Source organism: Leopardus geoffroyi, chromosome X (genome assembly GCF_018350155.1).
Source record: "Leopardus geoffroyi isolate Oge1 chromosome X, O.geoffroyi_Oge1_pat1.0, whole genome shotgun sequence".
NCBI lineage: Eukaryota > Metazoa > Chordata > Mammalia > Carnivora > Felidae > Leopardus > Leopardus geoffroyi.
The window spans coordinates 42,219,670-42,289,479 of record NC_059343.1 but is presented as its reverse complement, the minus strand read 5'-3'; the positions used below and the strand labels follow the sequence as shown (position 1 = coordinate 42,289,479).

Sequence of the window (69,810 nt, the reverse complement as noted above, 5' to 3'; positions counted from 1 at the left end):
ACCTTAGGCCATCCTGACCACATATAAAATTCCTTTGCTTTCAGATTTTGACCTAAGCCCTTTTTCTCCAAACAACCAGACTCATTTAGGACAAAATTACTTTCTTTTACTTTGAACAAAAAGGTATTCCCATTCCATATATCTTTCTTACATATCTCCTACTTTTCTACCTACAGAATTACTTTCATTATTTTTATTAGTCTTAATTATACTTAGCAGAATTTTAACTCTTAGAAACCTTAGTCTCCAGTGAAAACTAAGTAGTAACCAACTGTTAACTCTGTGCTACATCAGAATTTTTTTTTAGATGGCAAATTATGAATCCATTAAGCATAAAGCATGTTTTTTTTAACAGATTTAAATATGCTTAGGTATTTTTTTTTTTTTGCCATAAGAAGCCAAAAACATAAACCTATGCTTAAGCAATTCTTTAGCATTCCATTCTATTTGGAAAAGACCTAGATGTCCAATGAATTCAATGCCATTTATTATGCAAGCAAAACTTTAAAATTTTAGGTTACCAAAGACCCTGAAAGTTATCTTAAGAATTACCCTTGAAAATGTTGTGACAGACAAAATTCACCATTATTTTAAGTCAACTTTTTGCTAACAAATTGCAACAGAGACAACATGAACTTATTTAACCTTTAGCAAACCTAGGTAGAATAAGTTTCATATTTAATGCTGATAACTTAATTAAACCAATAAACTTAAGTTAGTTTAAATGCCAAATACGTCCCACCCACGTCCATTTAAAAGTCAATTTGCTCCCCATTATTAGTTTTTACCTGGGACACCAATGGGAAATCTGAAGTGGGCAGTCCAAGGGAGTGTTCTTTGCTCCTTGACCTTGAGGGTGGGAGGAGGAGCCTATGGTGCCTGAGGCACTGAGGATGGTATTGGAATCAGTTATGCAGGCTGCACCTAAGGTGGTGCAGAAGGAGGAGGAGGGGGAGAGGAAGGCAGAAGAGGCCAGATTTGACCTAAAGCCTGAAGGCAAATAAAAGCCCAGAGGGTAGAGAGAGAGAGGTCTCCTGGTCTTAAAGCCTGTCCACTCAAACAGATGAGCAGACACCAGGTTTTTTCCCACCAAAGAGTGGAATTAGGCAGTGCATGTTAGGCTAGAGAAGACAGGGAACTTCCCCGAAACAAAACGATTTTCGGCAGATGTTTAGGAACATTCCTTAAAGTCTCCATCCCGAGGTAGACCAACCAGAGACAGTTGGCCTTAATCATCATAGTCATTGACCCAGGAAATGGATGAGGGAGAAGCCCCCACATACAGTTAGAGTAACCAGAGTGTATTAGGAGAAACAGTGAGAGAGAGAGATAGAGTATTAGAGTCCCCTTCGTTAGGGATGGCCTGTGTTTTTCTCCAGCAACCTGAGTTAGGTTTTGGAACACTTCTGTATATTGATCAGGATTGTCTGCAAATTTGCCCATGTCCTTTTTGTTTGCTTAAAATCTTGCAAGGAAAATGGAACCTTCACGGGGCCAAATTCACCATTAGGCGTTTCGGTCAATGGATACATTGAATGTGCCTTCCTTTTTTTCTTAATTTTTTAAAAAATTGTTTACTTATTTTAAATATATTTTATCATTCAGTTAGCTAACATACAGTGTATACAGTGCTCTTGGCTTTAGGCGTAGATTCCCATTATTCATCGCTTACATACAACACTCAGTGCTCATCCCAACAAGTGCTCTCCTCAATGCCCATCATCCATTTTCCCCTCTTCCCCGCCTCCCCCCCCCCAACCTGCCATCAACCCTCAGTTTGTTCTCTGTATTTAAGAGTCTCTTATGGTTTGCCTCCCTCTTTGTTTGAAAGTCTTTTTTTTTCCCCTCCCTTCCTCCATGGTCTTCTGTTAAGTTTCTTAAGTTCCACATATGACTGAAAACATATATATGACTTTCTCTGACTGACTTATTTCACTTAGCATAATACCCTCCAGGTCCAACCACGTTGTTGCAAATGGTAGGATTTCATTCTTTCTCATTGCCAAGTAGTATTCCATTGTATATATAAACCACATTTTCTTTATTCATTCATCAGTTGATGGACATTTGGGCTCTTTCCATAACTTGTTGAAAGTGCTGCTATAAAAATTGGAGTACATGTGCCCTATTAATCAGCATGCCTGTATTGTTTGGATAAATTCCTAGTAGTGCTATTGCTGTATTGTAGGGTAATTCTATTTTTAATTTTTTTATATGAAATTTATTGTCAAATTGGTTTCCATATAACACCCAGTGCTCTTCCTAACAGGTGCCCTCCTCAATGCCCATCACCCACCCTCCCCACCCTCCCGCTCCCAATCAACCCTCAGTTTATTCTCAGTTTTTAAGAGTCTCTTATGGTTTGGCTCCCTCCCTCTCTAACTTTTTTTTTTCCTTCCCCTCCCCATGGTCTTCTGTTAACTTTCTCAGGATCCACATAAGAGTGAAAACATACGGTATCTGTCTTTCTCTGTATGACTTACTACTTACTGTCCACTCTCACCGCTATTGTTTAACATAGTGTTGGAAGTTCTAGCATCAGCAATCAGACAACAAAAGGAAATCAAAGGCATCAAAATTGGCAAAGATGAAGTCAAGCTTTCACTGTTTTCAGATGACATGATATTATACATTGAAAATCCAATAGACTCCACCAAAAGTCTGCTAGAACTGATACATGAATTCAGCAAAGTCGTAGGATACAAAATCAATGTACAGAAATCAGTTGCATTCTTATACACTAACAATGAAGCAACAGAAAGACAAATAAAGAAACCGATCCCATTCACAATTGCACCAAGAATCATCAAATACCTAGGAATAAACCTAACCAAAGATGTAAAAGGTCTGCATGCTGAAAACTATAGAAAGCTTATGAAGGAAATTGAAGAAGATACAAAGAAATGGAAAAACATTCCGTGCTCATGAATTGGAAGAATAAATATTGTTAAAATGTCAATGCTACCCAAAGCAATCTACACATTCAATGCAATCTCAATCAAAATTGCACCAGCATTCTTCTCGAAGCTAGAACAAGCAATCCTAAAATTTGTATGGAACCACAAAAGACCCCGAATAGCCAAAGTAATATTGAAGAAGACGACCAAAGTGGGAGGCATCACAATCTCAGACTTTAGCCTCTACTACAAAGCTGTAATCATCAAGACAGCATGGTATTGGCACAAAAACAGACATATAGACCAATGGAATAGAATAGAGACTCCAGAACTGGACCCACAAACGTATGGCCAACTAATCTTTGACAAAGCAGGAAAGAATATCCAATGGAAAAAAGACAGTCTCTTTAACAAATGGTGCTGGGAGAACTGGACAGCAACATGCAGAAAAATGAAACTAGACAACATTCTTCCACCATTCACAAAAAAAAAAAAAAAAAAAAAAAAAAACTCAAAATGGATAAAGGACCTGAATGTGAGACAGGAAACCATCAAAACCCTAGAAGAGAAAGCAGGAAAAAAACCTCTTTGACCTCAGCCGTAGCAATTTCTCACTCGACACATATCTAAAGGCAAGGGAATTAAAAGCAAAAATGAACTACTGGAACTTCATGAAGATAAAAAGCTTCCGCACTGCAAAGGAAACAATCAACAAAACTAAAAGGCAACTGATGGAATGGGAAAAGATATTTGCAAATGACATATCAGACAAAGGGCTAGTCTCCAAAATCTATAAAGAACACACCAAACTCCACACCCGAAAAACAAATAATCCAGTGAAGAAATGGGCAGAAAACATGAATGGACACTTCTCTAAAGAAGACATCCGGATGGCCAACAGGCACATGAAAAGATGCTCAACGTCACTTCTCATCAGGGAAATACAAATAAAAACCACACTGAGATACCACCCCACGCCAGTCAGAGTGGCTAAAATGCACAAATCAGGAGACTATAGATGCTGGAGAGGATGTGGAGAAACAGGAACCCTCTTGCACTGTTGGTGGGAATGCAAACTTGTGCAGCCGCTCTGGAAAACAGTGTGGAGGTTCCTCAAGAAATTAAAAACAGATCTACCCTATGACCCAGCAATAGCACTGCTAGGAATTTACCCAAGGGATACAGGAGTGCTGATGCATAGGGGCACTTGTACCCCTATGTTTATAGCAGCACTTTCAACAATAGCCAAATTATGGAAAGAGCCTAAATGTCCATCAACTGATGAATGGGTAAATAAAGTGTGGTTTATATACACAATGGAATACTACTTGGCAATGAGAAAGAATGAAATATGGCCATTTGTAGCAACGTGGATGGAACTGGAGAGTGTTATGCTAAGTGAATGTGCCTTCCTTTCAGGGGGAGGATTTCTCATCCCTGCCAATCCTGGATAAGGAAGACATGAAGGTCTAACAGGTGGCTTTTCCTGAGAAGAGGCCTCAGCAGGCAAGTCTGCAAGTACTTGCCCTTCTGGGCTCCTTACCGGGGCCCAGAGGTCGGCACCTAACTTACAGGTCTTACATAAGGAACTTCTGACCATTCGCCCTCTCTTCTACGATATAGATCTAACTGTAAGATAGTACTGTACTGAATACTTCCCTCAGGAGGCCAGGACTCTCCATCCCCCAGGCCATATTGAGGCCAAGCCTGGGAACAAAGAAAAAACTTCATGCTCTCCCTTTTGAGCATTTGTGGATCAAATCTTTCCCAACTTCTCAGAACACATTCCAGAGGAGTTCCCCATTGCAGAGGGTTTGTGACCCATCTGGCCATCTGGGTAGGAGTCAAGAACCTCAAGAATCTCCGTACCTATTATATTATAGAGTGACTATGAAGCATCCCAGCATATCAGCTCTCCCCTTTAGAATCAAGGCGTCCCTGACCCGCCCTCCCCAAGGTGAGAGGATGGCCTCGAACCCTGGGTCTAAGAAGGATTGGACGAGCAGGGGTAGCCATTGTGACCCGCTGCTTTAGCCCCCACCCAACCCTGCCTTCTTTCCTCTGGATCCTTCTAAATGTCTTAAGGAGTTTGGCGAGCTTAGTGATTCAAGGTTTGTTATCTGTAAAGCTTATGGGTGCGAGCAAACAGCTGGGGCGGTTACGGGGAGGCATGTGCTGCGTACGGAGGAGGCTTCCCCGGGCCGTGACCCCCAGGGCCGGTCTCCATCCTTCTACGTGTCTCGGATGCCCAATGGGAGCCACAGGGCAGGTTCAGAGTGCTGGATCGCCAGTCCTTATGTATGCCCCTGGATGAACCTTTCCCGTAACTGAAAGGGTCTCTGACGACCTCCGTCTTTGGAGGCCCCTTGACAGGGCCCTCATTTCGCGGTCGTACCAATTTGCTTGCACCCCCAACCCATGGAATCTAGTCCACACGGTCATTATTTCCTCACCTCCCCCCGCCCCAAGCATCTTTCCTTCCTATATGCCTCACATCCTATCAGCAGATGGGTCCCGATTGTTAAGGTTCCCGCTGGTGCTGCCCACAAAGAAGGCACTGATGGTAGATCTCTCGTCCCATTCTTAATGTTCAACACCAAGGGAATACAAAACACTTGACGATAGTAAGCTGCTTCTAGCTTGTCATGAGGGGAAATGACCCAAATGTTGTCTGCTCGCATTCAAGCCTAGAGCACTGACCACACGGCAGACTGAGTCATATCTGACAATAAAACATTTGTCTCCCCAAACGACAGAAAAACGGGAAAGATCTCTCTGCTTCATCGAGACTCTCACGAGAGACACTTTTAAAGGGGAGGTCCTGAAAGCTACACAAACAGCATTTCCTCCCTACGTGACAAAATCAGCAGGGCCCCCTATGAAACTGCTGCACCCAAGAGATCCCCAGGTGTTTGGTGGAGAACGAGCCACGGTTCTAACGAGGGATTCCAGATCCTGAGACGAGCCCCTAATTGCTGGAGCATATTGATCATCGGGGTTGGAGAGGTTTTAGAAGGCATTTAAGAAGGACAGGGGAAGGAAGAATAAGCCGAGAGAAGAAAGGGGAACTGGTTAGGGTTAGGCCAACGTTCCCCTTTCACAAGGGGGGATTGACCAACCTTTACCCAGAAGCCTGAGACTCGAGACTGGCGGCCACACGACCTGCTTTTAACCGGCCGACAGGTGCCTGGTTTTGAGAGTCTTGGTAAGGACATCCTGCATTCAGAAAAGGAAAGGAAAGAGTCCGCTGTTACTCACCCTCTGGCGGTCCCAGGGTCTCAGCACCAAAATGTTACTGGAGGGTGGGAGGGACACTGGTCCTTGTCTCACGGAGTCAAAGGATGAATCTCACAGATGGATGACAACAGAGAGCGAGCAGAGCCATAGAGTTTATTGAGGGAAAGTACAAAGCTCTCAAGGGCGAGAGGGGTCCTGACTAGGTAACCGCTGGGGATTTCTGTCCTGGCTTTTTACTGGGAACTTATTAGAAAGTTTGTGAGACTCCACACATGAAGCTAGCCCGAGCGGGATGGGAACACATTTATCTCATCCTCTTCTTCCCCAAACTCCGCTGCTGCTGCTGCTGCTGCTGCTGCTACTTTCTCAGCCTCCCCCGTGTAGCTGCATTCTGCCTCCCTCAAGGCCCCTTTTCTCTCCCTGCCTAATGTAACCCTTTCCCTACTCACTACCAGTGCAGAGCCTGATGCAGGGCTGAAACTCATGACCTGCAAGATCGTGACCTGAGCCCAAACCAAGAGTCAGAGGTTTAACCGACTGAGCCACCCAGGTGTTGAGAGAGAAAGAGAGAAAGAGAGAGAGAGAGAGAGAGAGAGAGAGAGAGAGAGACAGACAGACAGAAAGAGAGAGAGAATCCCAAGAAGGCTCCATGCTCGATGCAGAGCTCGATGTGGGGCTTGATCCCACGACTCTGGGATCATGACCTGAGCCGAAATCAAGAGTCAGACACTCAACTGACTGAGCCACCCAGGCGCCCTAATTGAGGTATATTTTACATACAGCAAAATTTCCGCTTTGTACCATACTGTTCTCTGAGGCTTGACAAACAAAAATGGTCAGTTGACTGGCACCACAAGTGGGACACAGAGCAGTTCTCTCCCCTCTGAACAGTTCCTTGTGTGACCATGTTGAAGTCAGCCCCTCCCTCCACCCTAAAACCCCTGCTTTGGGTGCTATTCCCATAGTTCTGGCTTTGCCAGCATGCCGTGTAAGTGGAATCACACAGTACGTAACCTTATTATTCAGGCTTCCCTCACTTAGCATAGTGCATTTGAGATTCCTCTATGTTGTATGCATCAGTAGTCTGTTTTTTCATTGCTGAGTACTAAGTAAGGATGTATCCATTTGTTAGTTTATTGGCCAATTGAAAGAGATTTGATGGGACACTTGGCTACCTTGAGTCAGAAGGGCATGCGACTCTTTTTTTTCCCCTTAGTTTATTAAATTATTTGAGAGAGACTGAGACAGCGTGAGTGGGGGAGGAGCAGGGAGAGGGAGAGAGAGAGAATCCCAAGCAGGGATTCTGTGCTGCCAGCCCAGAGCTTGATGCGAGGCTCGAACTCACAAAACCGTGAGCTCATGACCTGAGCCCAAACCAGGAGTCGTATGCTTAACCGACTGAGCCTCTCAGGAGCCTTGAGCATGTGACTCCTGATCTTGGGGTCATGAGTTATAGCCCCACACTGGGTGTGGAGATTACTTAAATAAATAAAACTTTAAAAAATGGAAAAAAGAAGGATATTTGGGTTGTTTCAGTTTGGAGTGATTACAAATAAAGCTGCTATAATTACTGGTGTGCAGTTTTTTGTGTGAACGTGTTTTCATTTCTCTTGGATAAATACCAAGGGGTTGGACTGCTGCATCGTGTGGAAAATGTATGTTTCACTTTATGAGAAACCACCAAACTGTTTTTGCAAGGTGTCTGTACCATTTAACATTCCCACCAGCACTGTAGGTGAGTTTCATCTTCCCCAACACTTAGCATGGTCAGCCTTTTTTCAGTCTAGTCCTTCTAATAAGTGTGCAATGTATCTCATTGTGGTTTTTATTTTTCATTTCCCTAATGGTTAATGATGTAGAGCATCTACTCACAGGTTAATGTCATGTGTATTTCCTCTTTGGTGCAGTGTCTGGTCAAATCTTCGGACATTTCAAAAATTGGGTTGTTGGTTTTCTTTTTTTTTTAATGTTTTTATTTATTTTTGAGAGGGAGAGAGAGACAGAGCATGAGCAAGGGAAGGGCAGAGGGAGAGGGAGACACAGAATCTGAAGCAGGCTCCAGGCTCTGAGCTATCAGTACAGAGCCTGATGCAGGGCTCAAACACACAAACCATGAGATCATGACCTGAGCCAAAGTAGGATGCTCAACCGACAGCCACCCAGGCGCCCTTGGGTTTTTGTTTTCTTATTGAATTGTGGGAATTCTGTTTTTATTATTTTCTATTTATGTATTTATTTCTTTATTAAGTAGGCCTCATGCCCAACGTGGGGCTTGAACTCATGATCCCGAGATTAAGGGTTGCATGCTGTACAGACTGAGCCAGCCAGGAGCCCCTTATTTATTTTTTACATTGTAGTATAGTTGACACAAATTGCAACATTAATTTCAGGTGTGCAACATAATGATCGTGTTATGCTCTGCTCACCACAATGGTAGCTACAGTCTGTCACCATACAGTGCTATTATAATGCCATTGACTATGTTCCCTATGCTGTGCCTTTCATTCCTGTGATTCATTCCATAACTGGAAGCCTGTACCTCCCACTCCCTTTCACCCATTTTGCCCTTCCTCCCACCCCCACCCCTCTGACAACCAACCTGTTTGTTGTCTGTATTTACGGGTCTGCTTCTGCTTTGTGTTTGTTGTTGATTTCTTTTGTTGTAAAGTTCCACATATAAGTGAAATTATATGGCACTTTTCTTTCCCTGACTTATTTCACTTAGCATAATACCCTCTAGGTCCATCCGTGTTGTCACAAATGGCAAGATCTCATTCTTTTCTATGGCTGCATATATTCCATTGTACATATACACCGCATCTTCTTTATTCATTCATCTGTGGATGGACACTTGGGCTGCTTCGGTATCTTGGCTATTGTAAATAATGTTGCAGTAATCATAAGGGTGTGTGTATCTCTTAGAGTTTAGGTTTTTGTTTTCTTTGGTAAAGAGCCAGTAGCAGAATTACTACAGTGTATAGTATTTCCATTTTTCATTTTTTGAGGAAACTCTATACTGTCTTCCACAGTGGCTGTACCAATTTATACAACTGTGGGAATTCTTTATATATTCTGGATACTGGTCCTTTGCCAAGAACTGCATTTTGAAAATATTTTCTCCCTGTCTGGGGTTTATCCTTTTGCTTTTGCATTATACTTTTACATCTATTATTTTATGTCATTTATTCTTTCAGTGAGTATTTATTAAGAACCTACTATGGGGGCACTGGGGTGGCTCAGTTGGTTAAGCGTCCGACTTCCGCTCAGGTCATGATCTCATGGTTTGTGAGTTCAAGGCCAGCATCGGGCTCTGTGCTGACAGTGAGGAGTCTGCTTGGATCCTTTGTCTCCCTCTCTCTCTGCCCCTCACCCACTCTCTCTCAAAAATAAATAAACATTTAAAAAACTAAAAAAAAAATGGGGCATCTGTGTGGCTCTGTCGGTTGAGTGGCCGACTTTGGCTCAGGTCATGATCTCGTAGTCCATGAGTTTGAGCCCCGCGTCAGGTTCTGTGCTGACAACTCAGAGCCTGGAGCCTGTTTGGGATTCTGTGTCTCCCTCTCCCTCTGCCCCTCCCCCACTCACACACACTCTCTCTCTCTCTCTCTTTGTCAAAAATAAACATAAAATTAAAAAATAATTAAAAATAAAAGAACCTACTATGTGCCTGGTACAGCTCTAGGTACTAAAAACACAGAAGGGAAGACAACACATACAAACCCCTGTCCTTCAGGGACTTCCCATACTCGGTATTATTATTATTATTAATATAATTCTTTTAATGTTTATTTATTTTTGAGAGATAGAGAGACAGACTGCAAGTGGGGGAGGGGCAGAGAGAGAGGGAGACCCAGAATCCAAAGCAGGCTCCAGGCTCCGAGCCATCAGCACAGAGCCCAATGCGGGGCTCAAACTCACGAACCTCGAGATCATGACCTCAGCCGAAGTCAGACGCTTAACCAACTGAGCCACCCAGGCGCCCCACTCGGTATTATTTGATAGATGATAGAAAACACTAAATTAAGCTGCTGGATATTCCATTTGTCCCCCAGTCCATTCTCCCTCCTTCCCCTGCTCTGTGTCCCAAGAGGTTGACTGTGTGAACTTTATCAGCTGGAGTCTGCCATAGCTGGCTTCCAACTGAGCTGGCCTGAGAGGCCTTGGCAGGTAACTGGACAGTGGGAGGACACAGAAAGCCAGGTGCTCACCGGTCAGCGCTGGGCTCCAGCTTCCCCTAGGGTTCAGGAACACTGTTTCCTTTCCTGCCCTCTCAAGCCTAGGAATGGTCACAGCACTCCTCCACTGCCAGTCTTGAGGCAGCTCAGCAGCGCGATTGGTTTCTTGAACCCTCCTTGTACCTCCGTAAATGGTCCCTTCAAAATTCCACCTGTGTGTGCCCTGTGTACCCCGCCTCCCTGGTGGCTACACTCAGGGCCCTGGCTGACTTGACAAGTAGATGTTTATTATTAGGAAGTGCTGAGTGCTGTGAAGAAAACAAGGCAGGATGCAGGGTTAGAGAGGGATGGGGTGCTGTTCTGCATAGTCAGGGAAGGCTTCCCGAGATGATCTTTAAGCAAAGAAAAGAAAATGAAGGGGGCAGCCATATAACTGTGAGCTACCTATATATCTTGGAAAAAGTGTCCAGGTACAGGGGCAATGACAGGTGCAAAGGCCCTGAGGTGGGAATAGTGCTTGGTGTATTTGAGGAACGTCAAGGAGGCTGGTGTGGTTGGAGAGAATTGGCGAGTACAGACTCTCAGGAGAGACTGGCAGGGAAGGAAAGATTTATACTCATCTGCCAAAGGGGAAAACCCAGGACCTGGGGAAATGCAGGGCGGACCTAGGGTCTTATACTGAGGTCATCTTCACTCAGTCCCCATGGCTTCTCCCATTTCTGGAGGACAGGAGGAGGGCTGGAACTCTACTACATAGAAACCTGGCGAAACCTGTCAAGTGGTTTTGGTGCTGGCCCCTAGGGCCACTGCCCTCCACAGATCAGCCTCTGATCCGATTCGGGGGCTTCAGTCTGTCCTCACAGCAGCCAGAGGCTTCTGTTACAACCCAAGTCAGCCCTCAGCTCTCCTCTGCTCGGACCTTTGCTGTGTTTCCATCTCTCCGAGAAAAAGCAAAAGTCCTTTTTGTGGCCTACAAGGCTCTCCAGTCCCAGCCCTTGTCACCTCTCCAACTTCACCTCCTGCCACTGGCCCCTGCACTCACTCTGCTCCCACCACACTGGTCTCCTCTCTGTTCCTCTAATGTACCTAGAATGCTCCCACCTCAGGGCCTTTGCATGGGCTTTTCCCTTTGTTTGGATCACTCTTCCTCCAGACATGACTCCTTCTAGGGTCACACTGATTTGTGTATGGATCCTCTCAGGGTCACACAGTCGCGGGGGGACCCTCCCAGGATCAAACATATGGCGGTGTAGACACTCATGAAGTCACTAGATTTGGGTGTAAGCCACCCTGGGGACATACTGTTTGGAGTGTGGACCTCCTAGGGTCAGAGAGACTAGGTTTGGTCCCTCCTGGGGTCACACATTAGGATGCGGAGGCTTTAGGGGTCACCCAGACTGGGATGTGGACATGGCTAAAGTCACACAGAATGGGGTGTGGCCATTCCTAAAGTGTCACAGACTGAGATGTGTTCTCTTAGAGTCTAGGGATTGGTATGTGGACATTTTTGGTGCCATACAGAGTGGCGTGTGGACAACATTGGCGTCACACAGATGAGTTTGGACACCTCTCAGATCACCTCGTTAGGGGTGTGGACACTCCTGGGGTCACATGGACTATGATCTGGTATCTTCTGGACACACTCAATCACAACTTTGGACACACTCAATCACAAATTGTGGGGTCTGGGGCACCTGGGTGGCTCAGTTGGTTGAACGACTGACTTCTGCTCTGCTCATGATCTCCCAGCTCGTGAGTTCAAGCCCCACATCAGGCTCTCTGCTGTCTGTGGAACCCGCTTCATATCCTCTGTCCCCCTCTCTCTGTGCCCCCCCCCTCTGAAAATAAATAAACTTTAAAAAAACACAAATTCTGGGCTCTGGAGATGCCTAGGGTCACAAACTAGGACAAGGACATTGCTGAAGATGCATGAACTGGGAGGTAGATGCCACTGTGGCCAAATGGCTGTGGCATGGATACTCCTGGATTATCATAGGCTTGGCCATGGACACTCTTGTGGTCACACAGCTTGTGGTGTGGACTCTATTGGGATCACACTAACTGGAGCAGAGATGTCTCTCGAGACACACAGATGGGGGGTGGGCACCCCTGTGGTCACACAGAATTTTGCATGGGTACTCCTCTGGTCACACTGAATGGGAGATCGTCACCCCTGTGGCCACAGGTACTGGGATGTGGAGACTTCTTTGGTCCCCCAGATTGGGGGGGGGGTGTCCTCTCTGGGTCACCTAGACTGGAGTGTGGACCCACCAGTCATTACAGGTTGGTCATCCTGGTGGGAGGAATTTCATACGCCTGTGGTCGTCCTGATGGGAGCACACCTTCACGAGGCCACACAGACTGGGGCGTGCACAACACTGTGCTGGATGCTGTGCCATTTGGACAGCACTGGAGTCAAATACACTCAGGATTGGACATAGCTTCTGTCACAGAAACTCAGGTGTGGACACACTCAGGTCATGGAGACTGGGGCGGGGAGACACTCCTGAAGTGGCTGGACTGGGGCAAAACCACGCCTGGAACATCCCAGGCTGGGCTGCAGACACCTGTGGTGTCCCCCAGGCTGGAGTGTGGACACCTCTGTGATCACAGTTTGACATGAACACACTCATGGTGCCACTGAGACTGCGGTGTGGAAACACCTTTGGTCACATAAGGCAAAGCTGTTGCCACTTCTGGATTCACACTGAGTGGGTAGACAGTCCTGGGCTCACACGGACTGGGCTGTGGAGGTTTCTGTAGTCAAACATTGGGATGTGGACACGACCAGGACTCATCCGTGGTCATAGAGACACGGAAGAGAACATGTTTGTGGTTCCATGTACTGGGGTGTAGACAGACACCCCCTTGCTCACATTGTTTGGGATGTGGACACTCCTGGAATCATACAGACTGGAGCTTGGCTACTCCCAGAGTCACACAGACTGGGAAATGGACACTCCTGTGGCCACACACACAATATAGTGAATGAATTTGGGGCCACAGAGACTGACGTGTGGAAACTATCCTAGAGTTGTAGACCAGGGAGTGACTCCCCGGTGTCAGAGTTTGGGGCGTGGAGACTTGTTTGACCCAACAGCCTAGGGTGTAAAAACCCTGGGAGTCACACAGGTAAGAGTATGCCACCCTGGGGACACGAAGACAGAAAGTTGATCATCCTGGGGTTACACAGACAGGCTATTGTGTGGACATTTCTAGAGAAACAGGCTGGCTGTGGGCCCTCCTGGGGTGACACAGACTGGGGTGTGGACACTTCTGGCATTTCAAGGTCTGGGGAATGATCACTCCTAGGGGACACTGACCGGGAGGTGGAAAGCCCATGGTGACAGGCTGGGGTGTGAACAATTCTGCAGTAACACAGATGGGGGTATGTTCCTGAGGACACACACTGGGGTCTGGGGATTCCCGGGATCACATGTGGAGGAACACTCCTGTGGTGACAAAGGCTGACATATGACCATTGGTGAGGTCACTGGGGTGTGGGCACTACCACGGACTGACATACTCGGCAGGGGGCACATCTGTGGTCAAATAGATTGGAGTTTTCACAACTCTGTGGTCACGAGCTCTGGGATCTGGACACTTAGAGGGTCACAGAGACTGTTTTTGATTACTCCAGGTATCATACAGACTGGAGTGCACATAACCTTGTGGTGACATGAACTGCGTTGTAGGCGCCCCTGGGGAGACGATGACTGAGGTGTGGTGACCCCTGAGGTGCCACAGACTGGGGAACGGATATCCATTGTTGTCACACAGTCCAAGGAACTGACAAACTAGTGGTCAGACTGGGGTGTGTGCCCTTTTGGGGCGGCACAGACCGGGTTATGGCAAGCCTAGGTTCACAGACTGGAAAATAAACTATCATCACAGACTGAGGTGGAAATACTCCAGGAGTCAGACTAAGGTAAGGGCTCAACTGGGGACACATGGCATGGGGTACACATACCTCTGTGGATAAACTGGCTTTGGTCACATCGAGGGGTGTGGACAGCCCTGGAGTTGTAAGGCTAGGGTATCCACACTCAGGGCCAGACGGGGTGCTCTCGAAGTCAGAGACCGGGCCTGGGTCAGGCTGGTCCTTCCTGAGCCACACACTCAGGGGTGTGGAAATCGCTGGGTCACACATTCTGGGGATTGGGCATTGCTCTCATCACAGGAACTTGCGTGTGTATATGTTGGATGTCACACAGATGGGGGTGGACACAACTAGGGACACAGAGCCTGAGATGCAGATACCCACCAGGTCCCAAAGGCTGGTGTGTTTACACTCCTGGAAATCTAATTTTTTTTACTGTTTATTTATTTTTGAGAGAGTGAGACAGAGTGGAAGCAGGGAAGGGGCAGAGAGAGAGGGGGACACAGAATCTGAAGCTGGCTCCAGGCTCCGAGCTGTCAGCACAGAGCCCGACGCAGGACTTGAACCTATGAACCACGAGATTGTGACCTCAGCTGAAGTTGGATGCTTAACCGATTGACTCACCCAGGTGTCCCTATACTCCTGGATTAGATGGCTACTCTTGGGGCGATGGGGATAGGTTTGCACTCCTGGGGCCTCAGATTCTAGTGTAGACATGTTGAATTTGTGCAGTAATGGGTGTGGATACTGCTGTGGTCACATAGGCTGTTGTGAGGACACTTTTGTCATACACTTCTGGGGTCACACTGCTTGGGTGACAAAACTCCTGGGTTAACATTCCATAGTGTGTCCCCCACCCCCGACATCTGGCATTACAGACTCAGTATGGACATCCTTAGGGTCACACAGAAACATCTAGGGTCACCGACTGGGATGTGCGTGGTCCTGAGGCCACTGAACGGAGGCATAGACAGAGAACGTGTTTCTGAAGATACAGGAGTAAAGATACAGGCAGAACCAGGCTCTGGTGAGTTTGTCAGCTCCTGTTTGCTAAATTGTAGAAATTCAGCACTGCAGTCAAGGCTTTCTGACATCTTTTTTTTTTTTTTAATGTTTATTTCTGAGAGAAAGAGAGTGAGCAGGGTAGGAGCAGAGAGGGAGACAGAGGATCCGAAGCAGGCTCTGCACTGACAGCAGACAGCCAGACATGGGGCTCGAATCCATGAACTGTGAAATCATGACCTCAGCCAAAATCGGATGCTTAAACGACTGAGCCACCCAGGTGCCCCCTTTCTGACATCTTTAATAGGGGATCTTATAACCAAATTATGGAAACAACCTAGGTGTCTGTGGACAGATGAATGGATAAAGAAAGTGTGGTGTATGTATTTATATATACAATGGAATATTATCTAGCCATAAAAAGGAAAGAAATCCTGCCATTTGTGACAACGCAGATGGACCTGGAGGGCATTGTGCTAAGTGAAGTAAGTCAGAGAAAGACAAATACTGGGAAGTGAAGATCTCACTTACATGTGGAATGTAAAAAAACCAAACTCAAGGAAACATACAACAAATCAGTGGTCACCAGGGACAGGGGGCAAAATGGGTAAAGGTAGTCAAAAAAGGTACAAACTTGGGAGTTATACATATAAGTTCAGGGCTATAATGTACTGCATAGTGACTAGAATTATCAATATTGTATATGTGAAAAGTTCTAAGAGAGTAGATCTTAAAAGCTCCTATCACAAGAAAATAATTTGTAACCATGAGGTGATGCATGTTAACTTACTGTTAGGTATGTATCAAATTCAGTTGTATACTTTAAATTTATATAATGTTATTGTCAATTATACCTCAATGGGAAAAATATTACTATATACATTCAAATGAAACAATACTGGGATACAGTAATATATTGACTTTTTTATTAGAACATCAAATTATAAGATCTTCTATAATTCAAAGTAGTGATAAACGTGAACAGGATTTCAAGATGCCTGCAAAAACCTCAACATTAAAAAGGAACTGATTTGTATTGGTGGGAAGGTACAGGCACTGCTTTTAGTATTGTGAATTGTTGCCAGCATTTGTATTTGGGGGTAAAGCTGCATTTCAGTTATATTAGTGAAATTTCAGTTCAGTATTAGTGAAAATAAAGATGTAATATTTTCCTCCGTTATGTTCACAGATACTCCTGATTTCTATCCGGGTTAAGAATCCCTGTTTTGGGGGTGAATTCTGGACATAACCAGAATGCCCCTGGAAAGACTGAGAGAGGAGGCAAGACCTGGCTCAAGGATCCCCTCTGCAGCACAGACAGGCGTTCCGTGATGTTTCTTTCCTTGCTGTGTTCATGGTGGTTGTTGCAGGTTCCCACTCGGATGCTCAGGACCCGATGATGAGATTTTTGAAAACAAGTTCATCAATGCCAGTTCTCAGTTTCCTGACAGCAAACAGCTTCCGAGTTATATCAGATTGCCAGCTAACTAAAACCAAGGAGAAAGAAAGTTTTAACAAGTACATTTCCCACTTTCTTCTACTGTAATGATCGTTCATGCAGGTACTAACAGTTTTGTGACTTTTCCCCCATTTCTATCGTGAACCTTAACAAATACACAAATGTTTTATATACGTTCAGTTTAATGAGTGACATGGTGCTATTTTTTTATAGCTGTAGAATGTTCATTTTTATTGCTGTGGACTTCTCTGCTGTGAATATACCATGATTTATTTTTTTAATGTTTATTTATTTTTGAAAGAGAGAGACAGAGTGTGAGTGGGGGAGGGACAGAGAGGGAGACCCAGAATCCGAAGCAGGCTCCAGTCTCCAAGCTGTCAGCACAGAGCCTGATGTGGGGCTCCAACTCACGAACCGCAAGGTCATGACCCGAGCTGAAGTCAGCTGCTTAACTGACTGAGCCATCCAGGGGCTCCTGAATATACTATGATTTAATGATCCATTCTATAGTCAATGGATGTTTGGGCTCTATCTAGTCTGGGGGTACAAACAGTGCCCGCTAGGAATTCCAGTACTTATTTCTCAGGAGTGGAACTAGCACACATGTAGCTTTAGACAATGGCTAACAATTTCCCATGGTGGCTATACCATTTTATGCTGCCACTGGTATATATGAGGGTTTCCATTGTTGCATGTTCTTCCGGACACTTAGTATTGCCAATCATCTTAGTTTTAGCTTGCATTTCCCTGAGAGACAGCTTTTGATGTGCTTGTTAGCTATTCTATTTTCTTCAAAAAAATTTTTTTAAATATTTTATTTTTGAGAGAGAGAGAAAGAGAGACAGAGAAATTTTATGAGTGAGCGGGGGAGGGGCAGAGAGAGAGGGAGACACAGAATCCGAAGAAGGCTCCAGGCTCTGAGCTGTCAGCACAGAGCCCCATGTGGGGCTTATACTTGTGAACTGTGAGATCATGACCTAAGCTGAAGTCAGACGCTTAAGCCACCGAGCCACCCAGGTGCCCCTATAGGAGCTTTTTAATATAGGGGATATTATATATAGGGATGGTAAATAATGTTTTCCCACTGTGATTCACTGTTTCATTTTTAAAAAGGTATCCTTTTTGCTTTTTTAAAAAAGGATTCTAAATTTCATTTATTTATTTTTGAGAGAGAGAGAGAGGGAGAGGGAGAGGGAGAGGGAGAGGGAGAGGGAGAGGGAGAGAGAGAGAAAGAGAGAGAGAATCCCAAGCAGGCTCTGTGTCATTAAATTAGAGCCCATTAGTGCGGAGCCTGAGGTGGGGCTCGAGCTCATGCACCATGAGATCATGACCTGAGCTGAAATCAAGAGTTGGACGCTTAAGTGATTGAGCCACCCAGGCACCTCTCATTTCTTTTTTTTAACAGAAGACTTGGTCTAAAAACCTGCTATGCCAGTGTCAGAAAGGGACTTCCTCTAACATGACTTCCCGAGGATGAGGAGTCCTCCAGCACAGACAGGTTTAGCCCACTCTGCTACAGGCAAACTGGCCCCTCACTGCTGCCTCACACACCAGGCATGGTTCCACCTCAGGGTCTTTGGATGTGCTATTTCCTCTCCGTGGAACGCTCTTCTCCTAGATAAACACACGGATCCCCTGCCTCATCTTCCTTCAGGTCTTTGCTCAGACATTACCTCAGCGAGCCCTTCCGTGGAAATCCTTTTAAAAGCTGCAAACTGGCACTCCTAGAATTCCTGATTCTCTTTACCCTACTTTATTTAAAAACATATTCAGGGGTGCCTGGGTGGCTCAGTTGGATAAGCATCTGACTCATTCAAACCCCGTGTCGGGCTCTGTGCTGACAGTGTGGAGCCTGCTTGGGATTCTCTCTCTCCCTCTCTCTGCCTCTCCCCTGCTCATGCTCTCTCAAAATAAAAAAACTTAAAAAAAATTTCATATCCCATATTACCTTCATATATGTGTGTGTGTGTGTGTGTGTGTGTGTGTGTGTGTGTGTGTATAATACACCTGTGTATATATACAATGTTACAATTCAAGCTACAGGGAAATGCGAGCTATAAATGTGTACGTGTATATATATATATATGTGTGTGTGTATGTAGTGGGTGTGTCCATGTGTATGCATGTGTAGAAACTCCTGCACTCCTAAGCTGTTTTTGTTACCTCTTTCCCAATCTAGAAGATCCATGAGGGCCAGGAGTTTTGCCTGTTTTGTTCCCTGCTTTATCTCCCAACCTGGAACAATGCCCAGCAAACAGCATGTGCTTAATAAATGTTTACTCAATGCCTCAATATGTAAAATGCTTAAAGCAGTTCCTGGCACACAGCATCAGGTACTTTGTAAAGGCTGGCTGACTGAAATCTTACCAGTCGAAGTAAAAATTTCAAAGGTGAAATTTTACTGAGCTTTTTCTTGAAGGTGCCCTTTACTCAAACTCTTAGATAAAAAGGCAAATTTACCTGAATGTATTAAGGCGAACAATTCATTCCATTGTCTTCCACCTACCCAAGAAAAAGAAAAAGGACTCAGATACTTGCCTAAGCTTTTCCATTCAGTAGACTTGGTCTTACCCACTGATTTTTATAGCTCTTAGGAGGCAGGGAGGAGTGTTTTGGCCCCAGAAATCATGTGATCTGGGCGTAGAACAAGGTGCAGTTAAAGCTGGGGTGGGGGGGTGTCACTGGGCTCAGGGACGCGTGTTTCCAGACCTCAGAGGGCAGCAGGGTGTGGCGCTGTGGAGCAGCCAGGGGCTGGGGCATCGCGTCTACAGTGCTGATGGGGCAGTCCTGGGGGCGGATCTCCTTGGCCAGCCGCCCTTTCTTCTTCAACGTGCAGGCCTCCTGGTACGGTGGTGAGATGGGGGGCTGCGTGGGTGGAGTGTACTTGTACTCTGAGCCGTCCTCCAGCTGCAGGGACACATGGTGGGGGGACGGTGAGGACCTGGGAACCTAGGACAGAGCCCCCATCCACCTACTATTGGTCAGGCACTCACGTCCAGTGGGTAACTGCGGTCTGAGTCATAGGAGCTCAGGTCCCCACAGGTCACAAATGGCACAATGATGCGAGTGGGTCCATCTAATTGGTTGAAGTCTGGATCTGACAAGCAGGGAGAAATAAGACAGGACAGGGCTGGGATGCCTGGGACCAGTTAGGACTTGGGCTACAGCAAGGGTACAGAGTCTTCCCCATGTATCTACCAGCTACTCTCACACTCCTTCACCAGGAATACTTCATTTGGTTCAGATCACCTCCTTAGGAAAGCCCTCCATGATCACCTGTTCTAAAATATCACCTTCCCCTGCTTTCCTCACACTGCACTTATATCCACCTGCCATTCTACCATACGCTGCCTGAACTCTGTCTCACTCAAGCGCGCTTAAGAGCAGACTCTGTGCCTTTTCCCACTGTGGACCAGGCTAAAGACTCTCTCGGGGCAAAATTCTTATGCAGGGGTGCAGTATCCACCTGCGGGCATGACCGAGTCTTCCTAGGCTAGAATCTGAGGTAGGAGGAATCTCTACTGGGGCAGGACTCAGGACAGAATGTTCACCAGACTTGAGAGTAACCCTTAGAGGACCAGGATGAAGGTCCTCCTAGGACAAAACATCCATACAGGGGTGGAATTTCTACCACACGGTGGGGCTAAGGATCATCTTGGGACAGAATTTCAACAAAGGGTAAGTTTCCACCAAGGGGTGGGGCTGAGGGCCCTCCTGAGATAGAAATTCCATAAGGGGGCAGAAGTCTCCCCCGGGAGAGGCCCAGGGCTCTGGCTCTCACCGTATGAGTGGTCCAGCAGGGGCTTTGTCAGGTCCGGAAGGAAGCCCGCAGGGGGGTCATAACCCTGACAGACAGCGAAGGCCTCTGTGGGTGGAAGGTGGAGTGAGGGGAGACTGCTGCCTCTGCCCTGCACAGGATGTGTCCCCAAGACGCGAATCCACCTGCCCGGCCTTTCCACCCCACTGACCTATGCTGGAGTTGCGGCTGCTCCTGGGCTTGGCACACAGCACACTGGAGAAGAAGACACGCAGCTGGCTGTAGATCAGGGTCACATCCCGGCCTCGGAAGATCTGTAGGGGGAGGAGGCAGAGATGAAGGCATGAGGGCAGCCCTCGAGGACCTCTCTTGACCCCTCACCAGGTTCTCTGAGACTTACCTTGGCTACAAAGCAGCCCCCTGGCTTCAAGACGTGTGTAGCAATGTTCAGAGCCTGTGGGTGGGACAAATGGCTAAGGCTGAGGTGGAGACAGGCATGAGGGGTCCAAACTGAGGCAGGGGCAGCCAAGGTTACTCACAGCTAGGAGGAGCTGGGCCTGCATATACTCATCAACATCGTGGAGGCCAGTTACTGCGGCAAGAGGAACAGTGTTAGGGGGAGCCATCCAGTTCTGGCCATCTTCCTGTCTCAGAGAAGTCAGAATGCTAAAAGCATATCCCAGGCTCTTTCACTGCTAAGGTTCTGCTTGCAAAGTAATATCTGCCAACTGGAGGCTTATTTTGACCTCCCAACCCTTACTCATTTTAATTTTCAAAACAACCTTACACATAAGTATCATTAATTTGTTTTCAAAGATTTTATTTTTTAAAGTAATCTCCACATCCAACATGGGGTTCGAACTTACAACCCTGCGATCAAGAGTCGCACGCCCTACTGCCTGAGCCAGCCAGGCACTCCTACACGAGTACCATTACCATCACTTCTACCTCCAACCCAGACTGCTCCCCTGAATGCCTGACTATAGATCAGACTCAACATGTCCAAGACCAGACTCCTGACCTGCCTGCTCAAACTCCACTCCTTACACCATCTTCCCCATCTCATCCGATCCTTCCAGCTGTTCCAGCCAAAAGCCTTAGTACCATACACCTTCCATTCTCTCCTCACATCCACGTTCAAATATTAGCAAGTCCGGTCGGCTGTACTTTCAAAAGATCTCCTGGATCAACCCTCTTCCCGTCTCCGCCACCGCTACCACCGTCATCGCTTCCCTGGACTACTGCCGTGGCCTCCTCCTTGCACCCTCAACCCTCACACTGTTCACAGCAGCCAAAGGGATCCTGTTACAACCTGAGTCAGGCATGGCCGTCCTCTGCTCACAACCCTCTCCTGGTTTCCTCCGAGCTCTCATCTCAGTGAAAAAGCCACAGTCCTCACTGTGGCCCACAAGGACCCACACGGGATCTTGCCCTCCGTCAACTCTCTGACCTCACCTCCTACCACTCTCCCCTCACTCTGATCCAACCACACTGATATCCTCGCTATTCCTCATACATGCCCAACACGCTCCTACCTTGGGGACTTTGCACTGGCTGGTCCTCTTGCCCAGATTGTTCTTTCTCCAGATATGCCCTTGACCTACTCTCTCACCTCCTTTAGGTCTCTGTGTTAAAGTCAGGGTGGGGGGGCCTTTCCATCCACTTTACTTAAAATTCCAACAGGCACTTCCTGTCTCCTCCTCCTTTTCATTGATTTCCTCATGGTACCACTCACCTCTTCACATGCTACATGGCTATCATTTGTTTCTTTTCCATATGCTTCCACTAGAACATCAGGTCTATGAGATCAGATTAGTGGAATTTTATTCACAAATATTTTTCCCATGTGTAGAACAGTGCCCGACACACAATGGGCGCTCAATAAATGTGCACTGAATGAATGGCTGACTGAAAAAAAATGAATGAACACATAGTACAATAGAAATAGACAATTGCAGGTGAGAGATGAGCAAAGGGAAGGGGAGATAACAGACAAAACCAAAATGGTACGGTGTGGAGAGAGAGGCAGAGACCAGGAAGCAGGGGTAGGGAGAAGTTACTAGGTGCGGGGAACAGCTGAGAGTAGAGGGGAGAGGCAGGGAGTAGCTGAAATAGTGAAGAAGCCAACAAAGGTGGGAGCCACAGAGGAGGACACACACAGGGCCCCCTCCTGGCCTCCCAACCCCTGCTGTTTACCATCGGGAGCCCCGTCGCACACCACTAGGTCCGCGGGGCAGCCCTCAAAGTGCTGGATGATCTCCTTGGCAGTGGACAGCTATGGAAGAGAGGGAGGATGAGTGGTCCCAGGCCCCCTGTCCGCAGCCCTCTTACCCCACCTGCCCACGGCCCTAGCCAGCAACCCTGGGTCAGCCAGACCCTCAGGCTTTGCCGGTCTAAGACTGGGCTCCATCTCTCGGGACCTAGTACTGTCATTTCTGGCTGTCTCTGCGATGACGACCTGCCAGATCTTGTTTCTCCACTGCTACGCTCTCTCTGGCTTCTCTCAGGTTATGCTCTCTTGCTCATTCTTTTCCACTCTTCATAGCCCCCAGGTTGGAGGGGCTCTCGCCCCAGATATACCCCAACGCCCCCAGCCATGCTCTTACCTGGGTGATGTCCCCTTGGATCTGTAACACACCTGGTAATGGAGCCATCGCCTGAAGGTCCACAGCCACCACATGGCCGGAGCCCTGACCCCTGCAGACAGCATGGCCCATGTCAACCCGGTTTTCACTCCTGGCTCATCCCTGACCTGGCCTCCCCTCCCCTCCCAGCCACCCCATCTGGGACTCCACACTCACCCAATTTTCTGGCTCAGCACCTGGCTCCAGCTGCCCGGGGCTGCACACAGGTCAACTGCCCGTGTCACGCCTGAGCACACACAGGAAGGTGTAGTGGTCAGTTGCACCCACCTCCCCAACCCCGAGCCCTGCAAAGTTCACCCCTCTCCCACATTCTATCCATGCCCAACTCCTTTCAAGCACCTGTCCCTCTTCCTACCTGTCCCCTGTCCCACAGACTCTCCACGTCAGCCCACCTACCACAGGAAGCTCTGCAGACATGGCCCACTTGTCCATTCCCTTTGCCCACCCCATCCCCCGGTGACTCGCCCGCCAGGTGGGGACCTTGGAAGAGTTGGAATTCCTCATCAAGTTGTAGCAGCTTGAAGGCACTGCGGGCACGCCAGCCATTCTCCTTGGCCAGGCGGTAGTAGACATCCCGCTTGTCCTTTGATGTCCGTCCCATCTCACACGCTGTTTGCCCAGGGACCTGCCAACAGTAAGCTGATGCCGCCCTATATCAGTAACTGGGTGAGTGGGCTACCACCTATTTTTGCAGGGCAGTGAGAACCACACAAACTCCCCATGAGCCCCATGACAGCTCACTCAGCAGATGGGAAAAGTGGAGCCCGGTCACTGACCCCACTGACCTCACAAGGCCCAAGGGACCCCATCACTGAATTCTAAGGCTCTACTGCTCCCTCAAAGATCCCCCCACTCACCCCACAGATCCCCCAAACCCAACACTTCTAGATGACCCATTACTGACCCTGTTGACCTCCCACTGCTGCCACCCATGCTGCACACACTTAGCCCCACAACTCTCACTTTGAACCCTTCTCCACCCACCATTAACATCTCACTGACCATCTCCCCAGCTGTCTTCATGGCCCCTAGATTCACACAGCCCTATCATCCTGCTGTCAATCCCTTGCTTTCACCCTCATTATCCTAATACTACCTCCTTGTACTCCTCACCCCCTTAATCTCACTCCACACCATTCCCCATTAATCCCGAAATGATTAGGTCCCCAGTAACTCCTTTATTACTACATCCTTATCAACCTCCACTAATACATAGAGGATCATGGCCTATTAACTCCCCATTAAGCTCTCGGTGACTATGATTTATCAGCTCCCATTAACTCAGCCCTCCAACTGATCCCTCATACATCACACCATTAGTCCCCTGTAATCCCTTCATTACCACGTTAATCCCTGATGACCATCCATCAGTTCCCCATTCTCCCTCAGTGCCCACCTTGCCCCCTCAATAATCACTTTTTTAAGTTTTAAATTTTTATTTCTTTTTTTGAGAGCGAGCGAGCGCACAAGCCAGGGAGGGTCAGAGAGGGAGGGAGACAGAGATTCACAAGCAGGCTCCCCGCTGTCAGTGAAGAACCTGTCGTGGGGCCCGAACCCATGAACTGTGAGATCATGTGAGCCAAAACCAAGAGCCAGATGCTTAACCAACTGAGCCACCCAAGCGCCCAATCAATAATCACTTGATGATCACACCCAGCAGCTTACTATTACCCTCCCTTTGCTCACTCTGTTCCCATTAATTCCACAATTATCATGCCGTGGTTACCTAAAGCCCGTGACTACAACCCACCTTCAACCTCTCATTCACTTTTCTTTGATCGCTGACCCCATTAGTTCCTTGATCATGACTCCCACTGGCCTCTATTATCCCCTCCACTGCTTCACCATTATCCTTTTGATTACTATCGCCTGCCGCTCTTCATGAACCTGTTTAATACCACACGTCCAGCAATCCCTCAGGGATCACAGATCACACCCCATCTACCTCCAATTATCCAATTTCTTTCTAGTTGTCCATTCTACTATCCCTTCGTTAATCAATGAACACACCCCCGCCCCCGTGAGCATGTTGACTAAAACACTCCTATCAGCCCCCACTGATTCCCCGGTAACACGCCCATCAGACCTTCATTACTCTCATGCGACCTACCCGCCCCCTCCGTTAAACAGTCCTCTGGCCACACTCCGGATCTCGCATCATTACCTCAACGTCCATGTCCCCATTGGGACCACCGGACCCCACTCAAGGAGGCTCCGCCGATATCTGGACCCCTGAGCCCCCACCCTCACCCCTCCGTCCACCCCGCACAGCGGTTCCCTTCTAAAGACAAACCTTGGGTCTGGAGCCCACCCGGCACCAGGCGCCCAGACTACGCGGCTGCAGCACGGAAGGCGAACTTCTCTCCTTCCCTCGTCGGCGGGACAGAGCAGGTGTGCCTCAACCGTCTCGGCCTGGACCCCCATCCTCCGCACCCCAGGGCCTACCTTAGCTTTCGGAGTGGGGAGAAGGGGGACGAAGGAGACCGGTCCGTGAGCAGCCCGAGCCTCGGCGAGAGCGCAGACCGGCCAGAAGTCGCAAGGCTGATTCAGTTTGTGTTCTCAGTCAACCCGAATGCCTGTCGCGCATGCTTAAGGGCCCCCACAGCGTGGGGGGCCTGTCATCGCGGAACGCGAAGGCTCCGGCGCGACGCGGGGCCAACCTGAACGTACGACGTGAGCCCCGTCATCTTGTGTCGACGTAGCCGGTCTCGCGGACTGCCGTTCCCAGCATGCAACGGGCAAGACCCAAGCCGCTGAAATCGCGCACCGGGACGCCGAAATGTCGCGAGGCTCAAGAACGGACTCTTCTGTTCCAAGGCTAAGATCGCTTTACTCCCCGCCCCTCGTGTTTTTGGACCGTCGGGTTCACTGGGGACTACATTTCCCAAGATGCAACGAGCACGACGGCACCCATTCCTTTTAGGCGTGGCGCGAGGTGAAGTTACTGCTAGGGTCGCAAACGTGAGAGTGAGGAAAGTGCGTTAATTTAGTGCGCGAAAGCGCTGAAGCCGCTGTGCGCCAAAATTCGAATCCACGTCAGCCAATTCATAGCGCTGCTTCAATTGTACCCTTTCAGAACTTCAGTTTCTCCCTCTGTAAAATGGGGATCACTAATATAGGCTTCACAGAGTTATTGGGAGGATTAAATGCGTTTACTTTAGCACAGCGTCTGTCCTTTTGTAATTCTGTGTTCTTCAAACGTTTTGAACTTCGACCCACAAAAAAAGATCATGCGACCCAGTGCACAAGCAAATAGAATAATGGAAACATTCATTATAGCGTTTACAATGTGCCAAAGCACCTAAAGTGCTCTCAGTGATGTGCTGGTAAATGACTAACAAGCGATTCTCTGGGCGGGGGGAAAGGGTGGGGGGAAGCCCTGATTTCTCACATTTGCCAGTTTTACATGGTTTCCATAGTATCGTCTTGTCAGATTTTAAATTACCAAAGTGTAGTCACGGAACACAGAGTTCGGAAGAGATGGCGGTAGTGCACCATTATGTAATATTTCTACCATACAGTTCAAATAGGGGTAAATTTCCTCAAGAGCATAAAGAATGAAATGTAGTAAAATAATCAGGAAGTGACGAGTTTTGAATATCACCTTTTAAAAAAACTAACTTATTTAATTGTAAGTTTATATTATTTCATTTTAAACAATAGCTCTTTACCAACTGGTTGACAGGATTCCTGAAAATGGAACAAGCAGTCTGCAAACCTGTGCTTGGCTCCAGTGCACTGCTGAATTCTTTCCTTGAACTCATTTTAATCCTTATAACAACCACATGAAGAAGTTACTGTAATTATCCCCAGGTTGTAGATATATAGGGAGAATATAGATTACATTAGGTATATAAACATATGTGCTGCTTGATATGTATGTGATTATATAGAAATATAGTGATGTATAACATCCACTAGTATAAGGTTATATGTTAGTAAGAAATATAATAAATATAAATATACTGTTACATGTAAATATAAGAAAATATATAACCTATTTATGCATTTTGTATCCTGTACATATAATACACATATCTTATGCATATAATATGTAAATGTGTATGCTGATATATATAAATATGCTGGTATCTATATACATTTACTTAGTAAAATAACTGTACTAAATTAAACATACTATTGTGTATGTAAATATATAATGTTTGTCAGGTGGTGATAAAATCCATGATGAATAATAAAGTAGGGTGAAAGCGATGGAGAGTAGCAGAGGATTTGAGTTGCTCTTTTATTTATTTTTTAAAGTTTATTTATTTATTTTTAGAGGGAGATGGGCAGCAAGCAGGGGAGGGACGGAGGGAGGGGGAGACAGAGAATCCCAAGCAGGCTCCGCACTGTCAGCACAGAGCCCCATGCAGGGCTCAGACTCACGAACTGTGAGATCATGACCTGAGCCGAAAGCAAGAGTCGGACGCTTAACCGACGGAGCCACCCAGGTGCCCCGAATTTTTCTTTTAGACAGCATAGTCAGGGAGGGCTTCTCTGAGGAGGTGGCATTTGAGCTGAGACCTAAAGGGAAACGCACCCTAGGAATATTTGGAGGAAGAGCATTCCAGGCACAGGCAACACCGAGTGCAAAGACCCTGAAGTGGGAACAAGCTTGGTGAGTATTCAAAGAACTTAACGATTGATTCATCATTCCTTAGAAATATGAGCTTCACTAGGTGGGAATTTTGTTCTGTCCCTTTCACCGCTGCCTCCCGACCCTGGAACAGGGCCTGGCATACAGGTGGCATGCAGTAGATGTTTGTTGAATCCACGCTTTTGTTGCCTTGGTCCTTTATTCTTTCCTCAGTGGTGCGCTCTGCATTTATGCCAGGCCCTGGGAGTTGTGGACAGACAAGCAGAGACACGGAGAAAGCACTTCCTGGAGGAGTCCCGAGAGCCAGGGAGGAAGCAAGAGCTGGTGGCAGCGCTCCAGGGCCTTGTGGGGGCGGTGGGAACAACGGCTCCCCTGCAGAGGTGAGCAAGTGTGAGAAAGCAAGGGTTCAAGCCACCTGGCCTCTGCTCCACAGAGAGGAGGGGGTGCCAGGCATTGGGGGCCCATGTTCACCCTGTGGGATGCTTCCCACGTCCTGTTTTCTTGCCTCTCACAAAGAGGATGTTTAATTTTTTGCAAAGAAACTTGCTTCCTCCAGCAGGGCCCGGGGGAATTGGGGGACAGGATCCAGGCTCTGAACTCCCCAGGCTTTTCCCGAAGTAGGGTGTCGGCCTGCAGCTCCCACCCGGCACCCCACCGAGTGTAAAGGTGTCCTCCCCTCAGCCTCCTGAAGAGGTCAAGGAGCTGGGAGCTGCCAGGCCAGTTCTGTACCGGAGGGCATCTAACCGGGGGAGGGAAAGACGGGGGTGGTCCAGGTGCAGGGGACTAGACACAGACTCAAAAAAGCCTTGCTGCCCCGGGGCTGCTTTGAGGGACGGAAGAGTCTCTCAGTGGGGAGCCTGCCTGAAAGGGGAGATTAGAATCCTAAATGCAGCCCAGTAGGGGGTTGCATTCACAGGCGGAGAAGAATTCATTAATTCCCTTCACAAATATGTTATTGAGCAATTACTGTGTGTCAGGCATTGTTCTCAGCGCTTTACCTGTGTTAATTCACTCGGGTTTTCCCAGGGGCCCTAAGAGTTAGGTGTTACTATGCCGTGGGGGGAAGCTGAGACAGAGAGGTTTCAGAATATGTTCCAGGCCACACAGCTAGTAAGTGGCAGAGCGGGGAAAGCTCTTGGTGTTAACTGCTTTGCTCTGTGGCTCCCTCCCCTGAAGGCTGCTGAGCAGTGACCTGTTTTAATGAAAAGCAGGGATCTGCTTATAAGAACCGACAGGAACCCAAGCCGACTTTTAATAGACTCGATAGGAATCCCAAACGTCACACAAGGGTCTGCTTTACTGAACCAACAAAAGCCTTAAATGACCCCGAGAAAGGACCTTACTTCGGTGAATTAACAAAGCATTCTTATCCCTGGCACAGTCTCAAGGCCTCGGTCAAGCTTAAAGACATCTGTTCCTTCTAAAGCAAGCTGCCCTCCCTCCGCAGCCAGATTTCCCTTTCCCTTTGTTTTCCCTCCTACCAGCATATGTTGAACACTTGCCATTTTCAGTGCCCTGAAACTTAGCTAAGCTATAGGGTGCGGAGCTGGGTGCAGGTTCGTCCCTCCCGGAGAAGAGTTCACTTGGCAGAAATAAAAATAAGAATGATGACAATATGGCACTTGATAAGTGGCATTTATTGAGCACCTGCTGTGTGCCTGGCGGCCCTGCACTGGGCAATGTTGGAGGGCCAGGGAATGATCAGGGCAGGACATTGCTGCTGGGAGGTGGTGGATGGGGGTATCTGTTTGTTGTCCAAGGTATGCTAGCTTTTTTGGGCAGGACGCTTCAGACTTCTCTTGAAATCTAGACATCTGCCTAGCCTCCACCCCCCCCCCCAACCCCACCCGCCACACATACCATAGCCATGTAGGCCAAGGCCTCTGCCAACAGGTGTCTCTTTCCCTGGCCAGCCTCTAGCACAGATGTGTAATGGCTCTAGGGGGAGGAGGACCATGAGAGGAGAGAGACATCAGAATAGGCCGGGATAGACAAGGGGAGACTCTGTGGTGTGTGTGTGTGTGTGTGGGTGTGTGGGTGTGTATTTGAATACCCTCAATGTATCTCATCTGCCTGTACATGTTCTCAGCCACAAACACACGTATGTGAGCTCCACTTGTGTCTTCCTATGCAACTTGCCTGGGTGTATCTTGTGACCATGGCTGCCTGTCCAACTCCTGTGCTCCCTTTATGGCAACTGGGTGTGTCACTATGGCAACGGTGGTCTGTTTGCGCAGTTCGTCTCTATGGGGTCGTGTGTATGCTCCTTGGGTGTTTAGGTGTCTCCTTCGTAATGCTGATGGGTGCTGAGTGTGTTTGTCTTGCCCGTAGGCGTGTGTCTCCTGTGTCTGTGTGCCTTTCTTCTCTGCCACCCTGTTTGTGTCTGTCTGTGGTGAGCTAGTGTAGGTGTGTGTGTTTCTTTTGGTGCTGCTGTTTGTGTACTCTCTGGTTCCTTTGTTTCCTCTTCATGCAGTTTGAGATGTATTTTCTGGATTTCCCCCTTTGTAATGACAGTAAGTGTACTCTCTGCCTCCCTGCTTTCCCTGTTTGTGCACCCCTATATGTGTCTCTTCTGATTTGATTTGTGAGACACTGGGCCCATGCATGATGTTGTCGGCTGTAGGAAATCATATTTGTGTGCTCTGTGTGCAGCTGTGAGTCTGTGCGCAATTTGCCTGTCGGCTCCCTAGGGTGTGGCTGTTGAGTCCCTGGGTGATGATGTCCATGAGTCTAGAGGGGCTGTAAATCAGCACGAGCCCATCGCGTGTCAGTCTGTGTTCTCTGGACGCGACGCTGAGGCTGGGGGTGATGATACCTGGAATAGTGAGTCGTTTGGTGTGGCTGTTGAGTATGTGACTGTACTCTCAATGTGACCTGGGCTCTCGATGCGCAGTCTGTGAGTGTTCTTATGTCAGCCCACATTCTCTGTGTGTGGCTGTGAGTCTGCGTGCAAGTTTGTGCTTCTGTGGGTGATGGGTGAGGCGGCCTCTACCTCTGAGCCCCTGGATGGGGTTGTGACCCCTGAGTGTTCTCTCCTGCTGTGGGGGAAGTAACCGCCCCATCCCTCACCCTCCTCCGACTGCGGGTAGGGTGGGGGCATCTAGGCTAGCTTTGAAGCCCCAGCCAGCCCCTGGCCTTTCCGGGAATTCTGTGCTCCCTGTGGGGGATGGGCAGGAGGGTGAAGAGGCCCAGACAGAGGCCTCTTGTCCACCAGGGCCTCAAGCAGCCCAGTGGAGTTGGGCCCGGACCCCAAGTCCGATCCGCCTGACTCTGTGCAGGAGACACATGCTTTGCCTGGGACAGACATGCCTGTCACATGCTTGGATGAGAGTGAACAGACAGACCCACATAGAAGGCAGACAGACAGACAGACAGTGGGGCTCCTCAGTTAGGGTGTGGACAATCCCCACCCAATGCCTGGGCTGGGGTCCAGCACTTTTTTTTGCCTAAGCTAGGCTCTCTCTCTGAGGTCAGCCCATAGTGGCCTGGCTGTGTCTTCCTGCACCTGTCGCACTGCCACTCCCAGGTCTGTCCATCTACCCTGTCTGTCCCTCTGCCTGAATCTGACTCTCCCTCTGCCTGTCGTCATCTGTCCCTCTAGGTGTCTCCCTACCTCAACCACTCCCTCTTTCCCCTAGTCTCTCTCTGCTGGTGTGTCTGTTCCCAGCCTCTGGGGATGTGTCTGGCTGTGTCCACCTGTCTGTCTGCCAGTTGCGTCTCCTGTTTATTACTGGGCCTGACTGCCTGTCGCCTTCCTCCAGATGCTTCTGAGGAGGCCTCCCCCTCCCCCGTCTGCTTCTGAGTCTGTCTGCACCTCTCTTTTTTTTTTTCCCATGGCTGCCCCTCTGCCTATCGACCACTCCTCAACATGGCTGTCTTTCTGCCCTCTCTGTTGTCTGTCCTTGTGTTGTGTCACCTGCCCGCCTTTCTCTATTTGTGATCGTTTCCCTTACGATGTCTGTCTCTCCTCTCTGCATCCTCCGTGTGTCTGATCCCTGAGTCAGTTGCCTCTGCCTGCGTGTCCTTCTAAGTGTGGATCTACCCCCTCAATCTTTCTGTCCACCTCCCCCTACCCAAGGCCCCCACACACCTCTGTCTCTCTCCACTTGGGTGCAGGTGAAGGAGGGCGCCCTCCTCCCCCACCCCCTGTCCTCAGCCGAGAGCCAGATGGAGGGAAACTGAATTAAAATTAAAAGTTCTTCCTAGAAAAAAAAAATAATCCGCGGGCCAGATGCGGCGCGGGCTGCGCTGATTAGCCACCTAGCAAGCGCGGAGGAGCTGATTGGCCACGGGGCGGGGCGGGGGCAGGGTCCGCTGAAGGGGAGCCTTGCCGGGGCCGTGGGGTCCCAGAGCCCTAGTGAGTTACGGTGGCTTCAGGAGCTGAGAGGAGCAGGGAGGTGAGGAGGGGATACTGGTCGGGTTGGGGCTCCGGAGACCCCGAGGCATGAGTGGGGATCCTGGGAGAGGTTCTCTGGGGGAACCTCCGGGGAGGGGGGTTCCCCTGGAGACATTTTTAGCCCTAGTGGAGAATTGAATGGTACCTAGCTCCCAGGAAGTGAATTCAGAAGTGATTGAGAGTCTCCAGAGAGTGCTCGCGACTGAGGATGGGACTCCTTGAGAGCCCTCCCCTTCCCAGGAAGGGGATTAGGGGCTTGGGGAGGGGGTTTCCCAGAGGCACTTTTAGCAATGATGGGGACCTTGAATGGGAGTTTGTGAAATACTGCACTCCCAGGAAATGAGCTCTGGGCGCGCGCGCGCGCGCGCGCGCGCGCGCGCGGGGTGAGGGGGTATCTTCAGAGACACTCCATCCAGAAGACAGGGGCCCCTCCTGGAGCACCTCCACCCCAGGAAACACATCAGGCCTTGGGATGGGGCTTTTGATGCAGGTTTCTGAGATAGCTCATCGTCAGGAGGGGGAGATTAGGGCTCAGAGTAGGTTCCTGAGACACCCCAAGACCAAGAAGGATCTTAAGTCTGGAAGTGTCTCTAAAGTTATTTCTGCCAGAAGAACGAGTGTTTAGGACTTGACAGGGGTCTGAGAAAAATACTAATCTAATCCCTAAAAGGGGGATTAAGTGGGGGTCCCTGGGTCACTTCTATCCCTGGAAGGAGGCTCTGATTGGAGAATTGTCTTTGGCCTCTAGTGAGGATATTCAGAGTTGTGGCGGAGGGCAGTTTGCAGCATGGGGTGGGGGTGGGGGGTTAAGGTCACCAAGTTGGCCCCCCACCTCCAGCTCCTGCAACAGCTTGCATCAGCTCTGGGCTCAGGCTTGGGGCCCAGGCCGGGAGGGGGGGGGGTAGGGGGCGTTAGGAGGGGTGGGGCAGCTGGGCCGACACGTGTCCCTGTAAGGAGTAAGAGGCTTGGCCAAGCGGTGAGGGTGGAGGGAAGGGGGGGCCGGGGGAGGTGGCAAGGAAAGAGACAGTAAGAGAGACAGAGTGAGTGTGGGTTCTGGAAGGACAGGCTATCCCAGCTCCAAATGGCCATCTCGTCTGCTGTGGGGTCGGTCTTTCTCTCTCTCTCTCTTTCTCTCTCTCTTTCTCTCTCAGTCTCTGCCCCTCTCCCCCTCTATTTGTCTCTCGCTGCCCTCTTTTTCTGCCTGTCTGCGTAACTGTTGGCATCCCTCCCCCTCCGATTCCCTTCTCTGCCTCCCATCTCTTTCTGTCGTCCTCTCACTGTTGTCTTCGAGTCTCTCCATTTATCTCTCAGTCTCTCTCATCCCTCTGTTCCTGTTCCCCTTGCCTCACCTCTGTTTCTGTTTCTCCATCTGTCTCTGTCTGACCCCCTACCCTATTCATCTAGCTCTCCCTACTTTGTAGCCCCCCTATCATCTCTGATCCCCACCCCCATTTCTCTGCCCACAGGATGGAACTTCAGGACCCCAAGATGAACGGAGCCCTCCCTGCGGATGCTCTGGGGTGAGTCGGGGGCCCAGGGGGACAAAGGTTAGAGGTCAGGATTACCCTCTCACCAGCCCCAATGTCCCTGCCTTCTCCAGCTACAGGCAGGAACGCGAGGGCTTCCTGCCCAGCCATCCTCCTGCTCCTGGGAGGAAGCCAATCGAGTTCATGGATGTGAGTGACCCCACAGGATCTGTCCTGGCTGCACCTCGCCCAGCTCATCTCTTCCCCTACTGTTCCCTCTTCCCAGGGGTTCCCTGCCTGGCTATTTCCTGTCCCCAGCCGCTCCGGTCCCCCAGCCACTCTCCTCCCTCGCTGTTTTGCCTCTGGTGGCTGCTCCGCCCTCCTCCCCTGTTCCTCTCCATTTCCAGCTGCTCCCCTCCCAAGTTCCTCCTAGTTCTTCCTTCCTAGCTCTTGCTTCCCCAGCTTCTCCCTGGCTTCCACTTTTTTTTCCTTCCTAGTTTCCGTCCTATAGTCCTTTCTGGGCTTCTCCCCGCCCTGGTCACTTCTCCCCTAGTCTTTCCTGGGCCCCAGCGCTGGTCCCGTTACCTGATCTCCTTCCCCATGTGTGCCTGGCCTGGCCCTTACCTGCAGTTCGAAGGGAAGACATCGTTTGGAATGTCCGTGTTCAATCTCAGCAACGCCATCATGGGCAGTGGCATCCTGGGACTGGCCTATGCCATGGCTCACACAGGGGTCCTCTTCTTCTTGTGAGTCTTGGGCGGCCGGGGTGGCCTGGGCCAGGGGGCAGGGGTGCTGTGTGGGACATGCAGGAGGCCTGGGGGCCAAGTCTGAGCTGTGCCATCTGCCACAGGGCCCTGCTGCTATGCATTGCGTTTCTATCTTCATATTCCATCCATCTCCTGCTGACCTGTGCCGGTGTTGTAGGTAAGGCCAGAGCTCAACGCAGATCTTGGACCTCAGACTCTGGATCTACCCCTCTGACCTGAGACCCTAGACCTCAGCCAAACCCTAGATTCTGAAAGTACCACATGGATCCCAGATCCTGGACCCAGGACCCCAGACCCCATACTTAACTCCCTGGACTCCAGACCTCAAACCGCACCTTGGCCTTCAGAACTTATCTGGGCTCCCAGATCTCCTCTTCTCAATCCTCACCCCTCACCCTCAGTCTGGCGTCAAACCTCATTTCTCAGACCCTCCCCACACCCAGATTACTCCACCTCTCACCTCCACTCCTCAGTCTCCAGCTCCCCCTAATTGTGGAAGCCAGCTTCACAACCCAAGAATCCCACGACCCACTACCCACATTTGGTCCCCAACCTTTTCTCTGGTCACAGATTCCCACCTCCCAGGCTCCACTGCAAGCCCAGCCCAAGTTAACTGCTTAACCCTCATCTCCAGCTTCCATCAATCTGATCCAATTACCCCAAGCCCCAGTTCCTCAGCTCCCTGACCCTCAACTGCTCCCCTCCACCCCCCACCCAGTTCCTTACCCCTTGCCTAGCCTCCTGGACCCACAGCGCATTCCTTCCTGTCTCCCTACCCCAGGCATCCGAGCCTATGAGCAGCTGGGACAGAGGGCGCTGGGGCCTGCAGGGAAAGTAGTGGTGGCTGCGGTGATCTGTCTGCACAATGTTGGGGGTGAGGACTCTGGGAGGTAGGGGATCAGCTTGGGGGAAGAGGGTGAGGTGGGGTGGGCTTCCTCAGGCTGGGCTGGGAGGATGAGGGGAATCCTTCTGCTTATACCTCCCCCCACCTGCACCAGCCATGTCCAGTTACCTGTTCATCATCAAATCCGAACTCCCTCTGGTTATCGGCACCTTCTTGGACATGGACCCTGAGGGGTGAGTGAGAAACACCCCTTAGCTCTGGCCTGCAGGCCACTGACTCTACCTGTGCGGTCTGGCTGCCATCTTCAACTCTGTGCTCAGTTGACTCCTAGGTGTTCAGAGATTGTTGGGCTGGCCAGTCTGGTCAGACTGTGATTCTTAACATATCATGATGCCGACAGAAAGTGTGACCGTTGATCTGACTATACAGCAGACCACGCGTTGATTTTTGTGACTTGTTCTGGCTGATTCTGTCGGGTAGCCGACTCCGTATGTCCAGTACACTCTGATACTGACCAGGCGACTGTACATATCGAGTAGACCTAACTCTGTGGATTTGGTTCTGGACTGCTGTACTGGCAGATTCTGTGGCCAGCTGTATGACAACTGACTACAGCTGTGTTCTGAATGCTGTGATCCCAACCATGTGTGTTTGACATTTGCTTACTCTGACTTTCCCTGTCCAGCAGATTCTGTTTGATTCAGGGTCCATCAGGCTGGCGGAAATCTGTCTAGCTCGAAGTGCACGGTCACTAACTGCAACCGTGTGTGTGCAGCGAACTGTGGTGCCAACTACGTATATGTGATTTGCTCCAACTGTATGTTCCAGTAGAATCCCACCTGTGTGTTTAATTTGGCAACCATTTTTTTCTGGCAAATTCTCTCTGGCTGAGTGTGTGTGATCCTCTACTCTGACTATATGTCCTCTGTACTATGGTTCCAGCCGTGTGTGTTTGACTGATGTTCTGCGTATGCGTCTAGTTGACTGTATGTTTGATTTTGGATCCATCTGCTAGCTAAATCTGTTCAGTTGTGTGTATATAATGGCTGACTCTGTGTATCCTGTTAGATCTTTGGTTTCATTCTGAAGCCATTTAGGTATCTGATAATCTGTGTGACTAGGTGTGTCTAATTATTATAATTATCTCCCACTGTATATATATATATGGCCAATGGTGCTTTGTTGGTTTATTTCTGTGTAACTGTGTGTATGAGATAGTGTGTGAATGCCTGGAACATAGCAGGCAACTAATAAAATTCCTTTGAACAAATGAGCAGTTTTTCAGCTGATTTTGTGTAACTGTCTTACCTGGGTACCTCCCTCCAATATCTGTACAGTTTCCACTCTTTTTTTGAACTTGGTTCCAACAGTATAGCCAGCTGGCTGATTTTGTCTCTAGTTCGGTCTTTGGCTATATGGCCAAGTTGGCCTGGCTACTTTTAGATATTCGACAAACCTTGACCTGTTCAAAAAACCACATGTGTGTGTTCCTGACTTCTTGTCTGACTTTGCATCATTGCCTGACTACCAGATCATCAGACTGTTGTTCTGCCTGTCAGACACACCAGGGTCATGACTCACTCTGTGTCTGGTACTCTGTGTTGGACTGTGTGAGTCTCACTGATTTGGGGCATTTTCTGCCCATCTGGTTGTATGTCTGCTGGCGAGTCTGATGGCACAGTTTTGTCCAGCTGTGCGTGTGTTCTTTCTTAGCTGTGTCCCTCTGACAGTGTCTGACTGACAGTCTGATAATCAGTCTGGTTGTTTCTGTCAATCCTATTGTGCCATTTGTCACTGTGACCACCTGAATGGCTTCTCACAGCTGAGACGTCAGCTCACCTCCCCTGACTGCAGGTAGAAATCTGTGTGTCCGGCTGTCGTTTATGACTGTCTGCCTGACATTTTTCTTTGGCAGGCAGCTAGTCACTGTGTTTGCCTGTCTCCCTAGGGGCTGGTTCTTGAAGGGAAACCTCCTCATCATCATTGTCAGTGTGTTAATCATCCTGCCACTGGCCCTCATGAGACACTTGGGTAAGAGGCTTCCTGTGTTGTTCATTGGATAGTGGAGTCAGAAAAAGGGAGCCAGATTGAGAAAATCCCCATTTTCAAGGGCTATGGAATACCAGGGGTGAGCTTATTTGATGTGGGTTTTAACAGATAAATAGGAGTTTGCTGTGGAGAGGAGGCTGGTTCAGGAAGAAGTAAAAGCTTGTGCAACATGTGGCCTAACTGGGGTGAGGTAGCCTTGAAGGCCAAACTGGGGCTTGATATTTGCTGTAGGGAGTCCCTGGATTTCTGAGGCTCTCTATATTACCTCTTGCAGGCTACCTGGGATATACCAGCGGTCTCTCTTTGACCTGTATGCTGTTTTTTCTCATCTCGGTGAGTCTGAAAGAGAAGAACGTGAAAAAGTGAAGCAAGAGTTTGGAACATTGGGTCATAGCCTTCCCCATGACCTTACTTCCCCACCCTCCCCCAGGTCATCTATAAGAAGTTCCAGCTTGGCTGTCCTGTAGGTCTCAATGAGACGGAAGTGGAGAGCAAGAACCCTACGGCCCTTCCCGTCCAGGGACTCAACAGAAGCTGTGAGGCCCATATGTTCACAGTTGACTCACAGGTGGGTGTGCAGGCATGTGTTTGGAGCTTGCACCACACTTAGGCCCTCTGGTCCCGTCACATGGTCCACTCTGTTCACAGTGGAGCTGGGCATCAGATATCGGGGGGCTTCCATGTGTCTTATATGGAGTGCAATGGTGGGGTCAGGCGGATGAGGAGGGGATATAACCCTGTAGGCTCTAACCTCATGTACTTGGGCCATTCCCCTAGATGTTCTACACGGTGCCCATTATGGCTTTTGCCTTCGTCTGTCACCCTGAGGTGCTGCCCATCTACACAGAGCTCTGCCGGTGAGTGGGCAGGCAAGTGGGCATATGTGATGGGCCAGCAACTGGTAGGAGAGTCATAATGTCCGACAGCCCCTCAAGTGGTCCTTGTACTGTAGCTTGATGGTGGCTAGTTGGTGCCGGTGGTGGGGGGCGGTTGAAGTGGCCTTGGGGAATGCAGGGCGGTGACTTTTTACTGATTAGGGCTTAAATATTCTACTTTTAACATCCTGTACAAGTGTGAATGGACAGAGTGGGGAGGCAGGAATGATCAGAAGGAGGGTGTAGCATATGTGGATGGGGATGAGGAGATGGGGATGGGGAGATAGAATGGGGGATGGGTGAACAAAAGAGGGAGCAGGGATTATATGGTAGGGGGATGTGTGGATGATCAGATGGGGGCACAGCATGGATGGTCAGATGTGAGGGAAAGGCAGAGATGGGCAGACAGAGGAGATGGACAAAGATGGTCATATGGGGTGAGATGGCTGGACAGAGGGAGGCCTGGCTAATCACACAGGGGAGGTAGAGATGGGCATCCCAGCATGTACCAGCTGAACGTCAGCTCAGGAACAAGGGGACTCTGGAGAGTGCAGGCTACTTTGGAAGCGCCTGTACCAAGTCCAGGGGTCTGGGCATGACAGTTCCATAACCTCTATGACTCAGGCCCTCCAAGCACAGAATGCAGGCTGTGGCCAACGTGTCCATTGGGGCCATGTTCTGCATGTATGGGCTTACTGCGACCTTTGGATACCTCACCTTTTACAGTGAGTGGGGCTGGGGCCAGGGTTGGGTGGGGGCTGGAGTGGGGAGTGGGCAGACTGCTGGGGCAGGAACCTGAGTGCTTTTCCTCCGTGCCCTGGACCCATCAGTTTCCAAACAGAGGGTGCACATCACATATGTAGATTTTGGGGTGTGTGTGTGTGTGTGTGTGTGTGTATGAGTTTGTGTTTCTGGGACACTGGTCCTAGTGCTCCCACTACATCCTGCATCCCATGTCCCATGTCCCACATCCCAGATAGCGTGGAGGCGGAGATGCTGCACATGTACAGCCAGCAGGACCTGCTCATCCTTTGTGTGCGCCTGGCAGTGCTGCTCGCCGTGACTCTCACTGTGCCAGTTGTGCTGTTCCCTGTGCGTGGGGTTGAGGGTGGGCCCATGGAGTGGAGGGATGTGGATGGATGTAGAAGGCATAGGCATGGATGTCTGACTGGGGGGTGGAGATAGGAGTGGATTTATGGATGGAGGAGGCAGGGATGGACAGATAGGGAAGGCAGAGTTGGCAGATGGACAGAGAACGCAAAAATAGATGGTCAGACAGATGGGGGATAGATGTCAGGGCAGAGAGAATGAGAGGGAGAGGGGTAGTCAGTTGGAGGGAGGGGGCACAGATGTCTGGCCAGACAGAAGAGGGAGGCAGGAATACTCAGACAGGGTAGAGGCATAGAGATGGACACTCAGAATGAAGAAACAGGGATGGGCAGAAAAAGAGTGGAGGCAGAAGTAGTGAGGTATAAGGGGGGCCAAGGCTCTCAGATGGGGAGGTGGGATGACTAGACAGAGGAGGGAGGCTGAGGTAGTCAGATGGCAAAAGAGAGGCAGGGATCTAAGACAGAATGGAAGGGCAAGAGGGTGGTCATACAGGGAGGCAGAGATTTCAGATAGTGGGTAGAAGCATCGATGGGTGATCGGACAGAAGGAAGACACATGGACCGTCAAAAGGGCGGCGGGATGCTCATTCAGAAGGTGGAGGCACCGATGGGTGGTCAGACGAGGGGGACATGTAGATAGTCAGATGGAGGGGGAATCAGGCATCTCACACAGGGTGGAGGCACGATGGGTGCTCAGATGGAGGGTGGAGTTAAAGTCAGATGACCGCATGGAGTGGGGAGGCAGCACGTGGGCCCTGACTGGTGTCCTGCCCTACTCTGACCACAGATCCGCCGGGCCCTGCAGCAGCTGTTCTTCCCAAGCAGAGACTTCAGCTGGCCACGACACGTGGCCATAGCCCTGATCCTGCTTGTCTTGGTCAATGTTCTTGTCATTTGTGTGCCAACCATCCGGGATATCTTTGGGGTTATTGGTTAGTACCCCTAACCCCAATCCCAGACCCCACCTAATACGGGCCTGGTACCCCAAACTTACATTGGCTTCTGTCCCTCCTGCTTGTCCTTCAGGGTCCACTTCAGCCCCTAGCCTCATCTTCATCCTTCCTAGCATCTTCTACCTCCGCATTGTACCAACTGAGGTGGAGCCCCTCTACTCCTGGCCTAAGATCCAGGTGAGCATTCCAGGAGAGGGTTGGGGGAAGAGGGAGAATTCTGAGGAGAGAGCACTCCTGGATGGCCAGAGATAAAAAGAACATTTTCAAGAGGGGGCTGGGGGGAAGGGAGCAGGTGGTCTGTGTGTGTATGAGTTGTGGATGAGGTAGAATGTGTATGAGGAAGAATGAAGGAGATTGTCTTAGAAAGGGGCTGAGCAGACAGAGTACCAGCAGGGTCTGCAAAGACAGAGGGAGCATTCTACAGACAACAGAAGGAGTACTATTTGAAGAGGGTCAGGAGCACTTTCAAGGAGGATATAGGAGAGTACTCTCTGAAGTGTTCTAGAAGGATGAAAGAAGAATTCTTAGGAAGGGGCTGGTTTTGAGGAAGGGGAGGGAGCAGGAGGGTCTGGAATGCATGGGGCACTCTGGAGGGGATGGAGGGCTAGAGGGACATTCTCAGGAGGAGCTCTGGTGTGGAGACCCAACCAACTGCATCTCGTCTCCCTCTCATCCACAGGCTCTGTGTTTTGGTCTCCTGGGGGTCCTCTTCATGGCAATCAGTCTAGGCTTTATGTTTGCCAACTGGGCCACAGACCAGAGCCCTGTGTCTGGACACTGACCATGCCCTGCTCCTCCCTGGGCCCCCGTGCGCATGCTCCTGTGCACGTGGACGAAGATGGGGCCCCTCTCCTGGGTCCCTCCTGCCTGTTGTGTGGAGGTGGCTGGTTCCCATTATCATGGCTGTTGGAGGTAGGGGGCTGCAGAGGTTGCAGAGTGGTCCACTTCCCTCCTCCCCAGGGATGCTGAGCTTGGATCATGGCCCTAAGCCCAACACCATGGGAGGAGGAGGAGACCAGGTCTTTGGGGAATCCCTGCCCAGCCCAGTCCTTTCCGCCTCTCTTGGCAGAAGCTGTTTGTCAGGATCACCCTCGAGCTAAAGGGGAAGAATAAAGATGCTGCATTGCAACTCTGGTCTCAGCCTTCTCATCTCTTTCTAAGTCTTCTTGGGGGAGTCTGCCTAGGTTCAGACAGGGGTAAACTAAGGCCCTGAGAGTAGGACTGAACTGGCTCTCAAGTATTCACTCACTTCTCCGCTCCTTCAGTAACTTGCTACTCAACTCATTGTTCCATTCACTTCCTCACTCAAGAAACCTCTTGAGAGCCTACTGGGTGCCAGGCACTGTTCTAGGTGCTGGGGTTGAATCAAGCAGACAATAATCCCTATAGTTGGTGTTCTAGCAAAAGAGTAGGCAAACTATGACCTACAGGCCAAATTCAGCAGCCTGCTGCCTCTTTTTGTATGGCCTGAGCCAAGAATAGTTTGCACGTTTCTAAGTACTTGAAAAAAAAAATAAGAAGAGGAATAATTTGTGACACCTGAAAAGTATGAAATTTAAATTTCAGTGTCTGCAAATCTTTTATTGGAACACAATAATGCTTGCTCACTTACATATTGTTTATGGTTATTTATTGCTACAACAGCAGGGCTGACAAGTTGCAACAGAGACCACATGGCCCACAAAGCCTAAGCTATTTATTATCTGGCCCTTTTCAGAAAAAAAAAAAAATTGCTGATCCCTGATCTAGCAGAAGAGAGGAAAAGAGATTAATTATTTCTGATAAAGATGAGCACTATGAGGGACTCCTGGCTGGCTCCGTCAGTGGAGCATGCGACTCTTGATCTCAGGGTTGTGAGTTCAAGCCTCACGTGAGGTGTAGAGATTACTTAAAAATAAAATCTTAGAGGGGAGCCTGGGTGGCTCAGTCAGTTAAGCGTCCAACTCTTGGTTTCTGCTCAGGTCATGATCTCACAGTTTCGTGGTTTCAAGCCCCGCATCAGGCTCTGTGCTAGGAGTGCAGAGCCTGCTTGGGATTCTCTCTCCCTCTCTCTCTATCCCTCCCCCTCTCAGGCTGTCTCTGGCTCTCTCAAAATAAATAAATAAGCTTAAAAAAAGATGCACACTGTGAGGAAAATAAGTGATGTGAGTGTGGTGTGCAGGGGGCAGTGAGGGGGTAGTCAGGGAGGCCTCACTGTCGAGCAGACAAGGAGCTGAGTCAGTCCTAGATTGGCAAGAAGGAGTGAGTCCCATGCTTATTTAGACAAAGTGTTCTTGGCTGAGGCCCCAGCAAGTGCAAAGGCCCTGAGGTAGAAACAAGCATGGCAGGTCCAACAGGAGCCAGCATGGCCATCTTGCTCTCCCACTGGCAATGTGTATGAATGCCAATTTCACCACAGCCTTGCCAACATCCTGAGTCATGAGACATGGATTTTTTGCCAACCTACTAGGTGAAAATGGTATTGCTGTTAAAATTCGCATGTGTTTCTTTATGAGAGAAGTTTCTGGATGTTTAAGAGACTTTTTGTTTATCTTCCCAGATAATTTTTAATGCATGTGCAAGCCATCACAGATAATAATCTTTCTCCTGTCTATATTTACAAATAGGGCAGTTGACTGTAGTTGAATATGGTATCCTTCTTATTTCACTCTTCATTCCTTACTGCCACTAGGCTCAACACTAAAGCTCAACAAGCTGGCTTTTTAAAAAAGCTTATTTATTATTTTTTTAAAAAGTTCATTCACTTATTTTGAGAGAGAAAGAAAATGCGAGTCAGGAAGGGGCAGAGAGGAAGAGAGAGAGAATCCCAAGCAGGCTCCGCACTGTCAGCACGGAGCCTGGCACGGGACTCGAACCCACAAACTGCGAGATCATGACCTGAGCTTCTATCTGCTGTTTCTCAAAATGATCAGCTCAAAGCCATCCTTATGCCAAAGAGGCATATTTTGGGGTGGCATATTCTGGTCTCCTCCAATATGCAACAAATTAAAAGTAATTATCCCTAATATGTAAACAAGCTTTTGCAGATCAATAAGAGAAACTGGAATAGCTCAATGAAAAAAAAAAATGTGTTCATGCAATGGCATTACTTCACATTACAGCACAAAGGATTAAGAAGTAGATAGTATGAAAGAAATAAAGGAAATGGAGGATAGGCCCCAGAAGTTTCAACATTCATCAAATAGGAGCTTCAGACACAGAAAATAGACAGTGGGGAGAAGGCAATACTTGAAGAAATAATGTTCTAGAATTTTCTGAGCTGAAAAAAGACAATCATCAAACTGAAAAGAGCCACTAAATTCTAAGCATGATTTACACGCATGCACGCGCACGCACACACACACACACGCACACACACACCATAGAAATAAAATTTCTAGGTTAAAAATAAAATCCTAAAGGATAACAAAATCCTGAAAGGTCCCAGCAAGAAAAGAGAGAAGAAAGAATACAGTGGAGGAGTTCTTCAAAGAGCTGACTTTGAACCTATATTTCAAAAAACCTGTATCTAGACAAGATAATCCAGATGAGAGCAAAAATATTTCAGAAAATTCATCACACACCTACCCCTTCTTAAAGGATTATTAGGGTATGTGATCCAGCAGAAGAAAACTGGATTAAGGAGCCAGAAGGGGGTTCTGGTAAGCAATGGTGAGGGGAAAAATAGTAACATTCATTGAAAAGTCTAAATAAGTTTTGATTGTAAATTTTAAAGATCACCATCTTGAACTAAAATTCCAGGTAATATAAACATGGGAGATGAGGGGAGGAAGAGGAAAGAAAGAGTTCTTATGTTGTGTAAGGGATGACTGTAGATGCAAATTAATGGTAGAATTGTAGAATAGTTGCTTTTTTTTAAAAAAAAATTTTTTTCAACGTTTATTCATTTTTGGGACAGAGAGAGACAGAGCATGAACGGGGGAGGGGCAGAGAGAGAGGGAGATGCAGAATCGGAAACAGGCTCCAGGCTCTGAGCCATCAGCCCAGAGCCTGACGCGGGGCTCGAACCCACGGACCGCGAGATCGTGACCTGGCTGAAGTCGGACGCCTAACCGACTGCGCCACCCAGGCGCCCCAGAATAGTTGCTTTTTAAAGTGTAAACTCTGGAGTCAAACTGCACATGGTCAAATTCTGGCTTCTCAATTTACTGGCAGCGTGACCTTGTGTAAGTCACATAATCTTTCTGTGCCTCAGTCTACTCAAGAGTAAACTGGGGATGGTTATTGAACTCACTGGATGGTTATGATGGTTACGTGAGTTAATATATGTAAAGCACTTAGAATAGCCCCTGTCACATGGTAATTGGTATATCTATTTCAGCTATTGTTGTTGTTGTCTTAAGTAATGACTTCAAATGTCTGCTAAAATGTAAAGGCAGGGTACCTGGGTGACTCAGTCAGTTGAGTGTCCGGCTCTTGATTTTGGCTCGGGTCATGATCTCATAGTGTGTGGGATCAAGCCCTGCGTCGGGCTCTGTGCTGACAGCATGGAGCCTGGTTGGGATTCTCTCTCTCCCTCTCTCTCTGCCCCTCCCCCTTCAAAATAAACAAACTCATAAGTAAGTAAGCAAATAAATAAAATGTAAATGTAGCTATAGATGAAGATGTTGAACAAGCAATAGCAGATACCACAGAAGAGGTAAGGAGCTGGTCAGGTTTCAGAATACTTCCCAGTCACAAAACTCTTGATGGTTTGGTCCCCAGTCGGGGATGCGATGGCCCAGAGTGGGAAAAGGTCAGAGGTCATCGATGGAGGATAAGCTGAGGTGGAGCTCTCTAACTGTGTCCTTTTGTCTCCTTATATTTTTTGGAAGGCTCATTACCTGTCCTGTAAGCACCACAAAGCAGAAAAGTGGCAGGGCTGGCCCAGTGCCAGTCTGAGGAGGCATGGTTACATCGGGGGCAGAGTGGGGTTGGAAAGCTCATAGAAAATGTGCAGTCAGGCTAGCCAGTATATAGGCAGGCATTCTTCCCTTCACCCTCTGGGCTAGGAAACTACAACAAATAACACCCCCCCCCACCAAAGCCCCTCTACATCCTCACTTGGTGCAGAAGTCCTGGAAGTTTCTTTGGGGAGTCACAGGCTGGGGAGGGAAAAGAAGGATTAGCTGAGCCCAGAGGACAACTCTAGAAGTTCTCTACCCTGACATACCAACCTCCAAACCCTCAAACCCACAAGGAATGTCCAGGCTACATATCTTCCCAGAAGGTTATATAGAACTTTTACCTGAACCCGGGTTCACCTTTTGGTAGGTGTCTAGCTAAAAGACAAAACTACGCCAAAGAATAAGAAAAGGAAGGGTTTTACTTGCAACAGGTATAGGAGAACACCAGAGATATTTCCCAAAGCAGTGTCTTCTCCAACAACTAAAGCCAGGTTAATTTTTTTAAGCTTATTTATTTATTTTGAGAATGGGGGAGGGGCAGAGAGAGAGAGAGAGAGAGAGAGAGAGAGAAAGCGAGACAGAGACAGAGAATCCCAACCAGGCTCCATGCTGTCAGCACAGAGCTCAATGCAGGGCTCGAACTCACGAACGCTTGAGATCATGACCTGAGCCAAAATCAAGAGTCGGATGCTCAACTGACTGAGCCACCCAGGTGCCCCTAAAACCAGGTTAGTTTTAAGCTAAGAGTGCATACATATTTATGAAGGGGCTTGCACAATAGGGAATTACAGCACGGAACTGGGGCAAAAGTCATTTTAAGGTGACTGAGTCCAGGTCAAAGTCACAAGGGCCAGCAAGGGCCAGCATCATCAGTTCTCTGGCTCCAGATCATCCAGTCTCCGAGTGCTTAAAGGGGTTTAGATCCTGCAAAGGTAACTCAGCATGCATCTGGTCAGTCTTCACTTTTGAGTGGGATTAGACTATCTCCTGGCCTGATAGTGACTGTTTGTTATATTCTTTTACAAGTCGACTGGGGGCCTAAAATAACTTTTCTTATGTCAAGAAAGCTGTGTCTGTTTTTCTTTTTCTGGGGACCCCAGCTCTTTCTGCTTACAGAACTATTAGGAATACTAGATATTAATTTCTCAAATAAATAATTCAGTGGGCTAGGTTGGGTATTAAAACAGGTGCATTTGAAAAGGCAAGAAACGTGATGAGGAATGGATAGAGATGGAGTAAATGAAAGAAATGCTAATTAATATGGAGGATAGATGTATACATGTCAAGACCCATCTAATAGTAGCCTCGTAAGGACAGAAAGCTTAAATTAAAAAAATGAGTGAGAATATCTCAGACTTAGACGACTTCAGATTTAAAGGGATCATAGTATGCTGAACAGAATAAAGACATTCACATATATACACTCCCCTAGACACAGTAAAATTCCAGATTATGAAAGATAACAAAAATTATTTTCATTTTATTTTATTAAAGAGTTTATTTGTAAGTCATCTCTACACCCAGCGTGGGGCTCAAACTCACAACCCCGAGACCAAGAGTCACGTGCTCCACCGACTCAGCCAGTCAGGTGCCCCCCAAAAATGATTTTTAAAACATCTACAGAGAAATAGAAGTTTACTTACAAAGCAAAAGTAATTTAACTGACATCAGATTTCTCAAATACCATACCGGATGCAAGCAGACTAGGGTGTAATAACTCCAAAGTGTTGAAAGAAAGGAACTTTTATATAAGGTGGAATAGAGACAGTTTCAGGCATACAGATTGTCAGAAGTTTAAAGACAGAGAGAAAGTCCAAGCAATAAAGGCAACCACACAGCAGTAAAATGAATGTGCGAGGAAGGATAATTTTTGCACAATACTAAGCAAGAATCTGCTTTAACTATTCATCACTGGTATGGCATAAAGGTTTCCCTTCCATCACCAAGGGTGAGTATTATATTGAACTTTTATTTTTTATTTTATTTTTTTTCACTTTCAATATACTAGCTAAATACATTTATTGAACTTTGAACATTTTTTTATTAGTTTTCTTTTATTATTATTATTTTTTTTCAACGTTTATTTATTTTTGGGACAGAGAGAGACAGAGCATGAACGGGGGAGGGGCAGAGAGAGAGGGAGACACAGAATCGGAAACAGGCTCCAGGCTCTGAGCCATCAGCCCAGAGCCTGACGCGGGGCTCGAACTCAGGGACCGCGAGATCGTGACCTGGCTGAAGTCGGACGCTTAACCGACTGTGCCACCCAGGCGCCCCTCTTTTATTATTTTTGAGAGGCAGAGAGAGAGACAGAGAGAGACAGAGAGACAGAGCGCGAGTGGGGGAGGGGCAGAGAGAGAGGGAGACAGAATCCCGAGCAGACTCCAGGCTCTGAGCTATCAGTGCAGAGCCCGATGCGGGCCCGAACTCATGGACTGTGAGATCATGACCTGAGCTGAGGTCGGATGCTCAACTGACTGAGCCACCCAGGCACCCCCATTTATTGAACTTTTAAATACATTCTATTGTAATTATGATGGTTGCTTTCCTTTGCCTCTTACTATGGGTTTACTGAGTATTTTGGTGGCTACAAACTCCCCGAGAAAGGCAGAAATGGCAATGGAGATATTTTAAATATCTCCATTTAATAGTGTTGGGGCGCCTGGGTGGCTCAGTCGGTTAAATGTTGGACTTCGGCTCAGGTCATGATCTCACAGCTCGTGGGTTCAAGCCCTGCATCGGGCTCTGTGCTAACAGTGAGGAGCCTGCTTGTTTCTCTCTCTCTCTCTCTCTCTCTCTCTCTCTCTCTCTCTCCCCCTCCCTGACTTGTGTGCTTTCTCTCTCTCTCTCAAAATAAATCAATACATTTAAAAAAATAAAAATGGTAGTGTCACTGTAAAAGAATAACCAAAGAGGAACATTGTTAGGGTAAATAAACACAAAACTGAATTTTCCCTGTTGCCAAAAAAGGGAAAGAGACTTCCCCTCCTTCACTTTTCTTCAAGCATTTCCTTGAGAAACCTAGGATTTTGAATCTTTCTCTGCCTCTTTGATATGTCTGTACATCTTTTTAAGAGCTAAATAAGCCTGTTGCCAGCCTATAACCCAGGAATGCCTTTCTTAATAAGAGCATTGGAGCCATCTCTTTGAAATGTGGTTGTCAAAGAAGATAAGCATCCCATTTACCTGTCACCTGGGAGTTTCACCTACGTGCTTGGCTCCAAGCTGTAAGCACCTGCTTATCATAGAGATAGTGGATAAAGGCAATTAGCTAGCACAGATGGCTAGTACAACTACCAGGTGAACTTAGGACTTGCCTGGGAGTACTTAGCACTCACCCTTGGATGCTGCTCTAAAGCCAGGCCAGTGAGCTGCACGCCTGGGCTTTTTGGCTCCTCCCATCACTTCTGATTGTATGAAATGCTGGGTCTCAGAAGTGTGTAATCTGGCTTCCCAAACGTCTGTCAAAGGGGTCAGGTGGTGCAATCTGGAAATGTGGGGAGTTCATGCCTTCATGCCTGTGGGGTGCATTTTGACCAACAAGAAAAGGATCCGGGAGTGAGCTGGGCAGATCAAGTCTCTCCTTCCTCCCTCTCTTCATGCAAAGTTCTGAGCTGCATTTCTTTGTATAATCTGCCTGGAGACATCCTATATGCCCAAAGTCTGTTTCTTTGGGAATCTGGCCTTAAACAATGGTCATTTGAACTTGTGAAGGCCATGTTAAGTGTTGATTGTGGAGAACCCAAGTCTGAGCAGAGTAAAATTGTCCAAAGGAGAAAAAGGGCAAATATGAGGATTCGGGATAGATGGAGGTGATGTATGCTGGCTGGGGCCAAGGACCCAGAGGGGATCCCACAGGATCAGCCAAGAGGGTCCTTGGCTTCACACAAGAATAGAAACGGAGAACTGAAGAGGAAGTGATGGCAGAGTTTATTGATTAGTAGAAGTGATACAGTAGAATGGAGACTAGAAAGGAAAAGAGTCTCATTTTTGCTTGGGGTCTGCAGTTTTTTTTTTTAAGGAAGAGATTTTATTTTAAAAGTAAGCTCTAGGGGCGCCTGGGTGGTGCAGTCGGTTAAGCGTCCGACTTCAGCCAGGTCACGATCTCGCCGTCTGTGAGTTCGAGCCCCGCGTCAGGCTCTGGGCTGATGGCTCAGAGCCTGGAGCCTGTTTCCGATTCTGTGTCTCTCTCTCTCTGCCCCTCCCCCGTTCATGCTCTGTCTCTCTCTGTCCCAAAAATAAATAAACGTTGAAAAAAAAAAAAGTAAGCTCTACCCACAACGTGGGGCTCAAACTCACGACCCCAAGGCCAAGAGTTGGCATGCTTTACCGACTGAGTCTGCCAGGTGCCCCTGGGGTCTGAGGTTTTTATTGAGGATGGAGATCTGGTGTACGTTGTCCTCTCAGGCATCCAGGAACTAGTCAAAACAAGGATGAATGCAGGGCCCCTGGGTGGCTCAGTCGGCTGAGTGTCCAACTCTGGCTCAGGTCATGATCTTGCAGTTCATGATTTGGAGCCCCACAGCGGGCTCACTGCTGTCAGCCCAGGGTCTACTTCAAATCCTCTGTCTCTCTCTGTCTCTTCCCCGCTTGTGCTCTTTCTCTCTCTCAAAATAAAATAAAATAAAATACCAAAAAAACCCAGGGATAAGTGCTCAGGTGTCCTCCATAAGTCACTTATGCCCTGGGGGCAGAGGCCTGGAGTCAGTGGTCTGGAAAGGTACTGTACTGGAAGACTGCAAAGAAATCATTAACTCCATGACCTTTACAAGGAGTACATACACCGTTTTCTATAAGGTCTGTGTAAGGAGGGGGGTATAGGTCCTAGCAAGAACAGAGGCAGGAATAAAGCAATATATTATGGGGCCCCTTCAGTTTCCCTGTCTTAGAAGGAATAGAAGAATGGAAAGAGGACTTTATTTTTTTTTGTTTTATTTTTATTTTTTTATTATTTTTATTTTTTTTTATTATATGAAATTTATTGTCAAATTGGTTTCCATACAACACCCAGTGCTCATCCCAAAAGGTGCCCTCCTCAATACCCATCAGCCACCCTCCCCTCCCTCCCACCCCCCATCAACCCTCAGTTTGTTCTCAGTTTTTAACAGTCTCTTATGCTTTGGCTCTCTCCCACTCTAACCTCTTTTTTTTTTCTTTTTTCTTTTTTTCTTTTTTCCTCCCCCTCCCCCATGGGTTCCTGTTAAGTTTCTCAGGATCCACATAAGAGTGAAACCATATGGTATCTGTCTTTCTCTGTATGGTTTATTTCACTTAGCATCACACTCTCCAGTTCCATCCACGTTGCTACAAAAGGCCATATTTCATTTTTTCTCATTGCCACGTAGTATTCCATTGTGTATATAAACCACAATTTCTTTATCCATTCATCAATTGATGGACATTTAGGCTCGGAAAGAGGACTTCAGATGCCTCTATTTTGACCTCGAGCTTTCTAGTTGGGTTCTTTCCTGTTTGTCTCTTAGCTCAGGTGGAAGACCCCAGGGCAAAAGCATCCCCTGATGGGAACTGCAAGTACACTCCCCAAGCAATAGGGACTGCCCTGAGCCAGCAAGACCTCATGTGACTGACCCCAAGACAACGATCAGTTTGACCTTCATTGCCCACCTGCACTTACCCACTCGCCTTTACCCCACATTTTCCTTATATAACTTGGAACTTTCTGGCATTTTGGAGTCAGTCTTTGAGACACCAGTCTGCTGTCTTCCCGGTGTTGGCTTCATTGAAATCATTTCCATTCTTGTTCCACTACCACTCGTTTCTCAGGCATTGGGTTTTGTCAGTGGCGAGTGGCCGAACCTGGTCTGTTTAGGATGCCTGGAGCCAGGTACTCTTGTACCACAATACCCCGGCTACAGAAACAGTAGAATAGCTTAAAGGCAAGTTTTAAAAAGTTAATGTTAATATATTTTTGAGACAGATAGAGACAGAATGCAAGCTGGGCAGGGGCAGAGGGAGGGGGAGACAGAGAATCTGAAGCAGGCTCCAGGCTCCACAGAGCCTGATGTGGGGCTCGAACCCACAAACTGTGAGATCATGACGTGAGCCGAAGTTGGGCACTTAACTGACTGAACCATCCGGGCACCCTTTAAAGGTGATTTTTTTGGGGGTAGGGAAGGCAGTTTAGGTGATTTTTGCAATGAACTTCTCAGCTCTGTAAAATATATACTTCCTTCACCTCCACTAGTCTTCTCTATGAAATCTTCAATAAATTGTCCTTTTATAATGATATTGCCTTATGAAATGAATTTTCCTTTGGGGAATAAAACACATTGAGTCCTGTGCTAGCATTGGTGCAAGAGAGACTGCAGAGCAGAGCCTGGGGAAGGAGCAGGTCTCAGAGGACCTAAGCCTGCCATGTGAAGAAGCCCAGGCTGGCCTGTTTGAGGATTAGACCACAGGAAGCAAAAAGACTCAGGCTAGCTGAGCACCCTACCAACCTGCAAACTGACTGCAGTCGAATGAGTGATCCCAGGCAAGACCAGCAGAAGAACCACCTGGCCCGACCCAAAGAGCTAACCCATAAGATCCTGAGCATATAAAATGTTTGCTGTTATAAGCCAAACAAAACAAAACAAAAAAACCCAAAAGCATATCCCCAATGGAACCTGCACATAGCCAGGTTACAAAATATTATATACAATAATTTAAAAAAAAATTTAAAGTAAGCTCCACACCCAACGTGGGGCTTGAACTCACAACCCTGAGATTTAGAGTTGTGTGCTCTACTGATGAAGTCAGACAGGTGCCCCTTATACACAATAATTGATAGGTTTCAAGAACCATTTAGAGAATAAAATGCCATTTAGAGAATAAAATGGAGGAAAATTGGGGCGCCTGAGTGGCTCGGTTGGTTAAGTATCTGACTCCTGATTTCAGCTCAGGTCTTGATCTCAGGGTCATAAGTAAGCCCTGCTTTGGGCTCCATGCTGGGTGTGAAACCTTAAAAAATGGAGGAAAATTACACTCATATAGTGACAAAAATTCATTACATCTACAAACAGATGATCGGAGGAGGATGGCAAATAGAAACTGTACGTCTCTCTCCCATCCCACCCAACATTATATTGATTTGGGAAGTGTTTTTAAGGATAAATTCTTTTTTTTTTAAAGTAAGCTCCACTGTCAATGCAAGGCTCAAACTCATGAGCCCTAGATCAAGGGTTGCATGCTCTACTGACTGAACCAGCCAGGCATGCCAGGGATAAATTATTTTTTTAAGTTTATTTATTAATTGAGAGAGAGAGAGAGAGAGAGAGAAGAGACTGCAAGCAGGGGAGGGGCAGAGACAGAGGGACAGAGAGAATCCCAAGCAGGCTCCGCACTGACAGTGCAGAGCCTGATGTGGGCCTTGAACTCACAAACCATGAGATCATGACTTGAGCTGAAATCAAGAGTCAAACGCTTAACCAACTGAGCCACCCAGGTGTCCCAGGATACATTCTTAACAGTACAGGGAAAAGGTGCTGGTGGGCCACCAGAAATGCTGAAACACTCCTGGAAGATAGAAACAAGGTGGGATCAGACTGAGAGAGAAGTCCAAGGAGACAAGATCACACCTCAAATCACCAGAGGCAAGAGCTGTTCTTTGTAACAAAGCCTCCGAAAAAGTCCAAACTCAGAGTCAAAAAGGACAAAGAGCGGGGGGGGGGGGGGCTTAGGATAATCATCTGGTGAGTTCATTGAAAAGTTCATTGGTAGATTGCCCTCCAACACTTACATAGATTGGCTGGCAGTAGCCCTTTCTGCCTCTAAGGTGCAACTCCAATAACTGTTCATTAAAGAAAGTAAATAATCAGGAATCTGCCCAACTTTCTGTATAATACCCATGAACATTAATACATTTGACCATGTAATAGGCCACAAATAAATCTTGAAGCTGCCCCTCAAAATGTAGAAAATGCAAGGGACATTCTCTGAACACAATAAAAGTAAAACAACGGTTTCTACTCGGAAGTTTAAAAAACACCCTTAAAGATGTTCTGAAGATGGCTGCTTGAGCAAACTTGTCTACCTCTCCACTGAAACAACAGAAAAAAATTGTATAGAGTACCAGGAAACAAGAAAGGATGTCATTTGGGGACCAGAAATTGGGACGGATTCCTTAAGAACAGAAAGTAGCTCAGATGAGAGTTTCAAGGGGGAAGGGAGCCAGAAGCCAAAATGAGCAGGAGGAAACAACCAAGAAGAGAAGAATATATCTGGAGAAACTTCAAACAGGGTAAAATGGATAAAAAATCAAGAACTACACTCACAGCTAAACGGCTAGTTGGACCTTCAACACCCTTACTTACACTGGGCAGATGGCACACTAATGACCATGAACTCCCTACCTCCTACATGGGAAAGTCCCCTAGGATGCATGTAGGGAATGCTGAGAAAGAAGCATATCAGAGCCTGGGGTACCTTCAGCCCTCCATAGTAATAATGAAGGAGAGCAATGTATTTGTAGAGAGGGAACCATTTTAAAAAATTTTATTTTTAAGTAATCTCTACCCCTAATGTGGGGCTTGAATTCACAACCTCGAGGTCAGGAGTCGCGTGCTCCACTGGCTGAGCCAGCCAGATTCCGTGAGAAGGGACCATTTCTAGTCTGTCTGCTCCATGGCTAGTCATGCCAAAGCAAAGAGGAATATTCAGCATGCCCTACCTGCTTACAGAGAGTCTGAACCAGGCACCCAACAATGAAACTTTCATGCGTTTTATGATAGTAATATTTAGATAAAACGGTAAAACACATAAAATGTTGTCAAAGGCATCATTGGCCTATTTCACTGGCTCAAAAACTGTTCCCACAAGTACATGTGTCTCCCTAAGGAGAATAAATCTTTTTATTGAGGTAAAATTAGTATATAACATCACATAAGTTTCTGGTGTACCAATATTATAATTCAGTATCTGTATACACTACAAAGTGATCACCACCAAAAGTCTAGTTACCATACATCACCATACAATTGAGCTCCTTTACTCATTTTGCCCACCCTCCGACACCTTTCCCCCCCTGGTAACCATCAATCTGTTCTCTACTAGGTTGTTTTTGTGTTGTTTGTTTGTTTTTTGTTATGTTTTGTTTTAGATTCCATGTATGAGTGAAATCATGCTATTTGTCTTCCTCTGTCTTATTTCACTTAGGATTATACCCTCAAGGCCATCCATGTTGTCCTCTACTCTGAGACTTGGGACAGAACCTGAAGCTTATTCATGTTCCCCCTCCAATACACACCTGTTCTCCTTTTTTGAAAAGTTTACCTATTTATTTATTTTGAGAGAGGGCAGGGAGGGGCAGAGAAAGAGAGAGAGAGAGCGCATCCCAATCAGGCTTTGTGTTGTCAGTAGTGCGGAGCCCAAAGCGGGGCTCAATCCCACAGACGGTGAGATCATGACCTAAGCCTAAATCAAGAGTCGGAAGCTTAACCAACTGAGCCACCAGGTACCCCCACACCTATTCTCCTTAATGTCTGAAGTCTCAGTGAGTTCCAAGCCCATCCATCCCACACATGCAATTTACAGGAACTCTGGCAAGAAGTCTGACATCTGCCAGTGTCTCTGTGTATAATCTCTCTCTATTTATATATAACATCTATTAAATGCATGGTGAATATTAATTGCACTTTATATGGTTATTATGGAAGGTGGGCTGAGAAGACCCCAGTGAACCAGACCTCCCCCATTCCTGCAGATGGTGTTCTTATCCTGGGATGTAAAGTCCTGGATTTGGGACTTGTCCCACCCAGAGGTGTGACAAGTGACAGGATAATATTCTCAAAGAAGCAGGTAAACAAGGATGTCCTCGATACACATTCCCCAGGAGCTGACTTTGTGGGGAGGGTCGCCCCTGTGAAGAAGGCTGTATCATGGGGAACATGCTGGTCAGAAAGAGTTCATGTATGTATCCCTATCTGCCTATACCCCTGGCCATGCTTTATTCCTCACCTGTCTGTCTTGTCTAGAGCTCCAATGAATGGTGATTCTTTGAGGCTTTTCTCAATCTCTCAGGGCAAAGTCCTCCGGAGTAGGGTCCACCAACTCTCAGGGCTTTAGGAGACCCAGCCTCAGGGCTGATGTGAGGACAGCAACCCTGCAGCTGTCATAGTGTGTACATGGGAGAGGGCGGACCCAACTCTGGCCCAGCAAATGTGGACTTAGCCTCAAGTCATAATGATCAGTCAGACCCCCAGGAGAGCCTTTAATTCTTGTCTGTCTCCTCAGGACCCAATCATCTGTGGCTTTATGGCTTCTCCCTGCTTTGGATCCAAATCTATTGGGATGAGGAGACAGGTCCAGAGGTGGAACAAAGGCAGAGGTAGGGGAGATGGAAGCCTCAGCGGAAGAGTAGAGACCTGCCAAGGCTGGGTGGTTGCTGGGAGGCTGAGGTGATGGGCAGTGGATGGTTAAAATAGCACCAACCCTGCTTCCATCTGGGGCTGGTATTTGATATCCAATGCAAGTCACCTTGGTGACCTCTGTTGGCAACCTTAATGTCCCTTAATGTACCACACAATGGTTTGTTCCCTCAAAGACTCCCCTCTTCCTTTTCCCAGAGCTGATTATGTGGTCTGCAATGGTATGTATAGGAGGAGACTCTCCCATTCTCAACTCTTCACCCCTCCCCAGCCCTCAAAACTTTGGTCATGAGACCCTTGATGGGCAGTTTCATACTTTTGTCCAGTGGATTTTTCCATCTGCTGCTCTCCTGCATCATGACTAGCAAACTTCCATTCCTGCGCACCATATGCTCTCCAGGGGACCACTCCTTTTTCTATTCTTCTACATTCCCCAGTTGATGGTTTTATCTCTGTCTCCTCTCACAGACTTCCAAATGGACCATCCCAGCCCCTTACTAAGGAGATCTTATAGAGAGCAAAGGCCAAGGTGTCCAACCAGCACCTACCCCAGAATTTGGGGTGTATAGTGTCCATCAAAATAAAAACTGGAAACATCACCCATTAGAATGTTAGCTCCATTTGGGCTGGGACATTTGTCTGTCTTGTTCCCTGATGTCTTTCAAGCACCTAGAGCAGTGTTCAGTACACAGTACATGTTCAATAGGTGTTTGTTGAATGAATGAGCCCTTTGACACAACAATTACACTTCTAAGACTGCGTGCTAAAGAAACACACATATGCACAGGGCTCTGTGCAGAAGAATGAAAGGAGCAAACAACTGAGAAAAGCTTGTACATGTTTATTAACTGTCAATGACTAATACAACGTAAATTAATAATGGGGATTTACAACATGGAGCACCTGCTGAACAGGAACAAAATGAATGGTACTTGTCCAGGACACTCCGGTAGTGGGGAAAAAGCACGTGGAAAATGCTTATAGTAGTACCGTATGTGTGTGTGTAAATGCAGAGGAAAACATGTGAAATCAAACACCCAAAACTGCCCTCAGCAGTCACATCTGCACATCTGGGGAGGAGGGTAGTGCTGTTCTATGCAGAGAATTACCTGACAATACAATACTTATTTTCTAAGATAAGTGCATGGATACACAGAAAGAAATATGTATTAGGTATATGTTTTACTCATCAACAAAACTCTTATATCTAACAGAATATTTGGCGCACAGTAACAAAAATCATGCTTAACTTTTCACTATTGTGAACTCTTTCTTTTGCTTGCTATACATCTGATGGCTAGGAATTCACAGCCATGCCCATGTTCATGAAAGGCCACCAGGTTCTGCTTCTTATCATGGGCACTTGTACATCCCTGAGGTTGAGGCAAGGAAAGAGAAGGAGAATCAGTGGCAGTGAGCTCCTATTGTCTGATAAATCAATACCAAACTCCTCATCCACACCTGCTTGGCTGTGAGCACTCTGATTCTACCCTACTTCATCATCTGCACGCATCTCCCACTGCTCCTCAAAGTGAACCTTATGCTCATGCCATAGTGACCCCCTTACCTGTCTTTTGAGTTTTCCCAGACTACAGGAAAGTGTGGCCTACACATCAGGAGCTGACCAGGGGTTTGGGAGCCCACATCATTCTAGGTAGGGAGGATCCCTGGGTATACTGAGCAGGGAGCAGAAAGAGCATGGGAAACCTCATCATTTAGCTTCAATGCTGCACCCCAAGGGACTAGGAGAAAGGAATGGTTTGGGGAATAAGCGACAAGATGGGATACCAGTTCTATAACAGACAAGTACATTTTGCAGGGCTGCGGGTATGGACTGAAGGGTTACTTACAGGATTAGTCATCTTCCTCGGGATCACTGATCTCTTCATATGCTATCAGGTTCTTTCTTTGGCGCAGTCTATTGGCCCAAATATTCTTCCCTTTCTTGGATCCTATGGTGGAGAAGAGTTGGTAAATGAGAGTTGGTTGGGTTGGGGAGTATAATTCTCTGTTTTGTTTTGTTTTGTTTTCAGATAAGGAGATGCCTCCTCCCTCCCAAGTGCCCACAGGCATTCGACATAGTCTGTTTTCCACATCTTCTGGCTCAGAGAGGTTGAGATGTTAGACCAATACACACCAAATGCCCACAGTTTTAGCTTCTGGCTCTTCCCATTGTCAGATTTAGATTTCCAACCTCTTTACTTACCAGAACATTCATTCAGACCTTCTTTCATTCAGCATATTTGTGTTAAGGGCATATTGTGTGTCAGGCTGAGGGCTGGGGATACAACTGTAAGATGCATTCCCAGGTTATCACAGATGGAATTACTTGACCACATTTCATATTGTCAAGCTTTCTAGATTTAACGCCCTTGAACAATTTGTGAACTATGATTCTTTATTTCCATTTTATGGACTAGGAATCTGGAGTTCAAAGAATTTAGAAGACTTGCCTATAGTCACTTGGCTTTTATTTTTAATTCTTATTTTTTTAAAGTAGGCTCCACACTCAGCATGGAGCCCAACATGGGGTTTGAACTCACAACCCTGAGATGACCTGAGCTGAGATCAAGAGTCAGACACAACCAACTGAGCCACTCAGGCACCCCTAGTTACTTAGCTTTTATATCAATGACAAGTCAGGTCTATGACCCTGGAAGTCATGTTCTAATATCTCAGCTGGAGCTCGGTGAGCTCCTCAGTCCAGTCTGGCTACAACCCTGTCCAAGATCCATCCCCCATACCTAGACCACATACTTGAACATAGCCAGGAAACAGAGGAGTCGTTCCCACATAGCTACCTCTTACCTGGTTTTTTCTTACTCTTTTTACCAGGGGCACTCGCTTTTCCTGGGCAGCACTGCTGTTCCTGAACCTGCTTAGAGCCAAGTGCTACTGGCACTGGGTCTGAGTCATCTTTTTCCTTTGGTTTCTTGTGCATCACCTTTTTAATGTGAAGGTCATACATAAACAGTATCAACAGCATTTCTCTAGTGCTTTAGAGCTTACAAAATGTCTTCACATGCAGTACTTTGATTAATGTCCTAAAACCCTGGAAGATCATTATATCACCTGTACCTAAATTATGAAGAGCCTGGGAGATTAGAACAAAAAGGAATGGCCTAAATAAGGGTGTCTCCAGGGCTAGAACATTTGTCTTCACCTTCTTGCAAACAGCAAAATGCTCCATGTAAGTGGAGTGTTGTAGACAGAAGAGTTGGGGTAGAATAGCATTCTAAGAATCCCCATGAGGGGCTTCTTTCTTGCATAGAAGCTAGTAGAGAGCTGCAGGGAGAATAAATGTAAAAATGCACAGAGACAAAACACTGCTGGAAAATGGTATAGAGGAGAGGCGTACAGGGAAGGGAGAGGAAAAGAATAGTTCACAGACATTAATATAGACAGCAAAGAAAGCAGCACCAGATGTCACCTACTATCCTATGCTGGCAAGAACATTGAATGTGGAATTAGGCAAGGTGGCTCTCATACCAATTCTGCTTGCATCAGGATGTGTCACTGACCAACAATCTTAAGTTACCTTTCATTCAGTTCCCTCGTTTATGAAATAGTGAACAATAAAAGTAAAAGAAGCTAAGTGAAAGTACTGAGCTTGCAAACACTTTAATGTGGTAATAATGAAAATGAATACTTTCTTTTATGATCCTTCTTTGAATTCTCTCAACTGTCTCCAACCATCTCAACTGTCCCAGATGCCTTTACCCTCTCTAAAGTAGAGTTTATTCTACAATTGTGGAATCACTTATTCAGTGAACATTCAGGTACCTCTGAGGGACTCCCTGGGCTGGGATCGAGGCTTCAGAGATGCCTCAGATGCTGACAAAGCCCCAAAGGAGATCACAGTAGGGAGGGGCTGACAGCTCAGGCCATTCTCAAGCCACATGAAAGTGTCCCTGCCACAGAGCAGAGGGGAGCTGGTATTTCATTTTGCGAGAGTGGGTGTCTAAACAGAAGCATGATCAGCTTCTGTGGGGTAAAGCTTTGGGAGAAACCCTCGAACTTCATAAACACATGAAAAGTTTCTTGAGCTTGGAAATCCTTTGGGGGCTTTTCTTAATTGTCCTGTGATTCATTAACAGTGTTTAGCAAGAACAATCACCCCTTTTAAAAAAGAAATGTTTCAAATGTACAGACTACTACCACTACCTCTGTGGTCTCAGGCAAATTACTTAACATCTCTGCACCACAACATCCTCATCTTTATGATTAGTTTTTATTACTAATATCCTCATTATTATCTGAGAATAATGATAGGAAAACATCATAGAGGTTTTCTGAGGATTAACGAAATTAATCCTTGTGAATTGCTTAAAATAGTATCTGACATCAGTATGAAAACAACAGAAGTATCAGCTATCACAATCTCTAATTATTAAGTTATTGATGCTACATCAGGAATTGTGATAAACAGATCATGAAAGGGAGGCAGCAAGGGTCAGGCCATATTCAATATTCCCCCGCTCTTACCGATATTCATATCTGTGGAGGAAGAAAGAGTCTCTGGTTCTTTAGATTTGGGAGATACTCACCTTCAGGCGTTTTCTCTGTTGCACATCAGAATCCTCCTGAAGAGGTTCATCTAAAAGAAATGATAAGTGGAAGTTTTTCTCTGTTGACAAACATTCCCAAACACCAGAGACTCCTGTAGTATCAGGGAATTCTGAGGAAAGGGTTATGAATCCACTTATTGTCAAGGAGTTATTTTGAGACTGGCTTTAAAAATATTTTTTTATGTTTATTTATTTTTGAGAGAGAGAAAGAGACAGAGCACAAGTGGGTGAGGGAAAGAGAGAGACAGGGAGACACAGAATCCGAAGCAGTCTCCAGACTCTGCACTGTCAGCACAGAACCCGACGTGGAGCTTGAACCCACAAACTGTGAGATCATGACCTGAGCCGAAGTTGGACGCTTCACCAACTGAGCCACCCAGGTGTCCCTGAATTATCTTTAAATTGTGATTATACATTTATTCATGGCATCATGATTCATAATTTTCCTTCTGATGATTTATAAAATGTGAACTAAACTCCATCATTACCTCATCCTATTCTACTACATATTTCTTGCGTCTCCCCCCAATTAAACTGAATTAATTAAACTAAATTGATTGCATTCATTTAAAGATGTGTGACAACTAAAATCACTGTCTACTTAAACCTGGTGAATTTTATAATATGCCAGTTATACTTTAACCAAGTCATTAGGTGTATGATGAACCATGGATGATTTAGCAGTGGTTCTGGAATGTTTCCAGTAAAAAGATACTCCTTTAGTGTCAGGGGTGCCTGGGTGGCTCAGTCAGTTAAACATCCACCTCTTGGTTTTGACTCAGGTCATGATCTCACAGCTTGTAGGTCCGAGCCCCATGTCATGGTCCTGGTGCGGGGCCTGCTTGGGATTCTCCCTGTCCCTCCCCCATTCACACACTCTCTCCCTAAAAATAAATAAATGATAATACAAAGATACTCCCTTAGTGTCAAAAATTTTGTAGATTTTCAAGCACTAGATTTTCAGCCCTCTCACAGTAGTTTTGGGAACTTGTGGAATCTGGTCTGTCTTCCTGGAGAGTCACAGGTCTGTTGGAGATGGTTTGAACATTCTGACTCTGTCTGCTTACAACTGTGCCGTCAGAGCAGAGACCAAGTGAATATATCTCATCCTCTTTACAGCGAGTACACACACTGCTCAAATGCACACAGATTTCTAGAATCTGCTACCCTTTTCACTGTGTGTTACCTGTGCCCACTGACAACTAGAAAAGCTCGGTGTGTGGAGAATCGCTGTCTCAAACTCTCTCCCAAGCTCAACACCTAAAATCAGGTTGGATTAGGAGCAAAAAGACTACTTGGTTTGGGTAAAAACACCAAATAGCTGTATGTCATTATATAATCCATATAATGCATTATACACACACACACACACACACATGTATATTATATAATGCATTAATCACTCTCTCTTAAGATATTTACCCAATACCTCTGCCCTATTATGAAATTGACTCTTGAAGTGTTTTGTGGATTTATACTTTTTTTTTTTTTAAAAAAGTAACTTCTGTGCTCACTTTGGCAGCACATATACTAAAAAAGTAATCTCTATGCCCAATGTGGGGCCTGAACTCATGACACCGAGGTCAAGAATCGCATGCTCTACCAACAGCCAGCCAGGTGCTCCACATGGATTTAGACTTTAGTTATATTTTTCTTAATTGTCCTGTGATTCATTAACTGTGTTGAGCAAGAACAGTAACACATTAAAAAAAAAGAAATGTGGGGCGCCTGGGTGGCGCAGTCGGTTAAGCGTCCGACTTCAGCCAGGTCACGATCTCGCGGTCCGAGAGTTCGAGCCCCGCGTCGGGCTCTGGGCGATGGCTCAGAGCCTGGAGCCTGTTTCCAATTCTGTGTCTCCCTCTCTCTCTGCCCCTCCCCCGTTCATGCTCTCTCTCTGTCCCAAAAATAAATAAACGTTGAAAAAAAAAAAAAGAAATGTTTCAAATGTACAGAAAATTATGGAGAATAATATGGGAAACACGTGAACATCTATCACTGAGTCTAGTCAGATATTACCATTATCCCACAACTGCTTCAGATTGTTCTGAGATCTTTATTCAAAATATAAGAAAACATGGGGCACCTGGGTGACTCAGTCGGTTAAGCGTCTGACTGGATTTTGGCTCAGGTCATGATGTCATGGTTTGTGAGTTCGAGCCCCACATCGGGCTCCATGCTAACACTGCAGAGCCTGCTTGTGATTCTCTCTCACTCTCTCTCACTCTCTGCCCCTTCCCTGCTCTCTCTCACACACACACTCTCTCAAAATAAATAAATAAAACTTAAAAATATATATAACAAAACACAATAAACAAGTAACAGCTGAAGTCATCTGTACAGTCCTCACTGATCCCTACCCTCCCTCTTTCTGCATTCCTGAATTTGATGGGTTTTATTCTCATTCAGGTTTTATACATTTACCATTTGCTTATTATCCATAAAAATATATACTCTCATTTTGCATGTTTTAGGATTTTATATGAATGGCCTCTGACTCTACTTAACCTTCTACATCCAACTTTTCTCACTCAGCCATGATACTTTTGAGAGAGCAAACTCCTGAGAACCCTTCCCAAGCAGCTGGACCCAAAGCAGTTGGGCTTTAGGAGACCCTTTCCAGGCCTTCCTGTCCACTTACTCTCATTCCCGGAGTCCTGGTCTTCATCAGAATCATGCCCACTGGACTTTGTGGCACATTTTTTAGGACACATGAAAGCTGGGAGGGTGGTCTTGAGACCTAGAAAGAAGCAAAATATTTGTTCTTTAAGAGACAACCTGAGAGAGGAATGTGCGGTGGGATCCTGGGAAGCAGCAGGAAAAGTAAAGCTCATCAGCTGGGGGAATCCCAACAAGGGTGAGCAGAAGAGAAACATGTGGGATCTATGTTTGAGCATCTTTGTGGCCACCCCAGGCCCTCAGCCCTGCACAGAATAGAAAAGAGCAGAGGGGCGCCTGGGTGGCTCAGTCGGTTGAGCGTCCAACTTCAGCTCAGGTTGTGATCTCACAGTTGGTGAGCTTGAGCCCTGCATCAGGCTTGCTGGTGTCAGCGTGGGGCCTGCTTCAGATTCCCTGTCTCCTTGTCTCTCTGCCCCTCCCCCGCTCATGCTAGCTCTCTCAAAAATAAATAAAACACACAAAAAAAAAAAAAAGGAAAGGAAAGGAAAGAAAAGAAAAGAAAAAAAGAAAAGAATGCCCTGAAGTTGCCCTAGGATTTCTCCCCGCACAAAGGGCAGGTGTGGGACACTTGCAGCCTAGGAAGAAGCCGCGGCATGTAAAGGGACTGAGGGGGTAGTGATGTGTTCCCAGGCTTGTCTGTACCCAGAACTTCCTGTTACCTAGACCAGTCATGATGTCATAGTTTCTCTTCATGTACACATAGGTGATTTTATCTGAGTATCCAAGTTTTGCCCACTCTTCCTTAGAGAAGAACTTGGAAATAGCCTTGAATTCCTAGGAAAGAAAAATAAGTAAATCCTAACAGCAACTCAGCTAAACATGTCTGGTCTTCAGTTGGGGTCTCTTCCTCTGCCACAGGATCTCAATGTTGGATCTGTGAACTGGGGATAATAATCCTTCGCAGTTAATGTCATGGGTAACATTCCCTAGCCTTTCCCCAGGCATGCAGTAGATGCTTAATGCTGGTAGCATGCTCTTTTACCTTCCAGAATGGACTGAGAGTCACCAAATGCAGTGCAAAGTCACAGATCTTTGTCTCCAGGAATGGTGGGTGAGGAGAGAGTGAGGATGGGAAGCTCCTGAGTCTCTGGACCTCCCCCTGACACCCTGCTCCTTTTCTCCAGTGCCTCTTACCTCACCTCCTCAGAAATCTAGTCACTCTACAGTGTCCCCTGGGCCACTCCTCTACCCCCTCCAGATCACCTCACCTTGCATTTCTTCTCTGATTTCTGGGTAACCTCTTTGGGCCTCTTTGCAAAGGAGTTGCCTTTGTTCATAGCGCTGGAGATGGTTTGATCTTGAAGGGACATAACCTAAATCTCTCCAGTCATGTATCGAAAGGACCTGAGGAAGGGAGATAGCACTGAGGGTAGGCTACATTTCGTCAGTTACCTAGAGTTCTAGGTTCTACTTTTCTCCATCCTGGGCTTATCTGCCCCTGAAAAAGGACATGGCTGTGGGGGTGTGGGTTGGGGGGGACAGAGTCAAATGAACACGGGGCTGGAGATCTTTGGGAGAAGTACTGGTTAGGAATGACAGGTTTTCTGTAAGTATTAATGCATCCTTGAGACTTTGAGAAGGGATTTGTTACTGTTGATAGTAGTTTGCCTGAAGTTTGGCTTATCCTGAAGGAAAGATATAAAGACAACCTTGTTGGGCAAGAAGTGAAGTGAGCATCTAGTTTTATGAGGGGGAAGGGGGCATGTTTTGAGGCAAAAGAGTGAGGAGGTAAGTCCCAGAGACCATATGGTGTCTCTGACAGATGGGTTTAGGTTTTCAGGCAGAGGGATGTGGGGTTTTGCTCTGTTGAAAATAAATGAGGATTGCTAACATAAAGTGGATTTAGAGCCCATTATTAGGTTATTTGAAAATTATTGGTGTGAAGACAGCTAGAATCTCCAAGACTACTCGATCAGCCATCATTTAGGCAATGCAGCAATGTGGAGAGTTTCAATGCAGCAATCTGGTGTTCCTCAACATTGGGAATCTCTTAGGGAGAGAAAATTCAGGGGTCTCTAAGGCAAAGAAGGTTTCTGCTCTATCCTAGAGGAGTCAATAAAAGAGTCACTTAGGCAGTGGCTATTATCTCTGGTTGAAGAAATCTAGGGCCATCTAGCTGATTTGGGGGTTTCTCAGGCTGACGGGAGTTCCTTCCTCAGGAAGGCCAATTAGAAAGTCTCACAGACGAAAAACTAGTTTTATCTTTGCCTGACGGGGATTGCCCTGAAAGGCTTTAAGTCACTTCTCAGTCCTAGGGATATTGAGGATGTTGGGAGGCCCAGAGAGAATTAAACTACTTGAGTGACCTGTGGAGATTCCTTACTTTTTTACCTGCCCACCTTTGACCAGTCCACAACTGTCCGAAAAGAAAGCTTCCCTCAGAGGCGAAGCGGAGGCGAAAAGTCGCTCCAATGGATGATATCCCACAATTCTACTGCCCAAGGACAATCAACCAATCAGAACAGTGAATGAACTTGAACTGGCCAATCAGGGGGTAAGAAAGTAGGCGGGGCAAGGGAGTCAGTCACGGGGTCTATTAAGTCCTGCTCCAGGGACAGTACCGTTTTTTTCACAGTGGGTTGATTTTCACGCTTGAAGCAGGATTGTGCTCTGCCAAAGTTGGCCGCTCTAGGTTCCGTAGGCCCTTAAGTGCGCATGCTCAGATGGTCCCTTTTTCTTCAGCATACTGCTCTGTTCTGTGCATTTGTTGTTTAGTTTTAATAAATGCGAAATATGAAACCATCACCTCAAATCCTTGCTATCAATCTCCAACTTCCTCAGGTATGGGGGTCTTTTCTAGGACTACTCTAGTGACTTCAGAATTTTAAACTTTTAAAAGATTGAATTCCTTTCATTAATATATGTATGAAGTTATTGAAACAGACTTCATGTAGTTGTCCCATTAAAGATAACGTTTGCAGGTACAAAGCTACAGAGATGTCTACAGTCTTTATAAGTCGATCCTTCAACAGCAGTCTCATATTGGATTTCCTCATTCTAGATGAAGATTAACAAATTATCCATAATCAAACTGATGTCTTTGATTAGATGACTAACAAAATTTCTAGTTATTTGTCTAGGAGCTCCCCAAGGAAGAGACACACAAATAGGGCATATCACCGGTACTGTCTGAAATAGGAACTATGTGATCATTGTTACAGTGATTCCATAAACGCTGTCAGGTAAAATTTGACCCTTGACAAAAGGGACACTTAGTGATGGGATGCCCAGAAAAGCTTGTATTCTCTTGACAAATCTCTGTGTTGTTAGAGGTGAGTGTTTCACTCCTATTAATGTTCTCTACTGAATCTTGAGAGATCTGAAAATTTGGAATGATAGAAGAAACACAATATTCATCTTGAAAGCTTTCCTTTTTGAGAGAGAGGGAGAGAGCAGGGGAGAGGGGCAGAGGGAGAAAGAAAGAATCTTAAGCAGGCTCCATGCTCAGTGCAGAGCCCGATGCAGGGTTTGAAGTGAAGAAAAGTCATCCCTTATAGCTGACCAAGAGAAACGTCATCTCTTGGTCCTGCGTTTTGGCTGGCTATGCGACTGGCAGCCAAAAGCCTTGTCAATCTAAGGAGGTGCTTGGAATAGTTGCTCTTACCCAGGCTTGACCTGGGTATTGACTTTGCGGGTATTGACTGTGACCAAGCATGATTACATTGGTTGTAGAGGGATGCATTGATTTTATTTTGGCCCGACAGTAGTTTACACATCAATCATAACAAAACTGTTCGTCTTTACAAGTACATTTTAAAAGACTGGTGAAAACCTTTTTTTTATAAGGGTAAAATTGGCCATTGAGGGGAGCTAAAAGGGCCAAAGTCAAGGTCTATTTCCTTGCCTTTTTTTTTTTTTGGCAATGTCTACATAAGTATGTTCCAGCCATGTAGATGTTCATTTTAAGGTCACTGTATTGGTACAAATCAGCATATACTGGGCTCAGTGTAGCAAAATGGCTCCCATGTAATCCGGTAAAAGCCCTTTATATAGAATAGTCATCCAGCCCTCCTATAGCATAGGAACCCATTTCTCTGCATTGCAGAAATAATACAAATGTGGAGCATTTGGAGAGTAGCAGCGAGGACATTGCCATCATCTCCTCTGCCTTTGGATCAAAGAAGGGGCAACCAAGCTTTGATTAAAACAGCTCAAAAGGATGGGGCGCCTGGGTGGCTCAGTTGGTTGAGCATTGGAGTTTGGCTCAGGTCATGATCTTGCGGTCCATGAGTTCAAGCCCCACATTGGGCTCTGTGCTTACAGCTCAGAGGCTGGAGCCTGCTTTGGATTCTGTGTCTCCCTCTCTCTCTTCCCCTCCCCCACTCATATTGTGTCTCTTTCTGTCTCTCAAAAATGAATAAATGTTAAGAAAAATTAAAAAAAAAAACTCAAAAGGACACGCTGTCCTGCCCTTTTGGTTAAAATCATAGTTCTTTCCATCTTTTTGGGCAAAGAGGAAAGAAATCTTTCCTTTTTTGTTGTTTTTCAAAAGCAGACCCACAAGCCAAGAAAACTTTGTCTTTTTAACAGAGAGTAAAGCAGGATTTTAATCTTATACCAGAGTACTTTTAAAACACATTCATTTTTTAAGTCTTAATCTTACTTTATTTATTTTTTAAATATAACTTATTGTCAAATTGGCTTACATACAACACCCAGTGCTCATCCCAACAAGGGCCCTCCTCAATGCCCGTCAACCACTTTCCCCTCTCCCCCACCTCCCATCAACCCTCAGTTTGTTCTCTGTATTTATGAGTCTCTTATGGTTTGTCTCCCTCCCTCTCTGTTTGTAACTATTTTTTCCCCTTCCCTTCCCCCGTGGTCTGTTGTTAAGTTTCTCAAGATCCAAATATGAGTGAAAACAAATGTATCTGTCTTTCTCTGACTGACTTATTTCACTTAGGATAATACCCACCAGTTCCATCCACGTTATTGCAAATGGCAAGATTTAATTCTTTCTCATTGCCAAGTAGTAGTCCACTGTATATATAAACCACATCTTCTTTATCAATTCATCAGTTGATGGACATTTAGGCTCTTTCCATAATTTGGCTATTGTTGAAAGCGCTGCTATAAACATAGGGGTACATGTGCCACTATGTATCAACACCCCTATATCCCTTGAAAACCTATTCATTTTAACCTTAGTCCATCCTGGCCACACATAAAGTTCTTTTCCAAAGACTTCCCTTCATGAACTGTCTACAACTTTCCCTTACATTTAGATTTTGTCCCAAGCCATTCCTCTCCAAACAACCAGTCTCATTTAGGACAAAATTATTTTCTTTTATCTTCAACAAAAATGTATATCCATTTTGAAAATATTTTTACATACCTACTTTTACATATAGAGATGCTTTCCTTATTTCTATCATTCTTAACTGCATTTAGCAGAATTTTAACTCTTAGAAAACTTAGTCTCCAGTGAAAACTAAGTAGTTACCAATTGTGAACTGTTATATCAGAATTCTTTAGATGGCAAATTTATGAATCTATTAAGCACAAAGCATGTCTACCAACAGACCCAAATAGCCTTAGCATCCCCAGTACTGTAACATTCACCCCAACATACTATCCAGGGGAATCTGAGGAGACCCTGCCTCTTTCTGGGTGATTCTTCCTTACCCCTAGGCCTAGAATTTTTGTTCCCCGTACTCTACCAAGCTAGTTCCTGCTCCTGAGTTTCACTGGGGCCCTCATCCACCCTTAATGGAGGTTTCTTGCACTCTCCAGAGCCCACTTCTTCTGTCTCTGGCTGTTTCCCTCATGAGGAAACGGGTCCGTGGATTGAGACTCTGCATTTGCTTTGTATCTAGGATATGTCTCAGTCACACACACTCAGCCTCTGAGGATTTCCCAACCCCCCAAGGCCATACTTGTAGTCCAGTTTTCCTATCTTTGTCCATGCATGGAGTTATCAGGACACCACAGTGCTTGTCTTTTACCCTTTTCATAGTGTCACTTCTTTTGTCTCCAAAGGCAAAAAGTCTCGAGTTCCATGGATTCCTGAGGGGCCAGGGGTCTTCCTGTGGGAAGGCCACCCAAAGTGGGGTGGGATGCGACTCCCCTCTTGCAGGAGGACCTGGACCTTGTGGGTCAAGGTGAATCCTGGACTAGCCCCTAAATGTGGGAAATAAGGCAGCTGACCCAATCAAAATCAGAGCACAGTGAAGCGAGGCTTTAATCTATGTTCCTGCAAGAGCAGGTGTCTGATGGACAGGCACACTCAGGGCAGTCACAGTAGGCAATTTATCTCCTATCATGCATGTTCCTCCTGATTCCTCATTGGCTGAGTACTAAAGAGGTTACAGCCTTACCCGGACATTGCCTATGCCCATGTGAAGCAAAAAGTAGTCTGATTGGAACAAATGTACATTTCCTGAGGTGACGCAGAGACTTTCAGTCCCTCCTTTGTTCTTTGGTGCATGCTGATTGTAACGCCCATGAAAAGAAGCCCGTGAAACAAAGAGGGGAAGAAGAATCAGGAAATGAAGTGTCTAAGGGTTTGGGACTCCATTATGTGTGTCTGTGTGTGTGGGTTCATATATATATCCAATAGGTTGTAAATGTACTGTTAACTGGACAGCACAGTTTTATTTGGTATTTCTGAAAATGAATCATCTCCCTTACCTCTCACAGGTCACCAGTGCACTGTCCCTTTCCAGCCCTGAATGAAACAATTTGCTGCAAACCACCTATAAAGATGTGGCATCAACCACTAGGGAGGCAGCAAGGGGAAGATGAACTCTCATCTTCTTCCCATTTTGATCCAAGATTCCTGCACTGGAAAAGGCTCATCTGCTCAGGTCTCCCTCTCCCCACGCTATAGGTTTTCATAATTCATGGGGTTTTGGAGTGATGGGAGTTTCGAGCTGACGGCCAAGAAAAAATTCTTGAGACATCTTTGGTGCAAAAAGGTGATTTTATTAAAGCACGGGGACAAGACCTGTGGGCAGAAAGAGCTGCATTGGGGTCATGAAGAGTGATTGCTTATATACTGTGGAGTTGGGGCAAATAAAGTCAAGAGGAAGTTTCTTTAAAAAATTTTTTTAATGTTTACTTATTTTTGAGAGAGAGAGAGAGAGAGCGCAGGAGGTGGGAGAGAGAGAAGAAGACACAGAATCTGAAGTAGGCTCCAGGCTCTGAGCTGTCAGCACAGATCCCGATGCAAGGCTTGAACTCAGGAACTGTGAGATCATGACCTG

The 69,810-nt window shown here is 47.0% G+C and overlaps 3 protein-coding genes across 22 annotated transcripts; 1 reads left to right on the top strand and 2 right to left on the bottom strand.

The window, feature by feature from the left end:
- Nucleotides 1-16,095: 16,095 nt before the first annotated feature.
- On the bottom strand, nucleotides 16,096-25,787 carry FTSJ1 (FtsJ RNA 2'-O-methyltransferase 1). 11 transcript variants are annotated; one of them, XM_045470908.1, is made up of 13 exons: nucleotides 25,498-25,787; nucleotides 23,533-23,691; nucleotides 23,209-23,278; nucleotides 23,014-23,104; nucleotides 22,604-22,682; nucleotides 20,947-20,999; nucleotides 20,808-20,861; nucleotides 20,619-20,721; nucleotides 20,432-20,515; nucleotides 19,644-19,747; nucleotides 19,360-19,557; nucleotides 19,111-19,152; nucleotides 16,096-16,678 (listed from the first exon to the last, which is right to left on the bottom strand). In XM_045470908.1, exons 2-12 carry the CDS (start codon nucleotides 23,651-23,653, stop codon nucleotides 19,120-19,122), a joined length of 990 nt encoding a protein of 329 aa, XP_045326864.1. In that variant the 5' UTR covers nucleotides 23,654-23,691; nucleotides 25,498-25,787; the 3' UTR covers nucleotides 16,096-16,678; nucleotides 19,111-19,119. The 11 variants fall into 11 exon arrangements, with proteins under 11 accessions (XP_045326864.1, XP_045326865.1, XP_045326872.1 ...); XM_045470909.1 differs by having other exon boundaries at nucleotides 25,346-25,780; XM_045470916.1 differs by having other exon boundaries at nucleotides 16,096-16,674; nucleotides 19,644-19,741; nucleotides 23,533-23,677; nucleotides 25,498-25,776.
- Nucleotides 25,788-27,988: 2,201 nt separating this feature from the next.
- Nucleotides 27,989-41,240, top strand: SLC38A5 (solute carrier family 38 member 5). 10 transcript variants are annotated; one of them, XM_045471367.1, is made up of 16 exons: nucleotides 27,989-28,032; nucleotides 33,515-33,568; nucleotides 33,649-33,724; nucleotides 34,145-34,260; nucleotides 34,365-34,438; nucleotides 35,063-35,155; nucleotides 35,280-35,358; nucleotides 37,074-37,156; nucleotides 37,449-37,507; nucleotides 37,605-37,742; nucleotides 37,952-38,031; nucleotides 38,674-38,774; nucleotides 39,026-39,141; nucleotides 39,946-40,090; nucleotides 40,185-40,288; nucleotides 40,791-41,240. In XM_045471367.1, exons 2-16 carry the CDS (start codon nucleotides 33,516-33,518, stop codon nucleotides 40,890-40,892), a joined length of 1,419 nt encoding a protein of 472 aa, XP_045327323.1. In that variant the 5' UTR covers nucleotides 27,989-28,032; nucleotide 33,515; the 3' UTR covers nucleotides 40,893-41,240. The 10 variants fall into 10 exon arrangements, with proteins under 10 accessions (XP_045327323.1, XP_045327325.1, XP_045327328.1 ...); XM_045471365.1 differs by lacking the exon at nucleotides 27,989-28,032 and adding an exon at nucleotides 31,944-32,049; XM_045471364.1 differs by lacking the exon at nucleotides 27,989-28,032 and adding an exon at nucleotides 33,052-33,152.
- Nucleotides 41,241-56,187: 14,947 nt separating this feature from the next.
- Nucleotides 56,188-65,030, bottom strand: LOC123594195 (putative protein SSX6). The gene is made up of 8 exons (XM_045470896.1): nucleotides 64,937-65,030; nucleotides 63,814-63,949; nucleotides 63,265-63,379; nucleotides 62,568-62,666; nucleotides 59,909-59,958; nucleotides 58,170-58,305; nucleotides 57,212-57,313; nucleotides 56,188-56,734 (listed from the first exon to the last, which is right to left on the bottom strand). Exons 2-7 carry the CDS (start codon nucleotides 63,913-63,915, stop codon nucleotides 57,216-57,218), a joined length of 600 nt encoding a protein of 199 aa, XP_045326852.1. The 5' UTR covers nucleotides 63,916-63,949; nucleotides 64,937-65,030; the 3' UTR covers nucleotides 56,188-56,734; nucleotides 57,212-57,215.
- Nucleotides 65,031-69,810: the final 4,780 nt, after the last annotated feature.

Bases quoted from the DNA above. Each gene is read 5' to 3' on its own strand.
- FTSJ1 (XM_045470908.1), bottom strand. From the start codon at position 23,653: ATGGGACGGACATCAAAGGACAAGCGGGATGTCTACTACCGCCTGGCC. The intron at 21,000-22,603 runs GTAAACAGCAGG...CTCTTGCCGCAG, and splicing joins GTGCGACGGGGCTCCCGATG to TAACTGGCCTCCACGATGTT. The intron at 20,722-20,807 runs GTAAGTCTCAGA...CTCCCCCTACAG, and splicing joins GGGGCTGCTTTGTAGCCAAG to ATCTTCCGAGGCCGGGATGT.
- SLC38A5 (XM_045471364.1), top strand. From the start codon at position 33,130: ATGGCCATCTCGTCTGCTGTGGG. The intron at 33,153-33,514 runs GTCGGTCTTTCT...CTCTGCCCACAG, and splicing joins GCCATCTCGTCTGCTGTGGG to GATGGAACTTCAGGACCCCA. The intron at 37,157-37,448 runs GTAAGAGGCTTC...TACCTCTTGCAG, and splicing joins GGCCCTCATGAGACACTTGG to GCTACCTGGGATATACCAGC.
- LOC123594195 (XM_045470896.1), bottom strand. From the start codon at position 63,915: ATGTCCCTTCAAGATCAAACCATCTCCAGCGCTATGAACAAAGGCAAC. The intron at 62,667-63,264 runs GTAACAGGAAGT...GCTTCTTTCTAG, and splicing joins TGACATCATGACTGGTCTAG to GTCTCAAGACCACCCTCCCA. The intron at 58,306-59,908 runs GTGAGTATCTCC...CACATTAAAAAG, and splicing joins AACAGAGAAAACGCCTGAAG to GTGATGCACAAGAAACCAAA.